A 72,089-nucleotide genomic window follows, 5' to 3' on the forward strand; every position below is an offset into this window, starting at 1 on the left:
CCCATTTTCCAAAAATGACAAAAAAATTTAAAAAATAAAAATAAAAAGTTGAAAATGGGATCAATCTTCCCATTTGCAAATGAACTGAAAACGAAAAAGTTCATCCTGTTTTCTTTAAATTGCATTAAAAGCGGGATCAACTTTCTCGTTTTACCTAAACTCGTAAATAATTTAAAATATATCTTTTTTATAATTTAATAAAAAAATTGCATTATTTAAAAAAAAACCTCCAAGGTGGCATGTTGGTTGAATGAACCCTTTCTCTAATAACACATCCAGTTGCTTATTTAGTTCTTTCAGTTCAACAGGTGCCATCAGGTATGGTGCCTTCGATAAAGGAGGTGTTCTTGGAGCCAAGTCCATAGCAAACTCCACCTCTCTCATAGGTACAATTTGGGAAGATCCTGAGGAAAAAATCAGAGAACTCGCTGACAACTGGTACATCTGATACTGTGCAACCAGTATGAGTGGCCTCCGAGATAGAGGCTAGAAAACCAACGCAACCACTACTGATCAGCTTCTGAGCTTGCAGGGAAGAGATCGCTTCTATGCTATCAGTTGTTTTCGGTTTTTAGGTTGAGGCACCATTACTGGTCATGGATCCGGGAGAATGGAACGGTGGGTGCGGATCATGCCATGTAGACAGTGATGAGAGAGGCGGAACTTCAGGTTACGTGGATCAAAGTAGGGGATAGGAGGACAGGCGAGAGGACAGAAGGGGCCCACGGCACACCACTACACCAAGGGGCTCTCCACTGAGGGTGGGAACTTTAATTAGAATTGTGGCATCTGATTGGCCCATGTGGTGTTGAGCACGAGGGGCGGCCATCCGATAGTACATTAAATATTTTACTTTGGAACTATATATTCCTATAGTTTATTTTTTGATTTTTACTATTGAGTCCATTATTCGAAGTAGTCTATTTGTGCATTCTATTTTGATTTTTGGCCTTGTAATTAATTGCATGCTTTATAATGTTTTTTTTATTTGACAAACTGGTGACAAGCATATTTTTATTTATTTATTTATTTATTTATTTTTGGTTGTGCTTGAGAGGTTTCTAACACAAGTAAGGTAGGAAACCACTGGTTTATCCCTTGGCTCCTCAATGTTTTTTCTCTGTCACATAATTCAAATTATTTATCCATTTTTATATTTATTTTCTTTTCTTGATTTACTAGCTTATTGGTTAATTTTTTTTTAGGATAACTCACAGTGATGTTGTGAACCCCACCCCGCTTTCATTGGATACTATTTTTTTACCTGATAGCATGTTTATGTAACATAGGGCAATGTTGTGGAATTATTATCTTTTAATATTATATTATTGTGGATCCCAGCTTTTTTGGTTTCATATGTTTGTACGAGTCTTCAAAGCCTAGATTATTGGGAGCTAGTATAGTTCATATCTCAATCCCATGTTAACCCATGATTAAGCCTAAAATTTCTATTGTTGATGGTTGAGCTGAGGAACCATCTTCTCCCTTTTGATTACCATCCTCGCCACAATCGTTCCATCGAGCTGCTGCGCCCTCCAAAGCTTGATTTCTTCACTAGAACTCCTGATTGGCTGCTCATGTGGTCCTCCTTCGACCAACTTTTCAAAGTGATGATTGATTTTATCACCAAAACTCCCATCTTGATGAATGTCAACTGCAGGGAATGGTTTACCATATGAAGAACTAGCCACATCTTGTGAGCCAGTTGTTGAACTATTTTAAGTTTTTTATGATATTAGAGGAAGCACATAGAGTGCTATGATTTGATCATTGATTTTATAGGAGCACGAGTCATAGTTTGGGATTTGAAGAATTCTTTGTTTTCTTCTTTATATTGAGGAACCTTTGAAAGTGCTTGTTTGGAGATGTTCCTTCCCCAACATGATGAAGTTCCTAATAGCCTTTGTGGTATAATCCTTGTCGTACTTAGAGATCAAGTTGTTTTAAGCAATTGACAGGCTTCAAAGGATGGCCATGTTTGGGTATTGTTGGATGGTGGCACATCCCGTGTCTTTTCTGAGACTATTGTGCGATTAATGCAATAAGATCATGACATTTTGGAAGGACTTTTGAAGGGGCCTGAATTTATTGTTTTCGGCTTGGATTTGGAATTTTGTCATGTATCGGGTAAGTAATCCCATTACAAATTCTCATATTTCTTGCAAGATTAAAATTTTAGCAAATTGTGCATGGTTTATTCAATTACTTTTGTGATACCTAATTATTACTCCCAATTATTTTGACAAAGCATTTATCCTTTTACTAATCCTATTTATTACCAATAACTAAAGGGTCAGTTTGGATTGCTGAATAGGAATGAAAAGAGGGGGAATGAAAAGAAGGGAGGAATGGGAATGAGAATAGGGGGAAAGGGGATGATAATGAAGAAAGTGTTTGCTTGGACGGAATGGGAATTAGGAATAGGAAAAAAGTAAAAAGATATGATGAAAATTACATTTATATCCTTTTCCGTAAATAAGATCATTTTGTATAAAATAATGAATTATGATTAATAATAAATTTTTAACATTATTTATTATTAAATATTTAAAATACAATTATTTATTTAATTTATCATAATTAAATATTTAAACTTAATATAATTGATTCACATATTTAATTATAATAATTAAAATAATAATACTTAAAAAGAAATTATATTTAAGTTATTTTTATTATGTTATTCAATATGTAAATATGTTGTTATAATTTAAATTATTATTTTAAATTATTATAATTAATTATTTAAAGTAATATTTTTTATTAACATATAATTAATTAACAAAAAAAATTTCATTTATAAAATAATTTAAATATCATTATTTTTAAATTATTATTTATTTTAATTATTATAATTAAATTTATTAATTAATTTTATTAATTTCAAATAATAATTAAATTTAAAGAGAGGTGTAATATGGGCATTACACCCTATTATCTCTCTCATGAATCCCATTTTGGGGGTAATGGGAATCCCCATCAAAGCAATGGGACTCCCATTACCCTAACCCAAACGAGGGTTAACATGGATGGGGGATAATGATTCCCATTCCTTGGCTGATCATTACCCCCATTAGTACTCAAATTATTATTTTGTTATTTATTTATTCCTTAATCTGTGCCTTTATATTTTTTTTGCTTATATTCATTATCAATTTGATTCTCAATTTGCGATCATCTGTTTTCTGACATTAAATCCTTTTGCAATTATTTACCTAGTTATTTTGAAAATAAGTGGGCTATCTTCTTCGAATGATGAGATACATTAAATCTTGTATTTTTATTTATTGTAATTTACTGTATTAAGAATTATGCCTTTCCCCTTGAGATTATTTGAATAATTATTTATTTGGTTTCGCTATTAATTATACTCATAGTATTTTATTTTATTTGGTTAATCATTTATTATCTTGAAAATTTTGAATATTTCTAAGTATATGTGTGATGAGTGTACAATGTTCATATATTTCATATCAATTTATACACTCAATTGGCATGTATTATAACCATATATTGGAATTCAATGCTAAATACACTGTGTTGTGCATTAACAGGCTTAGGACAGTGTTTAAAAATGAAAAAGAGCCAACAGAAGCATTTCAGACTTTAAACTATGAAGTTGGAGCTCTCGCGGCATCATTAGAATAAAGACAAGAAAACTGGGTGGTTTATGGGCAGCTTACTGTCGTCCTTACGACCGTAAGTCAATTCCAGAAGACCTTGCGGGCATGCTTATGCCCATAAGGGGGATTTAGTCCCAATTCAGAGGACTTTATGGGCAAGGCTTACGCATGTAAGTATGCCCGTAAGGACCATCCAGAGGAGCTTAAGATCACATCATATGACCATAAGTATGATCGCAAGAAGCAGAATAGTGAAGCCTACGGCCCAGTGCTTACAGTCATAAGTTAGACCGTAACACAAATAGAAGACCTTACGGACAGGGCTTATGGTTGTAAGCCATCCCGTAAGGCTTGCAACCATCTTCTCCAGCTCCTTTACGGCCTAGCCCTTATGCCCATAAGTAGCCCTTAAGTAGTCGGGTATAAATAGAACTTATGAGGATTTTTAGGGCATCTTCTATTCTATTCTTCTAGTCTTTGCGGGTGATTCTCGGATGTGAGCTTGAGGAAGAAAAAAAATGAATCTCTAGCACTTAGGGGGCGATTTAGAGAGGGATTCGGATCTACATTCAAGAGGATTGAAGATCGGAGCCGTCAAGCTCATCTTGGCAGCCTGCGTGGAAGCTTCTTTGGTGATTATTTATCCTAGGGATTAAAAAGGGGTTTTCATGGCTTTCATGTTTTCCTACATTGTTTGTATCTTGAATGCTTGCCCTCCATTAATACAGGGCTAATTTGTAGATGTTTGGCCATAGTTGAACTCTAGGATTTATTTTCTTGACTTTGGTTGTTGGATCTTTGATGCTTAATTGATTTCTTATTTGCAATCATATCTATTTGAGTCTAATTGTGTGATTGAATGCCTGATTGCTAATGAGGCCAAATCCCTAGCAATCATACTTGGTGTTGATATATGTCCAGAAGAAATTCCCACCTAGCATAGACTTACCACAATTCGAGAGGATAGTGGGTACACCTCTGGTTAGGGTATCTAGGAGACTTAGTCTCCCACAATCCTTCAAAGTCGATTGATGATAATTTTCATACTCTTTATAATTATGTGGAGAGGATTTTATGATAAGTCACATCTATGCTTTGTATTCGGGTTAGGGGTAATCTCTCCCTCAGAGGAGAGATTATCATTAGTCCACAATAAGGTTTCATAGAGTGTTAAGCCGATTGTGTGGATGTCTGTATCAGCATTGCGAAAAACGGTGAAAAATAGGTGTTCGCTTTCCATCGAAAAAAGGGACTTCCAGGCACCGCCTAGGAGGGCTGGGCGGCGGACTAGGCGGGCTAGGTCAGGCTGGTCGGCTTTAGGAAAAAAATTTAAAATTATATTTTTTTTTAACTTTTTTTTATTTTTAGAATCGCGACTGTGCCTCTTTGTTACCTCACAAGACGACAACGAGCGCCCCTACGTTCCTCTGATTCCTTCGCCCTAGAAGCAGATAGGCGAGCAACATTTAGAGAAACTTGGTGGCAGTGTACCACCGGCTTAGAGCGAAGCCTTGACGCCGTTGAACAGCTTCTTCTCCACGGTTAGAGGTTAGTACGATGAGGATAAATAGTTGGTATTTATGTTAAGGGATCAGTTGATTGTATGATGATTGACAATATGAATGTATGATGTAGTAATCAATGAATGAGATGTAAAATTGGAGGTTTTCTTTGATGTTCTATTTTTGAGAAAGAATTATATTAAAGTGCTCACCATGTGTTCGACGAAATAGACAAGTGATTTGCTATATTAGTTTGGCTTGCTATGTTGAGTAATTAGATGGCTGAAATCTAAGTAAATACATGATGTGTTAGGAACTTAGGGACATTTCAAACATGGAGGTCTAATATGAGATAAATGGAGATTTCAGTCCTGGTTCTATGATGATGTTCATGCTTGTATAACTAATTGGTCAAGAGTATGGTTTCTATGTTATGTTGTTAGAAGGGAGCATGCATGCACTTGTGATGTTTGGTGAAATGTCACTTAGAACCTACAAAGCTAATTTCATGTATCATTGTATTGTGAACTGAGATCATGTTATGAGTTAATTCATGAACCTCTAATTAGTTGGAGATGATTAGTAGGAGTAAGAATATTATACTATATTCTTATATGAAATTGAATATACAAAATTCAATGATTATGATTTGTGAGACGAGTTGGGGAATTATAGCCAATGCAAATTGATGATATTTTAGTTAGAAATATTCAATTGTGAAGTATGCATCTTGATGTTTATTTTGGTAAAGTGAATTAAAGTCTTCCCTTCAATGAATTTTCAGTTGATTCGTGATAAGTTTGCTGATTTGGTATTGGAGTTTGGTTATTAGTTTAATAATTTGTTAGTTTGGTTATTTTTAGGTCTCTAATGGCTGAGAATGAAACTTCTGGAGCATCTAATTCAATGCCATCGTCTGATAATTCATTTAGCGTAATTCAAGTGATGTGGGGTGGGAGTTTGTGGTATTGGCAAATTCTACTAGTCCGGATAAGTTACAGTACAAGTTTTGCATGAAAGTGGTTAGTGGCGGAATATATAGAATGAAGCAACACATTGCCAATATCAAGGGAAATGTATACTCATGTTCAATGTGTATGGAGGAGGCTAAAGCCAATGCAAAGCGGCAATAGAAGAAGCAATAAGCAAGAAACAAGATAAAACTAGATATGAGTTGGAGAAAAGAGAAGTTTACATTACTCCGATTGATGAAGAAGACTATGAAGATGTTGAAGTTCGGGGTCAATGAAAAGGCCACGCGTTCGTGGGCCGATGGAATATTCATGATGTCGTCGATAAGAATAGAAGACATGATGTGCATCAATTTTTGGCAAGATGGATCTATGAGGCAGGTATTCCTTTCAATGATATTGATAAGGATAGTTTTATAAAATTTGTGGAGGCGGTTGGAATTTATGGCAAGGGTTATCGACGTCCAAGCCAATATGAATTAAAGGAGCCACTATTGAAGGAAGAAGTTGGGAGAACTAAAGGAATTATTAGGGGCCATGAAAAAGAGTGGGAAGACAATGGTTGCTCAATCATGACCGATGCTTGGTTGGATCAAAAAAGGAGAAGTATTATGAATCTATGTGTCAATTCTAGAAAAGGCACAATTTTCCTTTCTTCCAAGGAAGATTCTGAAGAAGTACACAACGGGCCATATATCTATCACTATGTCGACAAATGCACTGAAGAAGTTGGAGCACACTGAGTAGTTCAAAGTGGTCACGGACAATGCGTCTAACAGGATGGCGGCGGCACACACACACACACCATCTATATTTTGGACTTCATGTGCCACACACACATTAAACCTCATGCTTCGAGGAATAGGGAACCTACCTAAGTTTCAAGGAATGATTGAGAAGGCAAAGGCATGTACTATTTTCATCTATGCACATCACAAAACATTAGCATTGATGAGAAAGTATACGAAGAAAAGAGACATAGTAAGGCCGGTAGTCACAAGATTTGCAACTTCTTTTCTTTCGTTGCAAAGTTTAATGGAGAAGAAAAAGCGAGTTGAGGACTATGTTTGCTAGCAGTGATTGGGATAAGTGCAAGCATTCCCAATCAACAAATGGGAGAGCAACTTATTCAACTATTATGAATGTGGGTTTTTGGAATGGAGTAGGATTGTGCTTAAAAGTATTTGCTCCTTTAGTTAGGGTTCTTCACCTTGTTGATGGGGATAAAATACCATCAATTTGATTTTTGTATGGAGAGATTCTTCACGCTAAGGAAGAGATTAAAGGAGCATTGAAGAATCAAGAGACCCTTTATCGAGAAGTCCTGGAAATTATTGAAACTAAAGCTCGTGATAGACTTGATCGTTCATTACATTTGACGCCATACATCTTGAATCCTTATTACTCCTATAAAAAGGAAATGATACAAGGCAATTCACTTGTCATGGATGGGCTACTCGAATGGGTTGTGAAATTTTTTACCGATTTTGATGCTCAAAATGTGGTGTTGAATGATGAATCATTGAAGTATAAGAATAAAGAAGGTAGCTTTGCGAGACTAGCGGCCAAGATGGGATGCAGTAAAACCATTGACACTTTTGATCTGGGTATGCATATTTACAATTCTATATTTTCTTTAGCACTAATTGATATATTTTTTTTCTAATATTGTTCAATTTGTGCTTTTTTAGTTGGTTGGTGGGGCACTTATGGAAATGGTGTACCAAATTTGCAAAGAATGGCACGAAGGATCCTGTCATTAACATCAAGTTCATCCAGGTGCGAGAGAAATTGGAGCACATTTAAGGGGATACAAACAAAGAAAAGGGATAGACTAGATACAACAAGGTTAAATAATCTAGTCTATGTACAATTCAATTCCAAGATGAAGGAGAAGAGGGAAAAGGTAATGAAGATGGGAAGAGATGTACTTCTTACTAATGATGCTAGTAAGGCTCAAGGATGGATTGTAGAGGGTGGTGACGAAGATGTTGAGGAAGAGGGAATGGTTGGAGAAATGGATAGTGGTAGAGGAAGTAATATGAATTTTCAAGTAAGAGAACTTCATGAAGAAGATTTTGTTTCGGATGAGGAAGAAGATGAAGAAGAGGTTGAGTTTAAGCCGGACACAAGGAGTCTTGGAGGGCTTTCAAGAAGAGATAGATGCCTAAGTTTTAAATGTATGTTTTTATGATAAGTTTTTGTTTTAGAGTTGTCTGGATTCTGGAAGCTCTTGTATTACTATTTGATTGTTGATGCATCAATTTGGTTGTTGGTAAATGTCTATTTTGGGTATTATATAGAATTAAAATTATATTATAAATATATATATTTTCTAAAAAGGTAAAACCGCCTAGGCGTAGCCTAGGTCCCACCTAGGCTCTCTGGACACTAGAAGGTGACTAACCACCCGACTAACGCCTAGCGTTTTTTTTAACACAGGTTCAGGGCGTGACAGATGCAATACTAGAGAAGTGAAAATTTCAATATTTTCATGAAGATGAGCATGAATAGTTTTGAAGAAGTTAGCTCATAATATATAGTCTTCACAAACCATGTGCTTATTACCCCGAAATAATCAAACACCAAAAAATGAACTAAGCTTTAACAATTTGGTTTCCTAGGGGTTATGCATGTACCTATTAATTCAAATCAAACAAGATGATAAAAATTAATCATAAGGTGAAGAGTTTAATTTCTCTCCCCTCAGAGAAAACTTTAAATGTTTCAAAAATAGCAGTAAGAGCATATATATATATATATATATATATATATATATATATATATATATATATATATATATATATATATATTCAAACTTCAATTTTTAATAAAGCATTCATTTCATTTTTTAATTTGAATGGAAAATTTAACGGAAACAGATAACTTTTCATATACAAAAAAGAACTAATTCATGAGAATTGTTGCTCTACTAAAAAATATTTAATTCTTATTGTGGATCCCATCACTTTAAAAAATCATATAATTTTATAGATAACCTTCAATTAATGGTTTTGGTCCAAAACCTTAAGTCCTTTTTTTCTCTCTACATTACATTTAAATTGGTTGTTTGAAGAGTCATATTATATGTTTTATATTCAAGCATGTGCCAAAAAGTGGCTCATACCTACAACATATATATGTACTTAATAAATTGGTTGCATAAACAGTCATATTGGTTGCCAAAAAGTAAGTGTGAGTAAGATTTTCTATGATCAATTAAAAGTTCTCCATAAATGAAATTGGTTGCATAAACAGTCATACTGCAAGGTATATCCTTGCATTGATGCATGTAAGTATTGACACTTACTATATATATATATATATATATATCAACAAATGACTTGTAATTGCAACATACATGGATGCAAGCTCATGAAAAATATGTACAATTAAAATTTTCTGTAATTCATTGAAACCTGACTATAATAGATCTAACCAATTAAACATCATGTTTTAATGGTTGTGGATCATTTAAATAAAATTTTATTAAAATAAATATTTTTAAAAAAATGCATCGATAGTCTTCATAGGATAAATATGTTTCTATTTTTACTAAGAAACTATGACTTTATTAAAATTATTAGTAAATTTATTTTTTAAAGTTTGCATAAACCCATCTGCATTTACGTTTTTTTCATGCTCTTTCAATGGCAAAAAAACATTCACTCTTTCCATCAACCAAAAAAAAACTTTGAAAAAAGTGAAAATGCAGTAAAAAAAAATAAAAAACTAAATTCTAATTTTGTGGGCATCCTTTTAAAACTTAACAAAATGAAGATATAAAGTCCAGATCCACGATACCATTTCTATACCAGGAAGAAAATCAATTCCACAAGTATTGATGGTAAAACATTTTAATATGCACACATAGTTTCACAAATCATCTCAAAGTCAAGGTACACATAATCATTAAAATAAATGCCTTAAATGAATAATTAAAACATATATATATATGTATTTTTCACAGTTGAAATTACGTATAATTATATAAAACCAGATGTATCAATTGTCATGGCACAACAACGGCAAATAAATATAAGTATATAAATTATTAAACATAATAAAATGAAATAGTTAAACATTTGTTTCAAAATACTAGTCATTAAGCACTTGTTTCAAAATACTATCAATTAATCAATTATTTTAAAATAGTAGCCACTACCAACTCACCTGCTCTTCCTTAGGTTTCTCGCTAAACTGGAACTCGCTCCCAAGCCTTAACAATACCTAATGAGAGAACGGAAATAAAATAAATAAAATGCAGGCTAATAACAAAACTGAAACCAAAAGAAAATACAAAAAACCAATAGCTGACTCTCTAATTGGGCCCTACTCACTCCAACCAATAAAAACTTGACCTTGCATAATTAAACTATTCTCCAATTGCATTTAAACTAACTCATTTTGGCCACAACCCTCCTGAACCAACTTGAACCAACCTCAATTTCACTGAACCAAGTTAAATTTAACTAATCAGCATTGAACCAATTTCAATTTTTATACAAAATCTCTTGAGCCGGTCTAGTTCAACTAAACCCAATCCTCCTTGAATTGGTTCACCCCAAAGTCATTAGTCCAAAATCTGAATCAAACCCAAATCAATCTCAACCAACTTGACCTAAATTCAACCCAACTCAATTACACATTGAGTCCAAAACAAATCAATCCTCAATTGTTTGCACCAAAACAATTCTTTACTCTCATTCAAACCCACATGAACCCAACCTACTTCAACTTGGCTAGCCAAACCCAACTCCAATCTAATTGAATGAAATTGACTAATTCAAATCAAGCCCACTTCATTTGATTTGATCAAGCCCAACTCAACCAATTTGGCTAAGCTCTACCACTTAATCTCCATCCGTTATCATCACCATCTTAATCATCATCGTCAACTTAATTAACCAAGCCAAACCCTAATTCTGGTTGCTATAGCAATCTACAGTGAAACAGAGGAGTTCTCCACCATTCCAAGAAAGATCCATCATAAATACAAAGATTTTTTCCAAACAAAATCATCTAATAACCACCACTTCATCCTCTCCATCAACCCTTCTTCAAATCCATCATCTTCTTCTAAATCAAATCACCAACACACACACACACACACATCCATACATCTCAACCAAAACAAAATTGTTTAAAATCCTTACCAAGGATGCTCCACTCCGGCGAACTACCTCTGCCGATCTCCAAGCCCATCTCCTTTTAATTTCTTTTCTCTCATCTTTTACTCTCTTTTTTTCCCAGAATACTGTTGCAGCCTCCATCGAAGAAGATGAAGAAAACCATAATAAAAGTTATCCATTTCCAAAATTCACTATTACTCCCTAAAAATAAAATTTCTTACAAAAAGTTCCCTGGAAAGTCATCAATGATCCTTGAATCATGAAATAGTATTTCCAAAAGTTCCATATAAACTTACCTTTCAGTCCTTAGTCTCCGGAAACACTTCAGATCAAACCTTTTTATTACTAGTGAACCCAAAATATTCTATAAATTTTCACACTTAGGTCTTTGAGCTCTCTATTTATATTTATCAACAAAACAACTTTGAAGAAAATCCTTCATGCAACTGTGATAATACCCTGAATAAAATTTCTCACAGATCTCCAAAGGTTCATGGTATTACAACTGATCCCTTTTTAGCTTTTTATTTTTTTTTAAAAATTTTTTGTCCTTTTTTGGAAAACATGGGATCAATGATCCCGCTTTTAGTTTTTTATTATTTATTTTTTTAAAATTTTATATAATTTTTCATTTTAATCGATTTAAATATTTTTAATTACATTTCTATTTTTAATTACTGAAATTTACACTTTAACCCCTCATTTCTATTGTGATTTTTTAAATAATTTATTTAAGGTCTTTTAAACCTAATTTATTTTAAGAAAAATTGTTATTTAAATAAAAAACCATTATTTAAAATTAGAATTATTATTGTTAATTAATAAAATAAGAATTATTTTATTAATATTTTGAATATTATTATTATTATTATTATTATTATTATTATTATTATTATTATTATTATTATTATTATTATAGTGACAATTATTGAAGCATGGGATTATTGAAAATTATTTTTATTATTATTAGTAAATTATTATTGTAAAGCAGTTGGTTGACCACCTTCCCGTATACCACAACACTTTGGTTGACCACCTTCCCGTATATCCATTTCGTTACGAATACTTGTGGACTTGGAGTGTCCTTTCAAAGGTGTTTGCATCATAAGATTAGGGCATAAACGTGGACCATTATAAGGGTTCCAATATCCTTCATTTAATATAACTTGAAACTCTTTGTGATATACATTAAAAATTGTCTCAAGCTTGTACACTTCCTCAATAATAATTTACTAATAATAATAAAAATAATTTTCAATTATTGTCACTGTAATAATAATATTCAAAATATTAATAAAATAATTCCATTTTAATAATTAACAATAATAATTATAATTTCAAATAATATTTTTATTTAAATAATAATTTTAAAAAAAATTAGGTTAAAAGGACCACAAATAAACTATTTAAACAATTACAAAAAAAAGAGGGGTTAGAGTGCAAAAATCAGTAATTAAAAATGAAATGTAATTAAAAACATTTAAATCGTTAAAATGAAAAATTGTATAAAATTTAAATAAATAAACAAATAAACAATAAAAAACTAAAAGTGGGATCATCCCCTGTTTCAGTGCATTTACTAGAAAGCGGGATCATTGATCCCGTTTTCCAAAACTGACAAAAAAATTTTAAAAAAAAATAAAAGTTGAAAATGGGATCAATCTTCCCATTTTCAGTGCAAGTTCATCATGTTTTCTTTAAATTGCATTAAACCCGGGATCAACTTTCCCGTTTTACCTAAACTCGTAAATAATTTGAAATATATCTATTTTTGTAATTAAATAAAAAATTGCATTATTTAAAAAAAGCCCCCCAAGGTGACATGTTTGGTCGAATGAAACCTTTCTCCAATAACTCATCCAGTTGCTTCTTCAGTTCTTTCAGTTCAGCAGGTGCCATCAGTTATGGTGCCTTGGATAAATGAGCTATTCCTGGAGCCAAGTCGATGGCAAACTCCACCTCTCTCATAGGGACAATTCGGGAAGATCCTGAGGACAAACATCAGAGAACTCACAGACAACTGGTACATTTGGTACTATGCAACCGGTATGAGTGGCCTCCGAGATAGAGGCTACAAAACCAACGCAACCACTACTGATCACCTTTTGAGCTTGCAGTGAAGAGATCTATTCTATCCTATCAGTTGTTTTTGTTTTTTAGGTTGAGGCGCCATTACTGGTCATCGATCCGGGAGAATGGAATAGTGGGTGCGGATCATGCCATGTAGACGGTGATGAGAGAGGCGGAACTTCAGGTGACGTGGATCCGTGTAGGGGGACATGAGGACAGGCGAGAGGATGGAAGGGGCCCACGGCGCACCACTTCACCAAGGGGCTCTCCACTGAGGGCAGGAACTTTAATTTGAATTGTAGCATCTGATTGGGCTACGTGGTGGTGGGCACGGCGGGCAGCCATCTGATAGTACATTAAATATTTTACTTTGGAATTATATATTCTTATAGTTTATTTTTTTACTATTGAGTCCATTATTCGAAGTAATCTATTTGTGTATTCTATTTTGATTTTTGGCCTTGTAATTAGTTGTATGCTTTATAATGTTATTTTTTATTTGACAAACTGGTGACAAGCATATTTTTATTTTTATTTTTATTTTTTATTTTTTTTATTTTATTTTTTTGCATTGTGCTTGAGAGGTTTCTAACACAAGTAAGGTAGGAACCCACTGGGTTATCCCTTGGTTCCTCAATGTTTTTTTCCATGTATCATAATTCAAATTGTTTATCCATTTCCTATTAATTTTTTTCTTGATTTACTATTTTATTGGTTAATTTTTCATTGAGGATAACTCACAGTTATTTTGTGAACCCCGCTTTCATTGGATACTATTTTTTTACATGATAGCATGTTTATGTAACATAAGGCAATGTTGTGGAATTATTATCTTTGAATTTTATATTGTTGTGGATCCCAGATTTTTAGCTTCATATGTTTGTACAAGTCTTCAAAGCCTAGATTATTGGGAGCTAGTATAGTTCATTTCTCAATCACATGTTAACCCATGTTTAAGCCTAAAATTTCTATTGTTGACGAGTTGAGCTAAAGATCCATCTTCTCACTTTTGATTACCATCCTCGCCACCATCGTTCCATCGAGATGTTCCGCCCTCCAAAGCTTGATTTCTTCACTAGAACTCCCGATTGGCTACTCATGTGATCCTCCTTCGACCAACTTTTCAAAGTGAGGATTGATTTCATCACCAAAACTCCCATCTTGATGAATGTGAACTCCAGTGAATGGTTTACCATCTGAAAAACTATCCACATCTTGTGAGCCAGTTGTTGAACTATTTTAAGTTTTTTATGATATTAGAAGAAGCACATAGAGTTCTACTGATTTGATCATTGATTTTATAAGAGCAAGTGTCATAGTTTGGGATTTGAAGAATTCTTTGTTTTCTTCTTTATATTGAGGAAGTGTTGAAAGTGCTTGTTTGGAGATGTTTCTTCCCGATATGATGAAGTTCATGATAGCCTTTGTGGTTTAATCCTTGTCATACTTAGAGATCAAGTTGTTTTAAGCAATTGCCAGGCTGCAAAGGATGGCTATGTTTGGGTATTGTTGGATGGTGGCACATCCCGTGTGTTTTCTGAGACTATTGTGCGATTAATGCAAGAAGATCTTAACATTTTGGAAGGACTTTTTTGAAGGGGCCTGAATTTATTGTTTGGTTTGGATTTAGAATTTTGTCATGTATCAGGTAAGTAATCTACTTACAAATTCTTGTATTTCTTGCAAAATTGAAATTTTAGCAAATTGTGCATGGTTTATTCAACTACTTTTAATTATTACTTCCAATTATTTTGACAAAGCATTTATCCTTTTACTAATCCTATTTATTACCAATAACTAAGGTTCTGTTTGGATTGCTGAATAGAAATGAAAATAGGGGGAATTAAAAAAAGGGAGGAATGGGAATGAGAATAAGGGGAAAGGGGATGATAATGAAAGATGTTTGGTTGGAGAGAATGGGAGTTAGGAATAGGAAAAAGTAAAAGAGAGATATTATGAAAATTACATTTATATCCTTTTGTGTAAATAAAATCATCTTCTCTAAAATAACGAATTATGTTTAATAATATTTTTTTAATATTATTTATTATTAAATATTTAGAATATAATTATTTACTTTAATTTATTATAATTAAATATTTAAACTTAATATATTTAATTCACATATTTAATTATAATAATTAAAATAGTAATAGATAAAAAAAATAATTATATTTACATTATTTTTATTGTTTTATTCCATATGTAAATATGTTATTATAATTTAAATTATTATTTAAATTATTATAATGAATTATTTAAAGTAATTATTTTTTATTAACATATACTTAATTAACAAAAATAAAAACTTTTCTCTCATAAAATAATTTAAATATCATTATTTTTTAATTATTATTTATTTTAATTATTATATTTAAATTTATTAATTAATTTGTATTAATTTCTAATATTAATTAAATTTAAAGAGAGGGGTAATATGGGCATTACATCCCTATTATCCCTCTCATGAATCCCTATCCCCCAACACACACACACACACATAAAAAAACAAGTTCCAAATTTTTAAAGTTTTAATAAGTACTCAAATTTTTATGTCCACCTCCCATCAGCTTTGGTTATTTGTTTATCATTTTCGTTATTTATTTATTCCTTAATCTGTCCACTTGACTTTATATTTTTTGCTTATCTTCATTCTCAATTTGATCTCAATTTGCGATCATCTATTTTCAGACATTAATTCCTTTTTGCAATTATTTACCTAGTTATTTTGAAAATAAGTGGACTATCTTCTTCGAATGATGAGATACATTAAATCTTGTATTTTTATTTAATAAAATTTAATGTATTAATAATTATGCCTTTCCCCTTGAAATTATTTTAATAATTATTTATTTGGTTTCGCTATTAATTATTCTTGTGGTATTTTATTTTATTTGGTTAATCATTTATTATCTTGGAAATTTTGAATATTTCTAAGTATATGTGTGATGAGTGTACAATGTTCATATATTTCATATCAATTTCTACACTCAATCGGCATGTATTAGAATCATATAATGGACTTCGATGCTAAATATATGTGTTGTGCCTTAACAAGCTCAGGGCAGCGTTTAAAGATGAGAGAGAGCTGAAAGAAGCATTTCAGACCTTAGATAATGAAGTTTGAGCTCTCTCGGCATCATTAGAATAAGAACAAGACAAGCTTGGTGGTTTACGGGTAGCTTGCGGTCATCCTTACGACCATAAGTCAATTCCAAAAGACCTTGCGGGCATACTTATGACCGTAAGGGAGGATTCAGAGTCAATTCAAAGGACCTTATGGGCAAGGTTTATGCATGTAAAGGATACCCATAAGGACCATCCAGAAGAGCTTACGATCACAACATACGCCCGTAAGGGCGGTCGCAAGAAGCAGAATAGTGAAGCTTATGATCCAGTGCTTATAGTCATAAGTTAGACCGTAACACAAATAGAAGACCTTACGGACAGGGCTTATGGTCGTAAGCAATCCCATAAGGCTTGCGACCATCTTCTCCAGCTCCCGTACAGCCTAGCCCTTACGCCCATAAGCAGCCTCTAAGTAGTCGGGTATAAATAAAACATATGAAGATTTTTAGAGCATCTTCTATTCTATTCTTCTAGTCTTTGGGGGCGATTCTTGGATGTAAGGTTGAAGAAGAAAAAAAATGAATCTCTAGCACTTAAGAACGATTTGGAGAGGGATTCGGATCTACATTCAAGAGGATTAAAGATCAGAGCCGTCAAGCTCATCTTGGCAGCGTGCGTGGAAGCTTCTTTGGTGATTATTCATCCTAGTGATTAAAAATGGGTTTTCATGGCTTTCATGTTTTCCTACATTGTTTGTATTTTGAATGCTTGCCCTCCATTAATACAGGAATAATTTGTAGATGTTTGGGCATAGTTGAACTCTAGGGTTTATTTTCTTGACTTTGGTTGTTGGATCTTTGATGCTTAATTGGTTTCATATTTGCAATCATATCTATTTGAGTCTAATTGTGTGATTGAATACTTGATTGCCAATGAGGGTAAATCCTTAGCAATCATACTTCGTATTACTATATGCCGAGAAGAAATTCCCACCTAGCATAGACTTATCACAATTCGAGAGGATAGTAGGTACACCTCTAGCTAGGGTATCTAGGAGACTTAGTCTCCCACAATCCTTCTAAGTCGATTGATGATAATTTTCGTACTCTTTGTAATCATGTGGAGAAGATTTTAGGATAAATCGCATCTCTTCTTTATATTCAGATTAGGGGTAATCTCTCTCTCAGGGGAGAGATTATCATTAGTCCACAATAAGGTTTCATAGAGTGCTAATGTGATTGTGTGGATGTCTGTATCAGCTTTGCACATATTCAATTACACTTTGCCTGAGAAATCTAAGTTTTATATATTTCTGGAAACTTTTCGGTTCAAATAGGTTGCATGTTTAGACAACCATTGTCTTGTGACTCATAATCATAAAGGGATGCTATGCCCTAACATCGCTTTCTTCCTTGATTTCTCTCATATTATTTCCCGTATTTCCTTGTGTTCTTTTGCTTTTATTCAGACACTCATCACTCGTCATTTAGGCTTTTTTTGTGTATAGATACATTACTAGTATTCACTTACTTCCCTTGTGGACTGACACTCTGCTTTACATGCACTTTATTACAATATCTGCACGCACACTTGTGCCCTTATCAATGTGAGCTTGAAAAATGTCAAAAATTTTTGGAACTCGTACCTTGCAAATATTTTTGCATCTGAATGTTTTGGTCCCCAAATGAGCTATATGCAACCCTGTCGGTGGGGGTTAAACCCTAATTTTTCTGATAAAAAATTCTGGAAAAATGAGACTACAGTTTTTGCACATTGTCTGTTTAGTAGAATAATAAATGGCCATCTGACATTCTGTCTCGGGTCACCGAGAGTGAATAAATGGCCTCTGTTATTCTAGCTCGGGTCACCAAGGGTAAACAAATGATCCCTCTGGCATCTGTAGCGAATTTAGAGACATACTCGGAATTTAGTTGCACTCTGCTTTGACCTTTGATTTTGATTTTCTTCCATTACAATATTTTTGTGTATTCATTTCTGTATATATCTCAGACACAAACTTTTTATCCTTCCTAGAAGTTTCTGTATTTCTGAGATCGCATTTCTTCATTTTAAATTTTGGTAAATGGCATATTTATTAATATTCTTTTATTAGAATATTATACTTTGCATTTTGTTTAAATTTTTTTTTGGAGACCTATGCTCATTTTTGGTGAATTATTATTTGAAATTTGGAATTCTGATATTCTTTTGATTATAGTATTCTTGAATAGCTGTATTACATAAGAACTATACCTCTGTTGAATTATTTAATTTGTATTTGTTAAAACTATGTTTAAACTTTAAATTATTCTCAATATTTGAAATCGGGATTTGTAAACCCTGTTGTTTTTAAACAATTTCTGGATTACTTACTAGGCTAGTGAGCTCATGGGTTTGTTTTAAATCCTTTTTTTCAGATTAAGAGTGGTATGTTGGTGTGGACTTCAAAGGATTACCAGTAGATGTTGTCCTGCCTCGTTGTAGAAGTTGAGTTATATTTGGCAGTTACTATATTCTTGTGTTTTTTTTTATTATTATTTCAAGTATCCGTGGACTGTTTACTCTATAGAGTTGGTAATTTTTGCAACTTAGTTGGGTTGTTGTATTTGTCTACTCTGAAACAGGTTCTGAGACCTTGCATGACTATAGGGTTTAAGCTTTGTGGGTCAATGGATATTTGTCCGCGCACCGGGTCTAGCCAAGCTGGGTTCAGGGCGTTGCAGATGCAATACTAGAGAAGTGAAAATTTCAATATTTTCATGAGGATGAGCATGAATAGTTTTGAAGAAATTAGCTCATAATATATAGTCTCCACAAATCATGAGCTTATTACCCCAAATAATCAAAACACCAAAAAATGAACTAAAGCTTTAACAATTTGGTTCCTTAGGGAGTTATGCATGTACCTATTAATTCAAATCAAACAATATGAAAAATTTAATCATAAGGTGAAAGAGTTTAATTTCTCTCCCCCTCAGAGCAAATTTAAATGTTTCAAAAATAGTAGTAAGAGCATATGTATATATATTTTTCAAACTTCAATTTTTAATAAAGCATTCATCTCATTTTTTAATTTAAATGGAAAATTTAACGGAAACAGATAACTTTTCATATATAAAAATAGAACTAATTTGTGAAAATTGTTGCTCTAGCAAAAAAAATTTAATTCTTATTGTGGATCCCATCACTTTAATAAATCATATAATTTTATAGATAACCTTCAATTAATGGTTTTGGGCCAAAATCTTAAATTCTTTTTTCTCTCTCTACATCACATTTAAATTGGTTGTTTGAAAAGTCATATTATATGTTTTATATTCAAGCATGTGCCAAAAAGTGGCTCTTATCTACAACATATATATTTACTTAATAAGTTGGTTTTATAAACAGTCATATTGGTTGCCAAAAAAGTACGTGTGAATAAGATTTTCTATGATCAATTAAAAGTTTTTCATAAATGAAGTTGGTTGCATAAACAGTCATATTGCAAGGTATATCCTTGCATTGATGCATGTAAGTATTGACACTTTTATATATATATATATATATATATATCAACAAATGACTTGTAATTGCAACATACATGGATGCAAGCTCACGAAAAATAAGTACAATTAAAATTTTCTGTAATTCATTGAAAACTGATTATAATAGATCTAACCAATTAAACAACATGTTGTAATGGTTGTGGATCATTTAAATAAAATCTTATCAAAATAAATATTTAAAAAAAAATACATCGATGGTCTTCATAGCCATAAATATGTTTCTATTTTTACTACGAAACTATGACTTTATTAAAATTATTAGTAAATTGATTTTTAAAAGTTTGCATATACCCATCTGCATTTACGTGTGTTTCCATGCTCTTCCAATGGCAAAAAAACATTCACTCTTTTCCATCCACCAAAAAAACTTTGAAAAAAAGTGAAAATGCAGCAAAAAAAAGAAAAAAAAAGACAAAACTAAATTCTAATTTTGTGGACCTCATTTTAAAACTTAACAAAATGAAGATATATATAAATATCTATATGTATAATGAATCTCAAAGAACCTTCCTATTATGGCATTCACCCCCCAACATGTATCTCATGTCTCTTTGTCTCTTTGATAACTAAGTTCAACACATATCTATTTTATCTCATATCTCCTTCCCTCTTTGATAACAAAGTTCAACACAAATCTATTGTATCTCATGCCTCTTTCCTATTTGGTTATAGTGGTCAATTTGTATGTTGCTTTGTTGGTTCTAGAAGCTGTTGTTGATAGCTGCTGCACAGCTCCTTTCTCCAACAAAAAAAAGGGTAAGTTATCCTATTTTTAGTGTTTGTTTGAGGGTAATGTAAGGGGAAGGGAAGGTTAGGGTAAATACTAATATTACTAAAATGCCCCTTGTGGCAATGTTCTATAATGAAAAATAAATAAATTTATTTTTTTAATTATATTTTACAAATTAAAATTATGTGGTATGTCATAAAATAAAATTAACAAATAAACATTAAAATTAAAACCAAAAAATAAATATAAGTTTATACAATTCAAAATAAAAGATATATCATTTTAATTAAACTTATCAAATCCAACAATATTCAACGGATCTTGGTAACTACAAAGAGAGGAAGCGTAGTTTTGGCATTTCTTTTTCATGTTACCCCTTTGTAATTAACAAATTGGCAAAGAATATCAATTGTCATTAGGCAATTATAATAAGGGTAAAATTGCCCAATAAAATATCAAGCGTCCTTAACCCTCCGATTTAGAGGGTTGAGAAGTGGAGAAAAATGGGGCAACCCTCCCCAATTTACCTCTTAAACCCTTGTCCCTCCCCCAACCTTTCTCCCGAAACAAGGGTTAAGAGAACCTTTACCTCCTAAACACTCCAAAACAGACTCTCAACCCGATTAGTTAGGTATGGCTCATATACTAGATAAAAGACAGATGCTGGAGCGGAGCGGAGCGGAGCGGAGCGACATCATCTATCCAATTGGGGAGTTTCGCAGCAAGTGGTAGGGGTGAGCAAAACCGGGTACCCGATCCGGTTTATAAAATCGGATCTGGTACCCGGTTTTTTGGATCGGCAAAAACTCGACCCATATCCTATTCGGTTTAAACCGGGTACCTAGAATCAGGTACCCGATTTAAACCAGATCGAATATCGGATATCCAGATCCGAATTTAAGTTTTATTTACTCTATAGATTTTCTTTATATAACATTATATAAAAGACAAATATGAAAAACTTATAACTTATAAAGAGCATCAAACTCTTATATTATTCTCCACACAACAAAAGTCATAACAAAAATAATAAAGAGTTTTATCAATCTTAGTCATTAAAAAGAAAAAATATCTTCGAAAGCATCAAGTGTCTCATCAATAATGATCATTGATTGCTAGAGTGAAGAGATTTGGATGGAGAGTAAAGAGAAAGAGACAGGTTGATGGCCGTTGGGGATCTGCGAGGCAGGAACTTGGGATTTTTTTTTTTTTTTACTTTTAATCTATGTAGAATTTAAATTTATTAATATATATATATATACACATAACTATATAAGTATATAACTCTTTAAGCTATTAGATTAGGTATTTGGATATATTTTTTGTTTACTTTTAGCCCTTGTAAATTTTAAATTTATTAATATATATATAACTCTTAAAACATTTAGATGTGAGAGATTTGGATTTTTTCCCTTTTTTACTTTTTAGACCACATAAAATTTAAAATTATTATGTATCTATATATAAGAATATACTAAAAAGTAAAAACCGGATCGGATTTGGTTACCTGAATTTCAATTTCTCCCAACCCGGATCCGACCCGGTTTTCATCTAAAAAATTCGGATCAGATACCCGATCCTTTTTCTTAGATCGGGTATCCAAAAAATTCGGGTCAAAAAATTCAGATACCGGATCGGATCATCGGATCTGGATTTTCTTGCTCACCCCTAGTAAGTGGGCAGGGGGTGCAGGGGCAACACCTCCGTGGTACAGTACAGGGTAAATTTGTAAATTGGACCGGGGGTTATATATGCATTGTATTTGTAACCCTAATTAATTCTTTCTTCTGAATTAATAAAAAAGGCATCTCGCCGAACCTTGTTAAATCTTTGTCTCTTTTTATTCTTGTGATTATTAGCGTGATTTTTCTCTCAACAGTATTCTTCATCTATTCTAGCAAGTTGCAATTATAGAGTTCATGAAATCTAGATAAAGTAAGCAATAGGGTGTCTAATGTGTGGATTATTGGATGATTACCTAAAGAGTTGTAAGGATGGTAAGTTTTAGAGTTTTGTTATTGAAATAGCATAAATCCCTCTTCAATTTCATCAGTCTTAGACAGGCATTTTAGAGTAAGAATTTGGAGAAAAGTAAAATAAAAAAGGTGTAAAATTTAACGTTAGATAAGTACTTGCAAAATTTCCTTTTTTATGCATCTTTATGAGATACAACCCTATTAGTGTAGATGTGGTAAATTGTATTTCTATATAGAACTTGAAGATTGATTGCCGGTTTTTTATAATTTTAGAGGTTGAATGACGTAAAATGCAAAATAAGAAAGTTGTTCCTTAAATTAACTATTTGTTTCTGAAATGACATTTTATTTAAAAATATATGTTGGGATTAGATATGAAGTTAAAAACGATATGTGTGAATGTACTAGTTTGAAGAAATAGGTGGGCATTCAAATTAATTGATGTTATAAATTGAGCAGTACTCTAATCATTGTGGAATTTGGATATCATAGCGTTAAGATGGCTTTTGGTTGGGGATATATTAGATTCCTCATTGAATTTAGATATGTAAGGTTACCTCGTTTTGTTGCTAAGGGTGTAAATACTACATTCTTGGAATTTGAAACTCGGCCAATACTACTTGTAATATGATTACCAAGTCAATAGGTGGTAATGTGACAATATTATGGTTGAAATGTGAAATTGTTTAACCATTATACCCTCCAAATCCAATAAAATCTCAAAAATATCAACCTTGTAAAAAATTCAAAAATAAAAAAATTGTATGTTTTTGTTCTTTCCACAAATATCTTTTATATGAAAATTTATTTACTGGAATCTTTGGTCCAATATAAGAAAACATTTGAGATTAAATTTTTTTTTCAAATATTATGGTGGAGTAAACAATTTATATTTATTTAAAATAATTAAAATTTAATTAATTAATATTAATAAAATCTAAATATTATAATATTTAAAATTACTTTTGTTTAATAATAAAAAATATTTTTTACTAAACAACCATGATACTTACATTAAAACATTATGAATTTTGGCATATTTAGCGCACATTAGATGAGAGTATTTTAGTAAAAAAAACAATTAATACTATAATTAAGATACCTAGTTAATCAAACATGAAACATGATAACGTTACATTACACAATCACATTTCTGCCTTGTCAATTAAGCAAAAATTGCACATATTCCCATCAATATGAGTCGAGAAACACATTCTTAGTAATTCTATTCTTGACCGGTAATGTAAGATTCAATGAACCAAAAGTTTCTATTTTTCTTAGAAGCAAGATTTTGTGATTTGGAAAAATATAGGCAAAGTTATCCATATTTGGGCGAGTAGAATAAAAGCTTGACCTTTTTGCATTTGTACCCTTATAAAATATCATTTTTGTAATACTCTTGCTTATTGGCCTCTTAACTTTCATAGTATCATTAATGTCTTGAAATTTTTCTTGCATACCCATGAATATTGAAACAAATAAAATTTCTTTCCAAATAAAGGACATGACAAAAAGCTTGATTTGGTGTAAGAACTAGAGTTTCTAGTAATTAGTCAGGTAATTAAGTAATGTCACATATAAATTCTAGTATATGTATATACATTTTTTTAGGTCAAGTATATATATATATAACGTTAGATTTTGACACCTTAAATTTGCATTTTCACATATAAATTCTAGTATATGTATATACATTTTTTTTAGGTCAAGTATATATATACATATAAATGTTAGATTTTTGACAATTTCAAATTTACTTGTTTGACTATTGCTACTTATTTATTTATTTCTACAAATTATGTATTACCTATTTATTCCCTTAATTCTCTATTTAATTATTTATCAACTTTTGGTACTACTCTTATTGAATTATTTATTTATTCAATTAGTTGATAATATTTGTTAATTATTTGTTGAATTGCTAAGTCTAATAATTATTTTGAAAATAATTGGATTATTTTTATTGAAAATAGGTTCATGCAAAATTACTGTGTACCACTGCTTAGATAAAGATTTGAAAAATTTATGGATTTTATTTTGATAAATATTTGTTACTTCTGCAACCTAATATATCTTATTTATAACTTTATTGATATTCTGGAAACTGAATTATTTTGTTATAATTATTTATAGTCTCTAAATAAACTATGGAATAATATTGTCGTTGGGGGTCAAACATTAACCATGTTGACATATATGCACCTCTGTAAAACAAATAGTTTGACACCATTCCTTCGGTGAAACAAAAACGATATCTAATAATTTGGCTTAGGTCAGTGAGGATCAATAATCAACTTTTGAAATGTTGATTCAAATCATCAAGTATAAATAAATGACCTCTGAATTTCTGTTTCGTTCATAGGGAGACATATTTTTTATAACCTATTAAGTTTTGGGTTTCACTTTTTGTTGATTTACTCCTGCATTAAGAATGGTATTTTTAATAATAATGCTTTTGTTCATATATATATATATATATATATATATATATATATATATATGAATTTGGATTTTTGAAAGTTCGGTTGATCCCTTTAGTTGGTTACTTGCTGGGTTGTCAAGCTCATAAACTTGTGCTTATTTTTTTCAGATTAAGAGTAAATTAGGCTCGCAAATAACTTAGTGTTGAGCATCAAGTACTTGGAGTATCTTCGAAGTAGATCAAACTATTATTATTATTATTATTATTATTATTATTATTATTATTATTATTATTATTATTATGTTTGTTATAGGACCATGTTGTAGGCCTTGAACTTTGTTTAGAACCTTCTATACTCTAAAGCTGATCGACTTTTTATATTCTAAAATTTTATGGTTCTCTAGAGTTTTGTGGTTTCTTTGATCATAGGTTCTAAGGCCTTGCAAGCCTATTAGATCCCCATCCTATGGGTATGCAACCATTTATTTACACTTTGAGACAGCTAAGGATCATGTTCGGGGCATGACACTTATGTTATCTTCAAATGGATGATATATTCACAAGAAATATATGCATATATATAATTCATTGATCATGTCGATGATGAATGTACACTGTTCTATTATTTTATATCATTTTGTGCACTCATTAGGCATGTATTAGAAGTATATTGTGAAATTCAACATAGTGTGTTTTGTATGCTCAGGCTTCGGACAATACTTAAAGATGAGAGAAAACCAAAAGAAGTGTTCTATACTCAAAATGAAGAAGATGGAGCTCTCTTTGTATTGATCGAATAAGGACAAGGCAAACAGGATGGTTTTCGGGCAGCTTACGGACTGGCTTACGGCAGTAAACCTCTTCTAGAGAACCTTGCATGCATGCTTATTCCAATAAGGAGGAGTATAGAGTCAAACCAGAGGACCTTATGTGCAAGACTTAGGCCCGTAAGGACCATCTAGAGGAGTTTACGATCAGAGCTTACGCCCATAAGGGGGTCACAAGGTCAACACAGAGAAACTTATGATCCAACACTTACGGCCGTAAACTGGGCTTTAACACAAGCCAAAAGACTTTATGGACAGGACTTACGACCATAAGTGATCCTGTAAGGCTCGCGACCCATCATCTCCAACTCCTTACGATCATGTTCTTACGCCCGTAAGTAGCCCGTAAGAGGCACAATATAAATAGACCTGATGAGGATTTTTAAGGTAATCTTTGAATTCTTTTCTTGAAAACAAGGCTAAGGAAGAAGGGAGGTGAATCTCCATGGGCTAATTATATATTTTTGAAGTGGATTTGACTCTATTATTGTGGAGAGGAAGATTGTAGCCTTCAAGCTCACCTTGGCGGCATTTGTGGAAGGTTCTTGGGAGTTTTTCGGCGATCAACCTTTGGCACAATTGAGAATGGGGTTTCATGTTTATGTTCATTCTCTTCATGTCTTGTAATTTGAATTATTGCCCTCCATTAATGGAGGGCTAATTTCTTAGATGTTTGGCATAAGGGTTTTATCTTTTGACATTGGTTGTGAATCTTGTTGCTTTACTAATTATTTCTTAATTGCAATCCATGTTATTTGAATTACTTGCATGTTTGTATTGCTTGATTGCTATTGTTGCGAAAGCCCTAGTTATCATATTCAATGCCGCGATTAGAGGGAATTGTGAGTAAGCCTAAAAATAAGGCACTTTGAAGAATTCTTCTCCCTTAATCCTCCCGAGTGGGTTAACAAGTATTTCCGTGCTCTTTGCAATCATGTGGAATAGATTTTATGAGAAATCGCATTTCTATTCTATATTCGGATTAGGAGTAATCTCTTAGCAAGAAAGGATTACTTAAGAAATTCTTGTTAACTCACATTAGAAATTCTATTGGGTGGTGATTATATCAACATTGTACCGATTCAATTACTTTTCACCCTTGAAAGAGAGGTTTAGTATAATTTAGAAAATCTCTCGGTTCAAATAGGATTGCATGTTTAGATGACCTTTGTCCTATACATGACAAAACCCTAGAGGGATGATATGCCCGGACATTGCTTCTTCCCCTGATTTCTCTACTCTTTATTTTGTATTTTTTTCTCTTATTTTCTAGTTTGTTTGTTGACACACATCACTACTTGGGTTTAGGCTAACTTTCAGAATTATGGTTACTACTAAAAATCTCGATCTTCTCTGTGGACCAACGTCCCCTTTTTTAGCACTTTATTACACAATTGGCACGTACACTTGCATCTCTATCAATCCAACTACCACAAACCTACATGTGGTAAGTTTCTTTAAAATGACTATATTCATTACTCTCCACCTTTTTTATATGAAGTAATTCCAAATCTGAAGTAACCATTTGCAACCAATGTCGCTAGAAATATTTAAGATTTAAATATCATAACAAAGTACCAAAAGAGAAAGAATTCTAAGGAAATTAATTAATAAAATGCTAGAAAAACATGATCTCTCATGAACTAAATATGACAGAATGTTACACTTGTTCAACAACAAAGGAGTCATGGAGATGCTGATGAACATTAACAGGGTTGTTATCACTGTCGAGCTTATCTCCAATCTCAACACATGGATGAGCAATAGCTTGTGTGGAAGTAGTCGCACTCTTACTTAATGATCCTTTGTTCTTCCTGTATATCATATATAGTATAAGTTGCATTGCACCTAGCACACTTCCACATCCATTTGGTATCTACACAAGTGAAATGATAGTAATAAGACAATTTTACCCTCCATGTGTAAAACTAGTTAGGGTTTGAGAATTTTTTTTCAAGAAATCCTATAAAAATTTTGAAAAAGAATACCGCAATGAAGATGTCATGACCAAAGAGGCCATAGATGAACCAAAATGTAGCACACAAAAAGACAAGCAATGACAGTAAGAAAGGCATGAACTCCACGCTTTTTGTTTTGATCACCAAACTCTACACGTAAAATGAAAATATTACATAAATAAAATATTTAAATATGATATCAATAAAAGATTTTCAACATAATATTTGCATTACCATGACAGCAAGTGGTGAGCCGTACATGCAGACAGAGAATATGACAGCAGCAGAACCACAAAATACTTTTCGAGTTTGACCATGGATTGCTAATACAGAGACTAGAGCAACCGAGGTAAATATGGTTACAACTAGTGCTAATAAGCCCATCATATGTGACTTTACCTTCTTTGGAGCATATATCAAGAAGATGGTAACATATACAAACTCAATCACTGCCCCTGTGCCATTGATCGTTGATACAAGTAGATTATTTGGAGACACAAATGGCAGACCATACCTTCATATCAATAAAAATCTATTATTCATTATTTATTATTCATCTTATAAATAATTAAAGAAGTAAGATGCCACACACAAAATAATTATATCCATATAATTAATTATGCCTTGATATGGAGCCTATCAAAACCAATATATATATATATATATATATATATATATATATATATATATATATATATATATATATTAAGTAAAAACTCGAACTTACTTTGGCTTGAAATTTAACTATATATAATATATATGAAAGAAGACATTGGAAGGTAGTCTGGAATATTTATATAATTTGAAGACAAAAAAGTATAACTTACATTTTTAATTAGTAATAGCAGAAAAGTGTACATGAGAAAGCATACCAAGCGGAGAGAAGGCAGTTGAGAAGAGTCATGTTGTATGGCACCCCTGAAAAGTCCTCTGTGGTCTTCTTCTTAATGATCCTCCTAAATGTAACCCTATAAAATAAAAGTTATAGTTTAACCATAAAATCCATTGAAAATTACAATAAAAGATAAATTTAATGAATTTCATATAATTCATGCATGAATGACTATGAAATGATCCAAGAGAAATCAATAAATCAATAGTTAGTAAAGAAAAAGAAGAAGGATTCTTATTCTTACGTTGGAGATAAGAAAAGAAAGAGAGCAATAGCATTCCCTGCTCAAAGTACACGAAAAAAATTAAAAACATAACCAAGAATCAAACGCTTAAACATTAGAAAGGATATATAACAAGAAGAGTTCATACCTAAAACTCCAAACAAGAAATGCAAGACTTGCATTTCTCCTCACCTTGAAGAGCAAAATCTCTAACAAATTAAAGAAGCTTGAAAGAAGAGTTGAATGAAGTTCCAAGCTCTTCCTTGTGCTCTCTATATCTCTTTGTATGGTGTTATATAGAAAGACGAAGGAAAAGAAGAGAAGGGTAGTTGGAAAAACAATTAAGTGATACAAACTTTTGCATTCAATATTTTATGCTTATCCACTTCTTCAAATTGTTGCAATGTTGCCTTTCTTAGTTCTCTTGACAACACATCACACACACTCTCTCTCTCTCTCTAAAATGAAGTTATACGTGGAACGATGTAGAGTTTTGGCAGATTCTTGGGGTTCACAAGCACATACATACACTAGATTAGCGGTGTGTGTTCATCAGCATACTTCTGGTTCCCAAATTAGAGTACAGTGGGATGGTTTTGGAAACACAGGAATTTTATGTTAAAAGGTCAATTCATATCTAGCATTTTAGTAGTTCACTCAAGATATAAATGAATTATAAATCCTATAGTCTTTATTTATATATGGGGTTTTATTTTGGGTTAATTTTCAAGCTAGTCAATATTCATTCGAATTCTTTTTTGAGTTTGAATTAAGGGTTAGTATTTATTCTTCTTGAGTTCAAATATATATTTTTTCAAAAAATAAAATTTACGGGGATAGAAAGAGAGGTGTGTGTTTGTTTTTTACTTATTATTTTTTTTTACTTATATAGAGACCATATTGTCTTATTTTAAGTTGATTCATATTCATTTTATTTTTTTAATTTTAATTATAGGTTAATGTTTATTCTATTTACATTCAAGTTTATTTGTATTTTAAAATTAAAGTTTGAAAATGATCACTAAATTTTCTATTCACGCATCTTTTATATAAAAGTGACGAATTCAACGAGGTCATAGTTTATCCACACCGTAGATTCCAAAAGAAATAGAATAATACATATATACAAATGTCTTTATATGATGTTGAAAGGTGTTAAGAATTTGTTTTCTTGCCCATAAGGGAAGGAGATGAGTTCAATTGATAGGGACCATTTCTTATTTAGATTACATGTTCAATTTATAAATTCATCTTGTGATTTCATATTTTAGTGATGATAAAAAAAATTTCTTTTATTACATATTAATTATTCGTGAACTTTAAAAATATATACATTAAGCTTTAGTGAACTTTAATTTGGAGACTTTTTTTTTAATTCATAAATCTTGGCTATCAATTTGCACAAGTTATATATATATATATATATATATATTATAATTATAGATGTGTTTGTGCACAAAGTTGGGTTTTTTGTTATAGTTTGCATCCTAACTAATAAATTTAAAAATTAGCTACTTGTAACTAGATTGAGTTTAAACAAGGGACAAAATAACAATTTAAAAATAGCTATTTGTAGATTGAGCTGAAACAAGGGACAAAGTGAAAGAGAGTTTAGTCTCACCTATTAAGTGAAATACAAATTCCTTTTTACTAGAATAAGAAAGAAATAAACTCTTAGATACTCAATACACATGGTAACATACATATACTTTGTCAAACACAACTTCTGAAAATATGTTTGAAGCACTATTTATTATTGAAAATTTATTAAAATATGAACTCAAATTTATTACCATTTATTGAATTGAATTAATTAAAAAATTACAACTTTACAAATATATATATAATATTATATAATTTATATAATTATGATGGAGATTAATAAAGATTAGTTGAGATTGAAGATAAAAAGTTTAAGAAAAAAATAAATAGGGTACTTGATAGGGACATAAGTGTACGTGCCGATCGCGTAATAAAGTGTGTAAGTGCAGAATGTCGATCAACAAGGAATGAGGTGAATAGTAGTAATGACTCTGGACCCAAAAAATAGCCTAAACAATCAAGCGATGTATGTGTGAAGAAAAGCAAATGAACATAAGAAAATACCAGAGGTAACAGGAGAGAAATCAAGGAAAAAAGCGATGTCTGGGCATAGCATTCCTCTAGGATTATGAGGTACAGGACAATGGTTATCTAAACATGTAATCTTATTTGAACTAAAAGATTTCCAGAAATATACAAAACCCTGATTTCTCAGGCGAACTGTAACTAAATAGGTGAGGAGTTGATACAGACATCCACACAATCGCATTAACACTCTATGAAACCTCATTGTGGTCTAATGATAATCTCTTAAGTAGATAATCTCCTCCCAAAAAAAGAAATTACCTCTAATCCGAATACAGAGTAGAAATGAGATTTCTCCTAAAATCAACTCCAGATGATTGCAAAGAGCACGGAAATTATCATCAATCCACTTGGAAGGATTGTGGAAGATAAAGTCTAATAGATACCCTAACCATAGGTGTACCCACTATCCTCTCAAATTGGGTTAAATCTATGCTATTTGCAAGTAGCAATATTAAGTATGATTGATAGGGTTTTCGCCTCGTTAGCAATCAAGCATTCAATCACACAATTAGACTCAAATAGGTATAATTGCAAATAAGAAATCAATTAAGTATCAAAGATCCAACAACCAAAGTCAAGAAAATAAACTCTAGAGTTTAACTATATCCATACATCCACAAATTTGGCCACCATTAATGGAGGGCAAGCATTCAAGATACAAATAATGGAGGAAAAGATGAAAGCCATGAAAACCCTCCTTTTCAATCTCTAGGATGAAGAATCGCCAGAGAAGCTTCCACGCACACAAGAATTACTCTCCAAATCGCTCCTTAAGTACTGGAGATTCATCTCTTTTCTTCCTCAACCTCGCCTACAAGAATCGCCCCCAAAGAATAGAAAGATAGAATAGAAGATGGCTTAAAAATCCTCATAAGTTATATTTATACCCGACTGCCTATGGGCTGCTTACGGGCATAAGGGTTAGGTCGTAAGTGAGCTGGAGAATATGGTCGTGAGCCTTACGGGATGACTTATGGCCGTAAGCCCCGTCCGTAAGGTCTTCTGTTTGTCTTGTATTCTAGCTTACTGCCGTAAGTGCTAGACTGTAAACTTCACTATTCTGTTCCTTGTGACAACCCTTACAGGCATATGATGTGATCGGAAACTCCTTTGGATAGTCTTTACAGGGGTAAGTCTTGCCCGTAAGGTCCTCTAAACTAGCTTTGAATCCATTTTATGAGCATAACCATGCCAGCAAGGTCTTCTGGAATTGACTTACAGCGGTAAAGCTGGCCTTAAGCTACCTGTAAACCACCCAGTTTGTCATGTCCTTATTATAGTGATGCCAAGAGAGCTCTAAATTCATCATTTGAGGTCTAAAAGGCTTTTTTTAGCTCTCCCTCATCTTGAAGTGCTACCCTAAGCCTGTTGATGAGTGTACATTATTCGCATATTCATATCTATTTGTACACTCATTTGGTATGCATTAGAACTATAATGTGGAATTTGGTACTAAATATCATGTGTTTTGCATTAATAGACTTAGGGTAGTGCCTACAAGTAAGGGAGATCTAAAAGAAGAAATTTAGACCAAAAACGATGAAGTTGGAGCTCTCTCGGCATCATTAGAACAAGGACAAGGCAAATTGGGTGGCTTACGGTGGTAAATATAGTCAAGAAGACCTTGCAGGCATGCTTATTCCCGTAAAGAGGATTCAAAGTCAATTCAGAGGACCTTACGAGCAAGGTTTACGCCCATAAGGACCATCTAGAGGAGCTTACAACCTCAATGCACGCCCGTAAGGACAGTCGCAAGAAGCAAACAAAGAAGCTTACTGTCCAGCGCTTACAGCAGTAAGCTGGACCGTAACATATTTAGAAGACCTTACGGATAAGGCTTACAGCCGTAAGCATTCCCATAAGGCTCACAACTATCTTCCCCAGCTCCCTTACGACCTAGCCCTTAAGCCCGTAAGCAGTCGGGTATAAATATAACTTAAGAGGATTTTTAGGGCATCATCTATTCTATCTCTCTATTCTTTGGGGCCGATTCTTGGACGCAAGATTGAGGAAGAAAAGAGCCAAATCTCCAGCACCTTACGAAAGATTCAAAGAGGGATTTAGCCCGGTATTCGAGGGGATTGGAGATTGTAGCCGTCATGCTCACCTTGGCAGCATGCATGGAATCTACCTTGATGACTCTCTATCCTAGGGATTGACAAGGGAGTTTTCATGGATTCTATGTTTACTTTTACCCCTTGTATTTTGAATTCTTGCCCTCCATTAATGAAGGGCCTGATTTGTAGATGTTTGGGCATAGTTGAACTCTAGGGTTGATATTTTTGTGACTTTGGTTATTGGATCTCTTATGCTTTTATTGATTTCTTACTTGAAATCATATCTATTTGAGTCTAATTAATTGTGTGAATAGATGTTTGATGGCTAACGAGATGAAAGCCCTAGCTCTCATATCTTGTATTAATTGCTACGTGACGAAAAAAAATTCCCACCTAGCATAGGCTTACCGCAATTCAAGAAAATAGTGGGTGCCCTCTGGTTAGGGCATTTAAAAGACTTTGTCTCCCACAAGACTTCCTAGTAGGTTAGTGACAATCTCCATGCTCTTTGCAATCATGTGGAGTGTATTTTAGGAGAAATCACATTTCAGCTCTATATTCAGATTAGGAATAATAATCACTCTCTTTGGGGAGAGATTATCTATTTAAGAGATTGTCATTAGCCCACAATAAGGTTTCATAAAGAGTTAATGCGATTATGTGGATGTTTGTATCAGCTCTGCACCTATTCAATTACACTTCGAGTGAGAAATCGGGATTTCGTGTAATTCTAGAAACCTTTCTGTTAAAATAGGATTGCATTCTTAGACAACCATTGTCTTATACGTCAAAGCCCTAGAGGGATGCTATGCCCAGACATCATTTTCTTCCTTGAATTCTCTCCTGTGTTTTTCCCGTATTTTCTAGTTTTTTTTATTTCTGTGTTCACACACTTCACGTACTTTATTAGGCTAATTTTCGGATTTAGAGTTACTACTAGTATTCACCTCCTTCCCTATGGACCAACACTCTGCACTTTAAGCACACTTTATTATGCAATCGGCACGTACTCTTGCATACATCCCTATCACCTGTAAATGTGAAACAACTAGATTTAGCATCGAGTTCCATAATATGATCTTAATGCATGTTGGATGAGTGTACAAATTGGTATAAAATACGTGCATGTTATACACTCATCAAAATTCCACCACACTTAAGCTTTTTCTTTTCCTCAAGTAAAAAAACATTACAAACCAAGAGGAAAAAGTGCAAGACTTCGGGTGCTTAAGAATTGGGGAGTTCCACAAGTAGTTCAAGTTTCCACAATACAAGAATGCTAAAAACTTCAATTTCCAAAAATAGCGAACAATTTATTCAATATAATCATTGTGTGTGTTACAACTCTCTACTTCACTTCTTTCGACCTAGAGAACTTCACTAGTCAAAATTCACAAACAACTTCTTATTCACATGGGGGTAGCTTCACATATCTCCTAAAGTATCCTTTTTCCCTTGAGCGCTCGTTAAAAGAGGTAGCTCTTTCCACATCTTTTAATAGAAAAAGTTAGCTTTCACTCACCTAAAGAGGTAGCTCTTTCTCTCGTTAGGACATACATAATATCCGACTTATCGAGAGTAGGTTTACAGTTCTAATAGGGGTAGTTTTTTCAGTTTCTCAACTTGTTTCTTTCTTTTCAAAACAAATTCTTTCAACTTTGCAAAAAAATTTCTATTCTCCTCATAAAGTAAAATGAACAAATTAAATAAAGCCCAACAATGGCCTAAGTTGTTACAATAGAGAAGTTGTGTGATCTAATTAAGTAAATAGCCAAGAATAGAGTACACACTAAAAAAAAATAGAACTCAAAATGGAACAAGCTTGAATGTGTCCACCCTAATACTAAGAACCTCCCACTATATTAAAAATGCACCGTCAAAAGCATACTTGGCATGTAAAAGAGTTAAAAATGAATCCTAAACCCCTCCCCCACACTTAATTCACTCATTGTCCTCAATGTGTGTAAAAAGAAAGCATGCAAGGCAATGTAAACAAGAATAAGAGGGGAGTGGAATACTATTACTTTGCCGATTCACATAAATGAAGTCATTGAAGCTTGGAACCGCCTAGTGTGTCCATTGTTGTGCCCTCACAGTTGGAGGTCACTCAAGGTCAAGAAATGACCGAGTGAGCATCCCCTTTATATTGAGGATGGTGGGTGTTGCAAATAAATCCTACAAAGTATAAGGAAAGAACATTAAAGCTCAACAAAATAAAAAATAACAAAACAGAAAATAAAATCTAATAAAAGTCTCAAAATAGATATAAAATAGCTAGGGGCCAACCCTTGCCAAAATACTGAATACAAAGTCTGAAATGAAAATACAAAAATGCAATAAATGAAAGAACTAATGCTCAGCCACGTAAGAGGATGGCTCCAGATCAGTCGGAGGATGATGTGGTGTTGCGGGTACGGTAGAGGCTGGTGTGATCCCCATAACAGAAGGTGGGATGGCTAACTGGCTCAGCAACTCCAATGCACGACCCAAGTCGGTAACAAAGCTGCCCTGTGCTGCCATAATCTCCTGCTAGCCCTCCTAGAGCTGTCTAACCTCAGTCCGCAGCTGCTTTATGTCAGAACGGTGTCGAGGAGGACGAATTGATGATCTCGGGGTGCTTGTAGCTGAGGGGAGATAAGTCACTCTCAGTCGCATTGTCTAAGGAGTCTCCTGAAGCTTCTCCAAGAATTGGAGGTAGCCCACTAAGACGAGGAGTGAGTACATATCATGACCCACGTCGTATAACCATCCCAATGGATTTAAGGGTGTCTATCTCGAGGGATGTCATGGTGCCCACTATGACCAGACCCTCCAGCTCCCCAAAGAGTCCCATGTATTGAATGAGATGCGTAATATATGGTCCGTCATAGATGGAACTCAGACGTGTATACTGCCCCTGATGTATGAGGAACTAGGCTAATATAAACCCCAGATGAAATGGTTGTTGCTCTGTCATGTTATATAGATACAATAGCTCATGTTGCCCTATAACCCCCTGACTGTCTGCTCCATAGGCGAATGACCATGCTATCACCGCATAAATTTAGAGCAATACAGGGTTGATGATACATGTTGCCTTGGTAAAACCCGATTCATAGTTTCCTCCTGAGTATAAGTAGTTTCAAACCCTGGCAACCATCTTCCCATAGGGATAGTCAATAAGCAGATGGTCGTAATCATCAGTCATGATAAACTCATTATCATAGAGCCCTATGAATATAGAAAACACTATATATAATTCATTATCAATGGCGTTCAGAACCTTAAGTGCAGTGACATGGTATATGTCCTTTGCAATGTCAAAGAATCGAATCCATCCCCCTATACTAAGAAATCCCCTAACCACTTCATCCAAACAAAACTTCTCCAAAACTTGCCAATCCACAGTATAAAATTTACCAAATCTTTTTATCTTCAAATGGTTGTACCATTCTTAGAAATGTAGACTAGAAAAACTGAGCTCAATGGGCACAGGAGGTGGTATGGTCGTCTGTCGCTTTCAAGATCCCTTCCCTCGCAACTTCCTTGATGCTACTGTGGGCACTTGTTGGGAAGTTGAAATTTAGAATAACCCCTCTTTTGTGGCCCAGCGGTCGTCTGTTTGACTTTAGTCATCCGGCACAAAGAAACAAGTTGTTCATCTTCAAAGAATATGCAAAAAGCTAAATCAGAGGGGTTTACGGCCTGCTTACGGTCAGGCTTACGGTCGTAAGCCTCGGGAAACTTCATCTTTACGGCTTACTTACGGTCATAAGCTAGGAGATGAAGCCATAAGGAACCCCTTTTTGTACAGAAGTTCAAAAGTTTTTTGCGTACAATGCACACAAGATAGCATAGATGATATGCAAAGCAATAACATAACAATTCCACAAAAAAATAGACCTACAGTTAAAATGCACAAGAAAAACAAATATGTCTTCACCTCAAGTGTTGGAATTAGAGGAAAAACTCGGAGGAAGGCAAGGAAGATGAGTCAAAAACACTTCGGATGAAGGGGATGTACTCAAAGGTCACCCACATAAATAAGGGGAAAGAGGGAGACTCCGGCTGAGATGTGGAGAAAATGGGATGTTTATAAAAACGAAGGCACACACTTAGTTGGCGGTGCTAAAAGCCTAACAGGTTACGGCATGCTTACGGGCGTAAGTGACATCCATAAGATCCTCTATCTCGCTTCACGATCTAACTTACGGGCATAAGGGACCGAGGTTCAATCCCATAGAGGTTACAGGTCATAAGGGTTTAAGGTATACCTATAGAGTGCTATAGATAACCCTTATGGTCTCACTTACCGGCATAAGGCACCAGTAAGGAACCTCTAAACTATGCTCAACAGGACTTATGGGATGTAAGTGCACTCGTAAGACTCTCAGGACTCCCCTTGCGAGATGGCTTACGAAGCATAAGATAGCCGTAAAGCTCTTTGTTTAAGGCTTATGGCCCTTCTTATGGGCATAAGTAGCCCATAGGAGTCTGGAAAAATTGAGCAGAGCTTTCCCTATTTTCTACAATTAGGCTTAAATACATGTATGACCTGGGAAGCACAAAATGAGTGTTTAAGAAAACACTCATCCAACCAACACGTGAAAATTCACGACAAGACGAGCAATTTTTTACAAACTCAAAAAAATCTACAAAACTACAACTAAAGACTCAAACTCAACAAAATACGAAAAATCCTTGCTTGGGTTGCCTACCAAAAAGTGCTTGTTTAACGTCATGAGCTTGGCGTACCTAAAAAGCGCATATCATGGAGGCTTTTCATGGAAAAGTTCTTTACCCGGATTAGAAGTATTGCCAAAGTAATATTTTAGCCTCTGACCATTTACCTTAAACATTCTATGTTCCGAATGTGTGATCTCAGTCACCACATAGGGGAATACTTGTGTAATGCAGTAATGTCCTGTCCACCTTCATTTAAGTTTTCCTGGAAAAAGTTCAAAAGAGAGTTATAAAGCAACACATGATCTCCCTCATGAAACTCACGTCCTGACTTAATCAATTTGTTATGATAGATTTTTATGCATTCTTTATAAGTATGAGAGTTTTCAATTGAAGTTTCCTTTATTCTCCTACGGCTTCCAACTCAAAATTTAATAACCTAGTTGCCCAATAGGCTATATGCTCAAACTCAATCAGTAAGTGACATACTTTTCCATATACCAGGTAGTATGGCGAGGCTCCCAAGGTGTCTTATAAGCTGTCATATATGTCCAGAGAGTACCATTTAATTTTTTGGACCAACCCTTCCTATCAAGGGTCACCGACTTCTCTATGATTCATTTTAGTTCACGATTAGAGACCTCCACTTGGCCACTAGTTTGAGGGTGATATGGAGTAGCAACTTGGTGAGTGACATTATACCTTTTGAGAACCCTTTTGAATTGCGCATTGCAAAAATACGTGCCTCTATCGCTAATAATTTCCCTAGGTGCCTCAAACCAAGAGAATAAAATCTTCAGAAATCAACAAACAACTCTAGCATTATTAGAAGGCAAAGCTTGAGCTTCAACCCACCTTGACATATAGTCTACCACTACCAGGATGTATTTATTTACAAAAGAACTAGGGAAAGGGCCCATGAAGTTGATAAAGCAAAACATCAAAAATTTCATAATTAACAATGGGGTTTTGAGGCATTTCAAAATGACTAAAGATGTTACATGTGCATTGGCAATTGTCACAACATTGGGCGTACCTTTGTGCGTCAAGAAAAATGGATGGCCAAAAGAAGTCAGCTTCAAGAACTTTGGCCGTAGTTTTGTTGGCACTATAAAGCCCTCCAACGGGTCCCAAATAATACTGCCTGATGATTTCCCATCCTTCCTTATGTGAAACACACCGTAGGATGACCTGATCTGGAAAACTTGAAACAAGTACGAATCGTCCCATATATAATGCTTCACATCCACAAAGAATTTCTTTTTGAGATGTAAGACTATATCCTTAGGGAAGGACCCGAGCTACGAGGTAATTTTTAAAGTCCACGAAACAAGGGTGTATCAACTTTACCTAACACAGTAATATAATAGAGATGCTCTTCAAGAAAGGAATTAGTAATTTTCACTTCTTCTTAAGGTTTCTCGCCTGGATGCTCGAGTCCTGACAAGTAATCTGCTACTAAATTCTTCGCACCTTGTTTATCTTTAATCTCCACATCAAAGTCCTGCTAAAGCAAAACCCAATGAATTAATCTTGGTTTGCCATTCGTTTTGCTAAACAAATAATGAAGTGCGGAGTGATCGGTAAAAACTATAACTTTGGACAAAATAAGATAGGGATGAAATTTCTCAAATGCAAAAACAACAACTAGTAACTCCTTCTCGGTGGTAGTATAGTTTTCTTGTGCATCATTCGAATTTGTCCTAGAATAGTATAACAATCGATGCATTCACTAGTATCACACCCTGAACTTGGCTTGCCAAACCCGGTGTGCCTACAAATGGCCACACACAATCGGCATACAAGGCCGCAAAACCTAAACCTATTACAAAACAGAACATACAATCAGACACTACTACAAGTTTCAAGGGAAAAGTTTCAAAATATACAAAACTTCTAGAATACAGATCTTAGAGTTTACGAAACAGACAAAGATTTGATCTCAACTAGACCAGGGACATGCTTACTACTTGTTCACTTTTGGCGAGCTATTAAACTTCTGATATGAAAAAAAATTAAACAACAGATTATGAGCTTAATAGCGCAGTACGCACCGACTAAAAATATTGGGATCATAAAAGTTTCAAAATTTCAAAACTCAAACAAAGTATAATAAAATACAAGTTTGTCATAATCAAATTCAAGAGTCAAGTTTTTCAATAAAACATAACTGATAAAAAAGTCAAGTATATATGTCCCACAAATAACTATTGCCAAAAAAATTGTTAGTGGTCATATGTTTACCATCGGTGACCCCAGCCAGAATATCAGAGACCATATGTTTACCCTTGGTGACCCAAGCCAGAATTATCAAAGGTCGTTATTCTTCACCAACGAAATCTGTGGGAAACTATAGTTTCAATTTCACAGGTACATGTAGACAAGGTCAGTATTTAACCCTCAATGACAGAGTTATTGCAAAGTTAGTTGGTGACTACAAGTTATTATGTCCAAATATTTTATGTCCAAACCTTTATCAAAATAGAATACAAAAATTCGATGATCACGTTTTCAGATAATAAATAATTCCAATTCATTTTCAAATCTAAATACTTACATGTGAATTTCAAATAATAAATAAATAAGTAATTCAAAATATAAATCGAAATAATCAGTATTTTCTCAAAAATTCCAGAAGTTCTAAAAACTTGAATTTTTGAGTAAATACATATAATAGGATTTATATGTGGGATACTTTACCTGTCTAACGGCCAGATTTGGAATTAACACCAATTGAGTTTTCTCGGAAAGTCATATATTTGGGAATAACCCATCAAAATTACAAACAAAATAAATTCTAGGATACACATGAATGCAAAAACATTTTCAAGACACCAACGAAACTACAAAAGTCAAGACTAATAACCAATTCCCCTACAACCCTTAAGATTGGAATCAGCATAGCTTTGTGAATTCTAACCCAAATCAGAAATTTCAATCTTCTAAGAAAACTAGACATCTACATCTATAACATATCCAAATCTCATAATGATTTGAGATCTACAAAATTTAAGCGATCACTTTTGATAATCATAAACATGCGAACCAGCAATTTCAGACATGCCTTTTCTAATAAAATATATCTCACAACATATAACTTTAAATAAGATTAAAATTTTGGAGCATATAATTAACTCAAAATTAAACAACTTTCTTATTAAACATAAGTCTTGATTAAACCTTTAAGATCATTAAATTCTCTAATCAATCTTCATGCATTCTACAGAAATGCCATTGAGCACACCTATAGAATCTGATCATATCTCACAAATTACAGGGGTAACAATTTTAAAATTTGGTAGAGCTAAAGATACGATCATCTTCTACAACTTTTCTATATTAGTATAAATCTAGATCAAACTCTACAATCATGAAATAAATTAATAAATTATCAAGCGTTGCACAAAAATTTTGTCCATATCACCTGAGTTTAAAGCCTATAATTTACAAGATACTCATGCACAAATTTTGAAATTTGTTAGTCAGCTAAATAAGATCAATAGATCCAATTTCTGCATTGTGATATCTCCCAAATTAAATAGATATATTTTCTATGCTATAAGAAAAATTTCTAAAACCTATCAACTTTATAGCCATCGAATTTCTAAGAAAAATTACATCCCAAAGAAAAGCTCTTCAAGAAAACCTCAAGAACTCATTATCTTCACTATAAACTTGTACATTCTCAATTTTATCCCCACAAACCCAAATATCAATAGCATCTTCAATTGTAAATTTTGTCAAGGACCATATCAAAAGGGATAATCACCACAATCAACCAATGATTCAAGATTCCAATCAATCAAGCCCTAAATATGCTTCAATAAAGTACCAGATCAAATACTCCAACAACACAAATAAGAATTAGAGGATTCTCTCTTACGAATGGTGACAACATCTCATTTTTTTATTAAATCCCTAAATAAAAACCCCCAAATTTTCAATCAAGCTATTATACCAACATTAATTGAAGGTCAGAACATTCTAATCTCATAATATCAACCCCAAAATTTCAAAATAATCAAAAAAAATTAAGAATTAGATTCTTACTTCAACAATAATAGTGAAACCAAACCCTTGACCATGAGACCCATCCCTTTTCCTTGTCCCCGGCACCACACATAAACAAGGAGAAACGCTAGATCTAACTTTTCTTAAATGACAAAACTAAGACAGAAGGAGGCAAAAAGGTGGGTAAGGTTTGATAAAATAACTGAAACATAAAGTATAAAACAAAAAAAAAAAATTAAACCTAACCTATGAATTTAACATTAGAATTTAAAAAAAATAATAATAATAAAGTGGGGCCCACAACTAGTTTCTCCTTTAGGACCCGTTTGGATCATGGATTGTCTCCTTGGGAGTGGAAATCACTTGCACCCATGAATCCTTAACCCATGTTTGGTAACCAGGAAAGACATAAATAGTGTCTTTTTATGGTAATGGGATTAATGCATGTGGGTGAGTGGCATTACTTGAAAAAATGGGGGCTTTGGCTCTCCCTAGCATGGAAATGCCCATATTACCTCTATTTATATTTAATAAATATTTCAAATTAATATAATTAATTAATAGATTTAATTATAACAATTTAAATAAATAATAATTGAAAATAATCATATTTAAGTTATTTTTTATAAGTGATTTTTTTATTAATTAATTATATGTTAATAAAAATTATCACTTAAATAATTAATTATAATAATTTAAATTAAAAATTTAAATTATAGTAACATATATACATATTGATTACATAATAAAATAATTTAAATATCATTATTTTTTAACTATTATTATTAATTATTATAGTTAAATATGTTAATTAAATATGTGAATTAATTATATTAATTTTAATTATTTAACTATAATAAATTAAAATAAATAATTATATTCTAAATATTAAATAATAAATAATGTTAAACATTTATTATTAAACACAATTCATTATTTTATACAAATGATTTTATTTATACAAAAGGGTATAAATGTATTTTTCATTTTATCTCTCTAGCTTACTTTTTCCTATTCCTAACTCTCATTTCCTCCAACCAAACACCTCCATTATTATCCTCGTCTTTCCCCCTATTCTTATTCCTATTCCTCCCTTCTTCTTCTTCTTCTTCTTCTTCTTCTCTCTCTCTCTCTCTCTCTCTCTCTCTCTCTCCCCCTTTTCTCCCCCTCTTCCCATTCCTATTCCGCCCCTCTCCCTCTCTTCCTATTCCTATTTCGCAATTCAAACGGGCCCTTAGTGTCTCAAATGCTAATAGACATTCCATAAAGAATTCACAAGGTATGTCCTTCTCAAGAAGCTTAGTGAAAGGCCAGGTTATCTTCAAAAAATCCTTAATGAAACGCATGTAAAAACCTGCATGCCCAAGGAAACTCCGTAGGATAGAGGTGGAAGTTTCTCAATAGTTTCAATCTTCGCTTGATCAACCTCTATCCCATGTTGAAATATTTTGTATCCCAAAACTATTCCTTCACGAACCATGAAATGACATTTCTCAAAATTTAAAACCAAGTTGGTTTCCTCGCACCTCCGTAGGACCTTCTTCACGTTTTCCAAGCATTGTTCAAAAGAGTCCCCGAAGACAAAGAAATCATCCATGAAAACTTCCATAATATCTTTCAATAAGATCATCAAATATGGAAGTCATACAACGTTGAAAGGTGGCAGATGCATTGCACAAGCCGAAAAGCATCCATCTATATGCAAACGTATCGAAAGGACATGTGAAAGTGGTCTTCTCTTGATCTACTTGATCGATTGGAATCTGAAAATATCCTGACAACCCATCCAAGAAATAGTAAATATATTCAGGGTAATCGTTCTAACATTTGGTCGATAAACAGAAGAGAGAAATAATCATTTCTTGTAGCATCATTCAACCGCCTCTAATCGATGCACACTCTCCAGCTTGTAACAATGAGCATAGGAATCCATTCATTTCGCCCATTAGTGATAACTATCATTTCCCCTTTAGTGGGTACAACCTAAATGGGACTAACCCAAGTACTATCAGAAGTCGGATAAATTACCCGGGTGTCTAGTAGCTTGATCACTTCAGCTTTCAATGCAATTATCCCTTGATGTTCCTTAAGAACTTCAACTAACCTCTTCTTTTACTCAACAGATAGATGGGCTAAGATAATAACCAAAAGTTTAGAGTTTTCGGCCAAAAAGGCGTATTCTAAATGCTCTGATAGCTTCTTCAATTCAAGTTTAAGTGGCTCTTCGATTAAAGTTTTTAATTCCTCATTGTGAATACCTAATTTTCTCCTCTACACCTAGTTTATCCATCTCTAGTGATTGCAAGGCACTGTCATTCCCTTGATGTTCCTCTTCATTACCCACTGATACTGACATCTCGCTCTGAATTTCTGACGAAGATGAAACTCTAAGCTCTCCCTCTTGCTGCTCTCTCAAAGAACCTACAAAGTGATCCAATCCCGCTTCTAATGTTTGTTGGTTTAAATTCTGAAAGGGTTTTGATTCAAACTGAAACAACTAGTCACATAATTTTTGTCATTATGTCCTCCCCACTACCTTTTGTAGAATAATCATTCTTCTCCGAGTAACTTTGTTACATGACATTGTCCAACCTTTTATTCATAACAACCAATTGGTCAATTAACGCATGGATCATCTTTATAAGGATGATCTAAAAATATTTAGCAAATGAAAATGATAAATAAGAATGTCCATGATGAAGCAAGTAAAAATTTGGGATTAATTAGGAAATGAATGGCTAAAGTGACGAATATTCAAGTGTTCCTAATATCACTAATCTTCCCCGACAAGCCAAAAACTTGATAGTGACGCAAGTGTACGTACCAATCACGTAATAAAATGTGCGTAAGTGCAGAGTGTCAGTCCAGAATGAAGAAAGTGAATACTAGTAATGACTCTAAACATGAAAAATATCCTGAAAAGATCGAGTGGTGTATGTGTGAACAAAAGTAAATTAAAAAAAAAAAGAAAATACGGGAAATTAAAGGAGAGTAGTCAAGGAAGATAGGCAATGTCCAAGCAAAGCATCCCTCTAGGGTTATGAGGTATAAGACAACAGTTGTCTAAACATACAATTCTATTTGAACCGAAAGGTTTCCAGAATTATACAAAACCCCGATTTCTCAGACAAAGTGCAATTGAATAGGTACAGAGCTAATATAGACATCCACACAATCGCATTAACACTCTATGAAACCTTATTGTGGGCTAATGACAATCTCTTAATTACATAATCTCCGCCAAAGAGAGAGATTATCCCTAATCTGAATACATAGTAGAAATATGATTTCTCCTAAAATCCACTCCACATGATTGCAAAGAGCATGAAGATTATCACTAACCCACTTGGAAAGATTGTGGAAGATATAGTCTCCTAGATACCCTAACCAAAAGTGTACCTACTATCCTCTCAAATTGTGGCAAGTCTATGCTAAGTGGGAATATCTTCTCGTCACGTAGTAATACCAAGTATGATAGCTAGGGCTTTTACCTCATTAGCAATCAAGCATTCAATCACACAATTAGACTCAAATAGATATAATTGCAAATGAGAAATCAATTAAAGCATCAAAGATCCAACAACCAAAATCAAGAATATAAACCCTAGAGTTTAACTATGCCCAAACATCTACAAATTAGCCCTTCATTAATGGAGGGCAAGCATTCATGATACAAATAATGAAGGAAAACATGAAAGGCATGAAAACCCCCTTTTCAATCATTAGGATGAAGAATCGTCAGAGAAGTTGCTTGACTAGCCTCCAGCACGCCGCCAAGATGAGCTTGACGTCTACGATCTTCAATCCCCTTGAATGTACATATATCCAAATCCCTCATCAAATCTCTCCTTAAGTGTTGGAGATTCGCCTCTTATCTTCCCTAACCTCGCCATCTAGAATCACCCCCAAAGAATAAAAGAATAGAATAGAGAATGCCCTAAAAATCCTCATAAGTTCTAATTATACCCGACTGCTTGCATACTGCTTATAGGCGCAAGGACTAGGCCGTAAGAGAGATGTAGAAGATGGTCACGAACCTTACGCTAACAAATACAGTAGTAAGTCACATCGTAAGGTCTTATGTATGTGTTGCGGTCCATCTTACGACCGTAATTACTGGGTCGTAAGCTTCATTATTCTGCTTCTTGCGACTACCCTTACAGGCGTACGCTGTAGTCGTAAGTTCCTCTGAATGGTCCTTACCGGGTGTAAGTCTTGCCCGTAAGGTTCTCTGAAACTAGCTCTAAATCGCTCTTACAGGCATAAGCATGCCCGCACGGTCTTCTGGAATTGACTTACGACCATAAGGTTAGCTGTAAGCTACCTATAAGCTACCCAATTTGCCTTGTCCTAGTTATAATGAATCCTAAAGAGCTCTAAATTCATCGTTTAAGGTCTGAAATGCTTCTTTTGGCTCTCTCTCTCTCTCTCTCTCTCTCTCTCTCTCATCTTGAAATGCTACCCTAAGCCTGTAAATGCGAAACGCACTAGATTTATTATCGAATTTCATAATATGATCTTAATACATGCCGGATGAGTATACAAATTGGTATAAAATATATGCATGTTGTACACTCATCACAGCACTATACTGAATCAGCTACTAATCACCCTTACAAGATTTGTTTAGTATATTTTAGAATTTCTCTCAGTTCAAATAGGATTGCATACTTACACAACCTTTGTTCTATACCTCACAAACCCTAGAGGAATACTATGCCCGGACATCCCTTCTCCCCTAGTTTCTCAATTTTTTTATTTCATTGATATTGCTTTTGTTCACATGCATCACTATTTTCGTTTAGGTTAATTTTCTAAATAGGAATTAGTACTAGTATTTTCAATCTTCCTTGAGGATCAATACCTTGCCTTTATGCACACTATTACTACTTAATCGGCGTGTATACTTGCGTTAGCCTCTATCATTCCTCCTCACTTTAGATTTAAGAGGGAGGTCATGATAAAGAAATATACATGATAGCAAGCCGTGACATCTTTTATGCCACAAGGACTATTGGGCCTCCTCCAACGAAGTAATACGTACTTAAACATAAAAGTATAATGCTTGCTAATAGATAATATAAATTCATACATATTGAAACAAAGAACTGAATTTTAAAATAATAAATAATAAAAGCTTGTCTTAATTAATCAATCTAACAGTTAAGCATGAACTCAAACAATTTCATGTGGAACAGTAAACCCAATCATATCTCCAAGACCAAAATTCCAGTAATTAAGCTCAAAACCCTAAAACAACTGATAAAAGAAAGAAAAGAAAATCCCCTAGCATTTATCTCTAATCTTCAAAATCCACCACCACCTCTGTACTGTTGCTGTGAAGGAGTACTATAATTAGACTGTAACTTCACAAACCCTAATTTACCCTGCATTCCATCCCTAGCATACTGTTCCCAGGCTCTCTGCTCCTCCAACATGAACATCTGCTTCCTTTCCATCTCCGACATCTGCACATATGACGGTGGTGGCACAGCTTGCGATGCCACAAATGGATCCCCGTCCCCTCCAACAGCTCCTGGCAGAGCCGGCAATGCAAGTATTGCCGGCGCTGCCACAGGCAATGCAACACTACTAGCACTCCCATCAACCACCAATCTATTCATCATCATCTGCTGATCAGATTGTTGATACAATCCATCCAACAGAAGCATATCTAAATTACCACCAAGCTTCGGCATTCGACTCGATAAGACGCCAGCAGACTGCACCAGTGCCGTCTCCCAGTCATCACCCTCATCTTCACCCTTGAACTCCTGCCACTCCATACTTCCATTAAACAATGCCAGTGCCAGCTGATTATCATGTTCTTCACAACTTTTCAGTGCTCCATGATCACTCAAGTCCAATAAATGTTGCTCTTGTTCTTGTTCTTGATCTTTATCTTCTTCTTCTTCTTCTTTCAATGATCACGGCAAGCTCATCATCTTTTTCATGTTGCTCATCATTGGACTGTGTATCTGTATCTGGAGGTGGAGGTAACGTAGGAACGTTGTGATTAATATCATAGTTGATCTCAAGCTGCAGGTCAGGATCTTGTACATTTTGATGGGTGGTGAGATTGGTACGGTGGCGGATGAGTTCATCCATGAGCTCTAGTTTATCTGAGGGGATGCTGTGGATGAAGGGAAAGTCATAGGTACGTGAAACCGATGAGGATTTGCACCAGATTGTAGAAGGAGGAGAGGTCTTGTAACTGTTTAGATAGGCGAGTGAATATGGCATGAACACAGACACAGTCAGCAATCTCCATTTCCATGAATCGATCAATGAAAATGTTCATAATTTCATGGATTTCATAGTATGTTTGGTGGCTCTCTCTGATCAAAGGTTGCAATGCCATTGCTACTATCCTATTGTTCCTAGCTGCCCCTGCATGCATGCCATGCACGTAACTACTACATTAGATCTCTTTTCTTGCTTTTTTTCATATAAAACCCTAAAGACTATTGTACTAATATTTTTTTCTATAAGAGTTAAAAACGTCTTCTTTTATTGAATATAAAAACGTCTTCTTTTATTTGATGACATTTTCTTGTGTTGGGTTTGAGAAACATATTATATGAAAACAAACAAAAAAACATATATATATATATATATATAACCATGAGAGATTAGAACTAAAGCTAACCTGTAGGACGACAAGCGAGGAATCGCTCCAAGAGCTGCAACAAGTGCTGCATCTTGACAAAGATCCTATCCGTCTTCATTTCCCTCACCGGAGTAGCTCTGGTAGCCACCGTCGTCATCACGGCCACTGCATCCTCGTCCTCAGACAAACTAGCCGCCCTACTCCTCCTCTGCTGCCTTCTCCCATGCATCCTATACTCAAGCCTCTCATCAAGATACCTCGCATAAGCTCTAACAAAAGTAGAGAAATCCCATCCATCAGCCCTGGACTGATCCCTGAAGTCAGATAGGTTAAACATGCGTGTCCCACGGCGAGTGGAAAAGAAGATCTCTTGCTCGTATGCAGGGTCACCTTCAACAAGGACACGGTGGATAAGGATTAGGGTTTTAAGGGCAACGGTCCAGCTACGGGTCTTGGAGAGGCGACGAGAGAGAGTGGAAACACAGGAAGAGATGAATGCACGGGAGTAGCTGGTGAGGCTGAGGATCTCACGGATGTAGCGTTCTTCGGCAGGGTAGTCATCGTGGCGGGTGGCTTTGACAATGGCAACGTCGAGGTCGGAGAGGGATGCACTGTTACCTACTTTTGCAAGGCTTATGCTTGTTTGGTCTTTCACTGCGCCGAGAGCTCGCCGGATTGTGTTTTGAGCCATTTGGCTTTGGTTTTTGGTTGTGTGCAAAGAGAGATGAATGGTAAGAGAGGGAGAAGAGAATGGAATGGCGAGAGAGAGAGAGAGAGAGAGAGAGAGAGAGAGAGAGAAGGGAAGGGAGAGAAGCTAAGGAAATGAGAAGTTAAGGGTGGTGTTCCAGCATTGCCGGAGATTGGGAATGAACTATAAGGAAATGACTGCGTTGACCTTTGACCATTTCCCCAAACTTAATTTTGGATGGCTTAATTAGTTTGGTAATGAAAACATAATTTAGTTTCACTCTCGCACACATTGGCATGGGCTCGATTGGTTCCTGAAATTTTTTTGAATATGCACGAAATAAAATTTTATTCACCTTATATGAAGTATGATAAAATTTATAAATTTTTTAGAGCAAATAAAAAAATTATAATTAGTGTGCTATAATAGTTATATAAACTATGTCACGCCCCAGCCCCACAAGCCGGGTCCACTGACAGATCGGCCGCATCCAATGGGACTGGGCCCCACTGGGTGCAAGGCCTCAGGTTTGACCTGGTCAGAGTCAACCTTAACAGGTAGAACAGAAACAATGATATAGACTACAAATAGAGTCACAGAAATATAGATAATAAGATATGGACTATGACAGTCCTACAGAGTACACAAGTAGTTTACAAGCCAAATTATACAAACAGGATACAAGTCTCACTCATACAGAATAAAATAACATATAAGGTTCACAACCTCAAAGAACAGGTATTTGACAAGTCACAACTACAGAAGAAGCCCCAGAATAACCCACTGATCCTAAGCTTGATCTTCTCTTGTGGAATGAAAAAATTCACAGAGTACATAAGCCACAAGAGCCCAATAGGATCGCAGAAAATAACAGAATAATTAATAATTCATACAGATTATCAGAAAATACAGAAAACACATAGAAAAACAGACATGTACATCTCCCTGACTGATAACAAAAATCAATAGCACGAGGCTGGATCATCAACTGTGAAGTCGGAACATAACAGAATATCAACAACCGGAGCTTGATCTTCGACCGCAGTCGGAACGGACACGCATGTTCGGTAGTGCTACTACAGAAAACATGTGCACATGGCTAGGACTTGCTCCTCCTAGCTGGGTGAGCCAGGAATGGAGATGTACTAAACCACAGAAAATACAGAATACAGATTGAGAAAATACCAAATAAATCACTTGACAAAATAAATAACTTGAATAATTAAACAAATAACAAATACATAATAATAAATAAGATATGAATAAATGTTGCAAGAACAATATAATTAAATAAATAAATAGCCACACACAAAAAAAAATATATGGAATTATACGGTGCGAGAGCCTACCTGGCTCCGAGCTAAGAAGTTGGATTCGACAAGTCCCGCGAATTCGGGCTCACTACAGGATCTACCCAAACAGAATAATCTAACTTAGGTTACAAAATCTTGGGCCGGGACTAACTTACAACTACAACCCGAGCTAATCCAACAATTAAAAGATTTCAAGGCTAGCAAGGAAGCAAAACAATCATACACATTAAAAGAAACATAAACAATTATTATGACCAATCTGAATGATTTAAGAAGGAAGTGTTATACTTCGAAATAAAACTCACTTATCAAGTTGAACTCACATGCCAACTAGATAAATCTAGAACAATTGCACGTCTAGAATGAATACACAGTACAAGTACTAGCAACTAAAAATTTTCAGGAGAATTAAAAAGAGTTAAGCCAATAAAATTAACTATGCTTAAATAATTACACCAGGAAGGTTTGCATTAAACACTAGCACATAAAAATTTTCCAAATCCATTATCATAATAAACACGTTCAAAGATATATGTATATATATTACTAACATGCCCACACAAACATTAACAGATAAACTCAATTTTAAAGTAATAATAAAGAAAACCAACTTTGGAAAGGAATTGTCAGAAATGGGTAAATTCTCAACGCAAGAGGATTTAAAAAAAAAAAAGAAACTTAAATGCATGCATACATTAATATATATATATATATATATACACACACAATTAAACCTATAAGATAACAATTCAAAAACCCAACCAAAACACTGGCCATAATATAAATCTTGCAGCAAGGATACACATGAGTACCAGGTGAACTACACTAACAAAATAAAACATACTTTCAGGTTGCTACGCATGCTTACAAAAATCAAGAAGGATAAATAAAATCTTAAGACAACAAGGTTGCATGTTCACATCATGTTTCAAAGTTACATCATGCACACATAAAAACCCAAGATAATAAAACACATCCATCACATGAAGAACAAACATTAGAAAACTTCTCAGGCTCAACATGCTCAAAGAATTAAACAAAGTTTTAATCAAGACATAAAATGACAAACAACCCCACAAGGTCAAGCATTCAACACCAAAAACACCTACCTCTAAACTTGTTGGTGAAGAGATCCTCCAAAATCCAAGCTTCAAGAGAGAACAGAAATTGAAAATTCGGCCAAGGTGTTGAGTTGTTATCAAGGAGGAAAGAGCTTTAGAGAGAAGAATGGTTTGGTTTTCAGACAAGCCTTTAATAGCATCCCATAATCTCAATTATGAGCCTCAAATAATTCATCATCAGGCAGACAAGATCCCATAATTTAAGGGCAAAGAGACAAAGGTGGGGCTCACTCACAAATAATTTCTCAGTCAAACCAGTCAAAGCACTTCTCACTCAGCAAACATTACAATATATGTCCCTTATAATCCCATATAAGATGGTGTTTATGGTCTTTATAAAAAAAACATAATTTAAATTTATTGAAACATGATTAACCAAATAATTTAATTTATTCAAACATATTTAATCATGGCCTCCTCTTTATTGTGTTTACTCCACCAAACACATAAATTAAAAGATCATTTGTGTTTTATAAAATTGCATGCGTTCCAGCATCAACAAACCTCATAAGTAATTTACTTATTGGGTTCCTTTCTACATATTTTATTTTAAAAGCAAAAATTAGATAAACCACTTAAAAAATATTAAGAAAAAGCAGTTATAAATTTGATATGGAAACAAGTACCAAATATACATTAGAAAATTGATAAGATTAATCAGCAATACTGATGAGGTGAACAGACAATACAAGACTAACAAACTCCCAAGAGCCTTGCTTCTCTTCCACCCGTGGCTTAAGGATAGTCAAATTCATCTCACCAAAGTTTATGAAAGAACTAATAAAACTTAGGTTACATTTAAGGGGCGTTTGGTTGTCAATAGTAGATTTGGAGAGGAGTGGAATAGGAGTGACATGAAGGGTAGTGGAGTAAGAGTGAAAATGAAGAATGTGTTTAGAAAGTGTAATTTATTGGGAATGGGAAAAATAAAGAAAGTAAATATGATAAAATGACACTTATGTCCCTTATGCAAAACAAATACTATTGTATATATAATAATGAATTATTTTTAATTATATTTATTAAAACATTAAAAAAATATAAATAATTAATTATTAAAAATAAATATATAACTTTATAATACTAAAATTTCTTTCTAATTTTTTGGATTTAAGTAATAATATCATTAATTAGCTATTAACTAATGGTGTAAATTACAAATCAAATTAAGAATAATTTCAATAAAAGAAGTTAACTGTAATAATTATTTCTTTAGAACAAGAACACCAATGTAATAAAAAAAATCAAAACAATTAAAAAACACCTTGTAAAATATGATATATATATATATATATATATATATGAATTTACATCTTCTATGAATGTCCATAGATAAAAAATCTATGGACGACTAATTATCAGCCGTTGGATCAAAATCCAACGGCTGACATTGATGAACAGTATTGCTATTCATTATACTGTTCCAAAGCGATGATTATCGTACATATTCATCGTAGTAACTACTATTTATCAATGTTAACCGTTGGATCGAAATCCAACTGTTGATAATGGACATCCATAGATTTTTTATCTATAGACGCCCATAGAAGATTGGTCCTCTATATATATATATATATATATATATAAGGGCATATTAGTCATATTCATATTCAAGTTACCCAATCCCCCCACAATCCCCCCCAATTGTGTGGTGAGTGAGACTCCCTCACATGGGTGAGTCTCACTCCCTTCACACTAGACCTATCCAAAGGCCAGGCTACCCGATCAAGCCCAAAGACCCGCCCGAAAAATGGGAGGGCTTGGACAAATATATAAGGCCCAATGTCCGGACCTTGGACAAAAAAACCCATTTTAAAAATTGGTCGGGTTTGGTTTTCATTGTTAAAAGCCCGACCCGGCCCAGCCTGCCCGAATTATAAAATATATTTATTAATTAGTTTAGTATATACTTATATAATATATATATATTTATTATTGATTGTCATTGATTATAATGGTTTGAATTTTAGTTGTTGAAATTGTATAAATATTTGCATTTGGTATTTTAATTTTTAAGTATTTTGTAGAATAATATTTAGTCATATTCACATACTAATATTATTATTAAGTTTTTTTTATAACTTATATATTATTTGGTGAAAAATCTATTTGGGCGGCCTTGGGCTGGCCTTGGGTAGAGGTTATTAAATCTGGGCGGGTTCTGACAAGGGTTAAGACCCAGATATTTGGGCCAGGCCAAGCTTAAACAAGCATGAATTTTAGTAATTATGGATAAAGCCCGGCCCGAACCCTCCTCACTCCCAAATTTATGCATACCCAAACAAGGGGTTACATCCAATCCCCCCTCACTCCCAATCCACTCTTAACAACCAAACACCCCCTTAATGGTAATAGTATGATGCTCAAGTTTGTTTTCTTCGATTAACACTATCATATAGATAATCATAGAAGGACCGTATGATAAATTACCATAAAAGGATTATATAACCGATGGATCAAGACAGATAATTTTTTACAATTAATTTCCTTGTTGATGGATCTCAAACATTCAGTAACTCCCATTCAATTAAAGAATGACTGTCTTAAAAAAATAATCAACATTTTCAACTAATTGGCATGGGAAAATAAAATTTTTTACACTGTTCAATCTTTTTAATATGAGATATAAACAAACATCTCTATTAACCTCTTCAATCTTTTTATATCAATTTCTGTGTTTTTTTATATTTCAGTCTCCATATTTAGTGGATCATGTGTGTTTCTCTCTTTGTATTTTTTTTATTAATAAATTATAATTTATCTATTTTTTCATATATATATATATATATATATATATATATATATATGAGTAAACAAAATAGGAAGAGAAGGAAAAAAGACAGAGTGGAACACGATCAATAATAATAACCAAAGGATCAATAATAGTAACCAAAGTATTGTACTGAGAAAAGAGAAGGAAGAAGCAAGAGTGGAACATGATCAGTAACAGTAACCAAAGTATTGTAATGGGTTAAGAATAAGATGAGAGAGTGTTGGGTTGATTTTAGTAATTAAACTCTATGAAGAGTGTAAGTAGAAATTTACTGTCAGAGACGGGTCCACATCCCAAAAAACTGGCTTAAAAAAATGGTTATCCAATCCTTTATAAGCCCAAAACCTCTCCAATATATAGTTGATGTGTGACTAAACTTGACTATGGGCATGAGAATATGTGCAACAGTTGATAATATTGTATAGAGGGGGCACGGGCCGTCATTTGGCCCGGCCTGGCCCGGCAAGGCAAAACCCGCCGGGTCATCTGACCCGGCGAGCCGGGCTGCCAACCCGTAACCGGCCCGCACTGTAGCGGGTCCGGTTACGGGTTCAATTTTCTATACCCGGTGAACCGGCGGGTCAACCCGAAAGAACCCATGACCTGTAACAAATTAATGTAATGCTCTAACCAACTCCACCAACATTTGTTGGTTATTCACTATCATACATATATATCTATAATTGTTAAACATCATTAATTGTAAAACATACTTATTTGTATTTTGTCTCTGCAATAAAGGATAAACATACATTTAAATACAAGTAAATACATGTTGGACTTAACAAATTCTTAATTGTTTTATCAAAATATAAATCTATATAAATAATTAAAAGTGTGTTTTAGTATTATTATTTTAAAAAAAGGGCAACAAGCATGTCTTTATAACGTGTGAATGTGGGCTGCAACATAAATCGTGAATTATTTCCTTCAATGAGGATTAGAACCCTCACCACTCCACACATGACACAAAAGACTTATTTTTTTTCTTCATCGATAAACATAATGAGCATAAAAAATAACACCTTAGCATTAAAGACAAAAAGTAAAGTTTAGATAGATCTAAATAAATATAAATAAATAAGTGAGTGATAACTCTAATAAAAAAATTAAAGAACTAATATTTATCACATAAAAAAATTTGTACATACCGTTTAATCCGATAGATAAATGTATTTAATGCAATACTTTTTTTTCCAAAATTGTTTTTAAATTTTTTAAGTTGTCTCAACTTTATCTAATTCATTAGAATTAATTTTTTATTTTTAAAAATTATTAAAAAGAAATTTTATATGAAAAATATAGTTTTTATTGTTTTAACAATAATGATAAAAAAAATTATGGAAAGGATGCGGTGAAAAGTTTTTAAAATTGACCCAAGTTCGATTCTCATCTCACTTTTGAGATTTTAATATAATAATACTTTAAATTAAAAAATAAATAAATAAATAAACCGCCGGGACCTGGCGGGTTGGGCATGAACCCGGCGTGTTTGAGTTACTCCCGGGCCTAGTCGGGATTGCTTTCGGCCGACCGGGACCCACCGGGTTGGCCGGGTCAACCCGGCCCCGCAAGTTAATACTGTTTCACGGGCCGGTTACAGTCGGTCAAAAACCAACCCGGACCCGGCGGGCCGGTTAACCGGCCGTGCTCATCTCTACTGTACATCCAATTATATATTTTTTACAATTACTGTTTCAAGATATTCCATATTTACATTGCTGAGATGGAAAAATAATCTGGAGCAATTGGAATTCAATTCATCAATGGATTTCAAGCCAAACGGCTAAAATATAAAAGTCTGTAGAATTGAATTCTACATACGTTTAACTTCAAGGAATCCACAAGATCTGTATCCACATTGTCTGAATGAAGAAGAAATGAGAGAAGAAGCTCTTCACAATAAGCAATATGGCCGTAATAAGCAAAACTCCACAAGTCAAGCATTTCTGAGAAAACTCCATGCAATCTATGTTTGCAGAGGTACACAAAGCTCTTCACAATGGTCTCAGCTCATCAGAGGCTACCTTTCTTCAGGCTTTCTCAGAGAAGCCTTAATGGTTTACACCAAAAACCTCCCCAGAAGAACCTCCCACACAGTACTCCCTTTGGTTCTCAAGGCTTGTGGTTCTCTGGCATTGCTTCCACTCGGAGCTTCTTTGCATGGGGAGTCCGTGAAGGCCGGGTTGATTGGTGAAATTTTGGTAGGCACTACGTTTGTGTCAATGTACTGCAAGTTTGGTAATCTCAGTGATGCACGGAAGGTGTTCGACGAAATGCCTCACAGGAATGTTGTTACTTATAATGCAATGATTGGAGGGTGTCTCATGAATGGTGATGTGGATTCAGCATTGGTGTTGTTTGAAAGATCGCCGGAGAGGACCCCGGTGACTTGGGTGACAATGATTGATGGTTTTGCGAGGGTTGGGGACACTGTGACTGCTAGGAAGTTGTTTGACGAAACACCGAATGAGTTGAGGAATGTTGTGACTTGGACTGTTATGGTTCATGGTTATGCCGCTAAAGGTGAGATGGGTGCAGCTAGAGAAATGTTTGAGTGCATGCCTTGTAGAAGTTTTTTTGTGTGGTCATCTATGATCAGTGGGTACTTTAAAAAAGGCGATGCAAAGGAGGCCCGGATGATGTTTGATCGGATTCCGGAACGGAATTTGGTGAATTGGAATGCTTTGATTGCAGGGTATGCCCAAATTGGGTGTTGTGAGGAGGCATTGGATGCGTTTAGGGAAATGCAGAAGGATGGTTTTGAGCCAGATGAATTCACAATGGCAAGTGTATTGTCTGCTTGTTCGCAGTTGGGTTGCCTAGGGACAGGAAAGAAAATTCATGATATGATCAATCAAAAAAGGATTAACACGAATTATTTTGTGTTGAATGGTTTGGTTGATATGTATGCGAAATGCGGTGACCTTGAAAGAGCAAAAACAATATTTAATGGGATGATAAACAGAAATGTTGTTTGTTGGAATTCAATGATTTCAGGCCTTGCTACTCATGGTCGGAGCTATGAAGCTCTTGCGCTGTTTGATAGAATGGAAGAGTCAAAAAAGGAGCCCGATAATGTGACATTTCTGGCAGCACTTTCGGCTTGTACGCATGCAGGATTTGTTGACAGAGGATTAGAGATTTTCAGAAAGATGGAAAAATACGGATTAGCTGCAGGTGTGGAGCACTATGGATGTATAGTCGATCTCTTGGGCCGAGCCGGAAGACTAAATGAAGCTTACAGTTTAGTCAAGAGCATGCCAGGGGTTCCAAACAGATCAGTTTGGGGTGCTTTGCTTGGAGCTTGTAAAATTCATGCAGATAAAAATATGGCAGATAGAGTCTTGAGTGATTTGAATTCGAATGCAGAGCATGATGATGATGTGAAGTACATTGTATTATCAAATGTTAATGCCACTTTGAATAAGTGGGAGGAAGCAGAGAAATTATGGAGGGTGATGGCTGAGAAGGGAATGCGAAAGATTCCTGGGTGTAGTTCAATTATGGTTGGAGACATCGAACATAGATTCCATTCTGGTGCTATAAGAGAATCTCAAGCATGTGTGAAGTTGGTGTAGTTTATTGCGCTGATTAATTTCTGCCATTGTTGAAACATTAAGAGTTAAGACTTGAGAGGATGGCAGAAATTAACAATGATAAAAGCCTCAATTGACAATTTGATAAGGTAATTTGATTGATCCTGCTTATCATATTGTGAATAAATATTATTTTGTTCAATTTAGAGGAATAATTTGATGCTCATACTTAGAATGTATGTTCCTTTAGCAGTATGGTAGTTGAATACATTGTCCTGCAATTTATATGTAGTCTTTGCTTTTAAGCAGTGTTGTTTTGGGGAATTCAAAAGATTAATATTGACAATCGTACATAGAGTGGAGAAAGATTATTTATTTATAAATACAAAGATTGATCCTGCTTGTTGTATTGTGAATATCAAAAATCTTGTTCACTGATCCAAAAGCTGATAGTTAAAAATCTTGTATCTTAATTTTGTGTGGGTGGCATCAGACCAAACACAGGGCTGGCAGAAATGTAGTGTATGAACAAAGGAAGAAGCAGATGAAATATGTCATTGTTACTTTATTAGACTTAAATAAGTTGTTGGATAATAAATGTTGGATAATAAATGTTGGAATCAATGATTAAATAGTTTTGCAAGGTACAAAGTTTGCCAAGGAATATATCAATGTAAAAATTCGCCAATTAATATCTCACTGTATTTGATAGTTGAAGGTGTCAACCGGGTGGCATAGCTCGGTATGATATGGGTCATGCTTAGTCCGGGGCATGATACATGCTACAGTTTATATTTTGTGTATATTTTATTTAAATAATTTTCAGAAAATTGTGTGTAAATGTTAATGTTTATAGGCCAAAAACTAATTTTATTAAATAATTTTTAAATGGCATCTACAAGAAAACTTGTCATATAGATATATATATATATATATATATATATATATATATCTCGAATTTTGAAATTGTATAATTTTATATACATAAATGAATAACGGATATGTTCTAAACTAAGTTTATTAAAAAATTAACTTTATAGTTTTAGTTTTAAATGCTTTTTTTTTTTTTGAAGCCCTTCTAAAATTTGCTTATTTATTATTTTGAATTTTTTTAATTTTTTTAATTTTTTTAGGATTTTTTAATTAAAAAAATGGGCCATGTTGTTGCATTTGCTGTTTACCTTGTTCGACCCCTAGTAAGTAATAACCAAAAAGAAATTAGATATATAAAAATAAAGAATAAGTACGAGGACTAATGATGTTTGTGATTTTTCTTTAAATGAGAAAAATAAAAATCTGATTAACAAAAATGCCCCCATGCAGGATCGAACTACAGACCTTCAGTTTACAAGACTGACGCTCTACCACTGAGCTATAGGGGCTTACCAACCAAGACCTCACAAGAAACAATAAAAATAGCTAAATTTGTTAGGTTAGACGCTTTCCCTTTTTCTTCGGTGTTTTCGGTCAGTCAAAATCATCATTCATCAACTCCAGACAAATGGCAAAATGTTCCAAATGAATCCAAAACCAAAATTCAGTACACCAATTTACAGCTCAATGTATTGAAAGTTTCAAGCTCAGTACACGTGCTCTGAGCAAATAACAACAAAATGATGTGTTCTGGGTTGTAAACTATGATCTAGTATTTAAAAAGAATAGCAACCCCAAAACGAGTTTTAATTCATTAAGGCAAAGGAACCGGAGTTCTCCAATTATGGAACTCAACCAAGTCTCTATTTACAATCGATCCATTGTGCAGCCAGAATGTTTCAGCAGACTGGTGGAATCGCCGCACTTTCCTTTGTAGCTCCCACATTATACCTAGCATAGCTGAACATGGTCCAGTTTCAGGAGCATAAACGAAGAGACACCTCACTAGACGTCCATGAGCTAGCATCTCGTGGATTACTTCGTCTGATCAAATGATATCTCAGTGTTAGAAAGCACAAGGAGAATGGACATTATGATGGGAATTGAGAGGATAATAAGATCACCTGGTATGGATTGAAGGTAGTCGAGGAGTTCAGGTCCTATCTTGGTCGATGGCCACTTGATAGAGAACTGTGTGTAGTCAATCACATTCTGGAAAGGAAGTTCTACTTTGTCTGATAAAATCACAGGAACACATTCCTGTTTCAAGATCACTAAATTAGATTTTGACAGTAGATCAATGACATTTTGAATCAAACAATCAAACACGGAAAGAGGAAGGGAGAGACCACAAAGAAAGATTCATAAAAGCGAAGCGTCCATGATGACTCGCCACGAGGAGCTACGCAGAATTTGGCATTCCTCAAATGATTGAAGTATTCTGTCCTTCCCAATTTGTCAGGGCCAGTGAGCTTTAATTCTGGAGATTCCAACTGTTCACAAAATGAATATGCATGCACGCCCTCTGGATGATAGTAAATTAAAATAAAAAGAATGAAGTTGGAACAATACATACCTGTCTAAAAAGTGAATTATGCACAAAACTTCTTCCTATCTCAGTTTTTTTTCTCTTTTTCCATGGTGATGAGACAGACAACATATTGGGATATTATCAACAAAAAGGAATTTTTTTTTTTTTGTTGATGTTTTATCATGAACTTTCCACAATGCATGCTTTTCACATTCCCCAATTAGTTAGCTACCCCTTGCTTCTTCACAAATTTAACCATGAGGAAAAACTTCACACACATGACAGTCATAACTCTGTTCCAATATGAAGAGATGGGCATCCAGTCCTACCAGTTTGTTCTGCTTGCTTGCGGTTAGATATGTATAGTTTGTGTAGCATATCGGAGTAATGCATTGCCAGATCCTTCTTATCAGGAATGTTTCATAATGAAGCCTCTTTTTATTTGAAAAATAAAGTTTTTCCTTAATGTCCATCTACTTTTATGCGAGCCGGCAATAAAGTACTCCATATTCGCACATTTATAGAAAAGGAAGATAAGGCTACAAGTGGGACTCTCATTTCATGACCTAAAAAATTATTCAGATTCAATGTTTTAGAATTAACGAGGGTTCCTCAAGACTGTCAAGCTACGAGTGGGACTCTCATTTCACTTGACCTAAAAAGGTATTCAGATTTACAATGACTTTTGCGAGTGTGAGGGACTTTCCTCCAAGACTGTCACTTGCAGCTAATTTTTCCTTGTTGATGGTATCGCTTCCGCTTATATCCTTCCAACATATAAAAACTTCCATTTAGCGATTCCACCAACATATTCAACCAACAGTTTGGCTTTCTGATATTTCTAAATGTGAGTTTTCTTAAGTCTTTAAATCAATTCTATAGACCTTGATATTTATCCACAAGAAATCATTTCCTACAATCCCCTCGGCAATACCAAACAGAATCATCATATTTATAATCTAATTAGCAAACTCATAAACTAAAAGTTTCAAATAAAGTTGGGTTCTTGAGATCTCTCAGGCATAAAAGTAAAGCTCATCATTGGAAAACAGTAACTATTCAGTCAGACATCAGCAGAGCTCTTGAAAACTAACCTTATTAGGATATTGTTTTGCAAGTTCTGCAAGTTGGAGACGACCAACCTTTCCTTGTGCACGACCAAGAAAGTTTGCCAAATATTTCCTCTTTGACAAAGGAATTGGTTGGACAATAGATGAACCCATGAAATTAGTCATTCCATCATCAACATTCCCAGGGATGATAATGTCTTTCCATGTATTAAAAGCACTAGTGTCTCGCTTATCTGTTCGGTCCCCCTGTAAAAAAACAAGTTTCTTAGCTAACTCTACAAGATAACAAGCTATAACTACTCTTAAAAATTGGACAAATATGAACAGAAAGCAGTCTCAAAATTCTAGAACATAAAAATTCACAACCTAGGGATTAAAGAACTAAATTGGCCTCATAGGAGAACAACAACTAGTTAAAATAACCAGTTGATTTTTTTTTTTTTCAAATTAATCAACATAACCCAGCCAATCCCTACCTGCAAGGAAATATAGCCTACACATGCAAGTTTGAAATGCTAACCCTTCAGTCAGGGAAGCTCTCATATGAAATTAACATTCATCACAAAAGTCAAGAGCACATATGAAACTAGGTCATGCAGAGAATGAAACTAAAACTTCAGAAGTGAGCAAAGTCCAATTTGAGTCACTCAGAAAATTGTATCTCAAGATTATCAACCAGTCATTTTTACTGATGCAACCATGCAAAATTATACAGATGCAGTGCATAGTACCTCAGGCGTAAGAATGATTGATCGATTCAAAAAAGTTGCCCAAGATCGAAACAAATGAGCACCAGCACCACTGCAATCATCGCATAGTGTGTCTAAGTACACTCAAAGTGACTAATAAAGGGCAATCAGAAGGTCCAAAGAACTGTGATCAACAATAAGAAACCAATATGCTTAAAAGAAATGCCCATTAAAGAAGAATGAATGTACCTAGGAAAGACAAAAATATGGTCACGACCACCAGATAAACGAAAGTATGGCATTTGACTTAGGACCTACACTCGAAGAAAAAGAAACTGGTAAGATGAAAATATCTCAACAATACAAGGCCATACCCAAGAATTCACAAAAACAAACAAGCATTCAAGATACAAAATGCACCTGCATAAAGAATCATGAGGTTTTTTCAATGCAAGTGTTCCAGCAAAGGTATAATCACTAACATGAAATCCTTCAAAGTCAATAAAAATGGTAGACATACATTTTCAATACAGCCATCTGCTCATTTAGCAAAATTGAAAACAGAAAACAAGGCAAACAAAAAGGCTGAAGAAAATGGCATATAGTTTATACCTTAACATAAGTCTGGTTAATCTCCTTATCATTCAAGCCACCATTCATTCGCACACATTTTACATAAGATGGAACAAAGAATAAATCAGCTTCCTCTTTCTTCAATGTCCGGAACTTTGATTTGAGCATTAACTGGTGAATTTTAACCTGAATAAAGAACACAATTAACTTAGATTACATGTCAAACGCTAATTTTTAGGTTCAATAACCCACAAAAATCCAGGACATTAGAACTGGTAACGAAAGCATTCATTTTTATTAACTCATCACTGTAACATTTTCCACATGAAAGAATTGAGCGAAGAGAAAACCTGTGAGAATAAAGAAATTAACTTGAATTAAATTACATAAAAAAACATTTATATTGACACAAAACCCTAATTTTCAGGTTAAAGATCCCTAGATATCACAGAAATTGAATCCTGGGAGATTAAAAAAAAACATCCATTTCTACGAGTTCATGACAATGAGAATTCGCCCAAATGAAAAGAATCAATAAAAGATAAAATAATTGCGATGCAAACCTGGGTGCCCCATTGGCCCTTGAAGCAGGACTCGGCGGAGATCCGGCCATCCCTACCACGCAACAGCGCTCTAAGCCCATCGATCTCGCGCTCATCGTAGACATAGATCTTGAGAGACAGCACAGACCCATATCCACGCTCTGGCCACCTCAACGTCCCGGCATGGTCAAAGAGCGAAGTGGTAGGGGGCGACGGCGAGTATACGCAGGTAGCAGGGCGGTCGAGAGAGCGGGCGAAGAAGAAGACAATGGAAGCAAGGGCTAGGGCTCCGATCTGGTGCGCTCGCGTGCATGGTGGAGCACGGGCTCGGCTTGGCGTCACCATCCGAGAGAGAAGAGAGAGATCTCCACCTCGAGCTCTCTAGTTCTCTTCTCGCTGATGGAGGTGCTGGTACTTTTATGAATTAAACCTCCTAAAACGTTTTAAATTATCTCTTTTCATTACACTACCTCAAATTTTTTATATTACTCAAAACCTCTATTCAATCATATATATATATATATATATATATATGAGAAAATTACTATTTACTCCTCGTGAATTTCAAAAATTCTCAAACAACCCCTCCAATTTTGGCAAACCCCAGACAACCCTTCCAGTTATAGTTCAACTTCCCTTTTACCCCTACCGTTCACTTGAAATGCGACCATGTTATAAAATTCCATTTTTGCCTTTGAAAATGACGGGAAAAAACGGCCACTCACATCATGTCCAACCTGTATACATACAATTTTGCATTTTTTGTTGCCTTTTGTCAAACAAAGTTTAGAAGGCTCATCACATCTTCTTCTTCTTTTTCTTATTCTCCTCATTTTGGTTTGTTATATTTGAATTCTGTCGGTTTTCTTGATAAGGTGAGAATTTCTTCGATTCGAGGGCTATTGTTCATGGCGTTGACTTATTGCGAATTGGTGTTAGTTTAGCTGAGATACGTGAGCGATTATGTCTTGATGTTCCCTGTGTCAAGGTGAAGTTTATCACACCCGATGCATATAAAATGGTTTGTCCAATAGAAAACGAGGTTGACTTCCAGCGGATGTGCCATTGTCGATCTTGTCGAGACAGACGCTGTGCCATTGTCGAATCCTACTAAAAACGAGTTTTTCTCGTTACAAGATTTTTCTCTTTTATGTTTATCTAGTTGTATAAGTTGATTACCGTTTAACGTCGCATGTCTCTGTTTAAATACATTATTTTTATATTTAACAATTGTCTTCTTCGTTTAATTTATTTGTCAGTATTTAACTATTTGCATTACCGTTTAACATTGTAATGTATCATTTCAACATTTTATGTCTCTCCTTAAAATATTTATCTTTTCCGTTTAAACTGAAGTGTTGGCAGGTGGCCAATGGCCCCATGCACAAGAATTAATGCATTAAATTTTCTAAAATTTGACATATATATCGGAAGACCCCTTTCTCTTTCTCGTTAATGAGAAAAGCTCGGTCCCCCGTGTGTTTCTTTTTTTTTCTCTGATCTAAAGCGTCAACCGGCTTACGGACTTCACACCATAAATGAGAAGGAAGACCACTTCCCCTGGACACCGCCTCCTCCTCGTCCTCTGCTTCTTCTCGTATGAGTTTCATCTTCATGTGTCCAGGATATTCGTGTAAAGAATGTGTCATGATCATTTTCTTCTGGAGAATCAACCACGCAACAAGTTAAACTTTCTTTTCATATTCAAGTCAGAAAGCTCGCCTAATTGCCTGAATGCGGAGGATGACGGGCAAGCAATTAAGCGGGCATTTTGACTTGATCAGGACAAGAAAGTTGTCACGCATTGCTTAATTGCGAAGGATTCTCCGAAGAGGGTAACAATGACACATACTTTAAAACTAAATTGATATTTATAACTTGAGAATTGTTCTCATCGTTTAAAAAATTTTCCTTAGTGTACAAATATTATTGTCTGTGTTTAACTCATAGGATCTTCGCTTCATTCAGACCACAAGTTAAACTATCTATTCTTCACCAGGTCGAAATGCCCGCGTAATTGCCTTAATGCGTGGATTCTCCAGCGGAGGAGGACGGGCGTTTCGACTTGGTCAAGAAAAAAAGTTTAACTATCTTTTCACTTATTGCTTGATTGCGGAGGATTCTCTAGAGGAGGATGACCATGACACATCGATTATATTTAAATTGTTTAAGTGTCTTTTTTAACTGTTCGTGTTCTACGTTGTACAGGTTCAAGTTGATGCTCATGTTATACAACCGCCGTGAGCATTCGAAAGTAGAGATACTTGTTGAGGAAAGCCAAAATCTTAATAGACGAACTAGGATCGACTCACAAGTGTCCGATATCCGTGAAGACATTGTAAATGTTGTAAATATTTTATTTGAAATGAAACAAACGTATCTGAGTGTGAACTTTTGATATTTAATCAGAGACCATTGTAAATGTTTAAATATTTTAAATGAAACAAACTTATTTGAGTGTCAACTTTTGATATTTAAACATTTTTAAAAACAAAAAAGGGCATTGTAAACAAACAAAATGTTAAACAAAATCATCTTACTATTTAAACAGTGACAACGGTGTTTAAACAAAAAATAAATATGTTTAAATTGTGACAATGGTTTAAACAAAAAAATAAATATGTTTAAACGATATACAAATTATTTAAATAGTGAACCGATAGTTTAAAGAATATATATATAATTGTTTAAACATAAAAAGGTTAACGTTTAAACAGAGACCCATAAGGTACCCAAGAGGATTGATGGAATGTCTGTAACACGATGTTTTGGAAAAATATCCATCTTCAACACGATGTCGCAGAAAGCATTCAATTTAAACAATCACATATATTTTAAAACAATTAAATCAAAATATTTAAACGATTTACATATTGGTTTAAACGACATAATGTTAGTAACAGCATTCAATTTAAACAGTGAACAAGCAAGCTGCTCAAGTGTTCTGTAACTGAACACAATGTCAGTAACAACATTCAATTTAAACAATAACAAATATTGTTAAACAGTCAAATGATAATATTTAAACGGTTTACATATTTGTTTAAACTATATAAAAAGGTTTTAAATAGTGAACCAATATGTTAAACACTGAATCATATTTGTTAAATATTAAAGATTGATATTTAAACATAGAGAGAGTCATGATAAGTGGAGTACTTTCCTTCGAGCGATGACAGGTTGGCTTCTATTGTCCCTTGCTTACTTCTCGCCGCTTCTCGCTTGCAGTCGACCCGTCGCTTGCAAGGACTTCACACTGCAGTATCTTCCTTACAAGCGAAGAAAAACTTCGAGATAATAGTGGAAAACGACAATGGTGGAAAACGAAGAAGAACTACGAGCCAAGGAGCTAGTAATAATTATCTCTAGGGATTAACCCTTGTTGGTCACTTCAAGTGGGTCCATGTAATGAAATACCTTTTTTACCCTTTAAAATGGTGGGAAAAATACCGCCCAATCACATCATGTCTGACTTTATGCATACAGTTGTGTACTTTTTTTGTGAAACACATTTTAGAAAGCTCTTTACATCATCTACTTCTTCTTCTTCTCATTTGGTTTGTTCGATTTGAGTTCAGTAGTTATATTATGGATAGTTTTTGTGGTATTGCTATATACAACGGGGAGGGAAGAGTGCTAATGCTCACGGCGCTGACTTCTTGGGAGTCGGTGTTAGCTGAGATATGTGAGTGATGGGGTCTCGATGTTTCCAGTGTGAGGGTGAAGTTTATCACACCCGACGCGTATAAATGGCTTGTCCAATAGAAAACGATGTCGACTTCCAGCGGATGTGTCACGTTCACTCGATCTTCAAATGCTCTGTAGTCGATCTTGTTGTGGAGAAAGACGATGTGGCATTGTCGAATCCTCCTGAAAACAAGTTTTTCTCGTTGTAAGATAATTCTCTTTTATGTTTATCTAGTTGTATAAGTTCATTACGGTTTAACTTTGATAGACTCTGTTTACATATTTTCTGTTTGTATTTAAATTTTATATTCATCGTGTAACTATTTGACTTAAAGTTTAAATTATGATTTTATCACTTAAGCACATTATGTCTCTGTTTAACTTATGGATGGTTTCATTTAAACTGAAGTGTTGGCAGGAATTCGGATTCTGCGAGCGCTCCCGGTCAACCCCATGGTGAACCTGACGGTGTGGGATGCTTTCCTTTCTCGTCAGATCATTCTGAAGTGTTGTCGTTGGATATCGGACAATGTTTTGAAAGCGTTGAACATTTCAGAGACGCACTTCAAAATTTGCAATCAAACAGAATTTTAACTTCAAATTCATAAAGAACGAGAAACACCGGGTGACTGTGGAATGCTCTGCCGTTGGTTGTGAATGGAGCCTTCATGCATCAAAAGAATATAATAAAAACACTTTCAGAATAAAGACAATCAACACGTCACACACTTGTGGTGGTGGAGTGGGATCAGCCTCACACCCGAAAGCATCCAAAAAATGGGTAAGCGCATGGGTGATTCAGAACTCAAAGACCGGCCCTTGTACAAAGCCATCGACATTCAGAAGGACATGTTGCGGGAACATGGTGTCAACATTCCATACAAGCAGGCTTGGTTGGGAAAGAGCATGCATGGGTGGTTCTCGACGGCAGCAACATCTCCAGCTACGATTTGTTGCTTTGGTACATGGATAAGGTGGTTGAGACAAACCCCGACAGTATTGCGATTGTGGAAAGAGACGGTGAGCAGTTTAAACGTGCATTCTTTTTTTTTTCAGAGCGTGTATTGTCGGATTGAAGAAGGCTTGCAGGCCGCTGCTGTTTGTCGATGGTACCCACCTACTTGGAAAGTATCAGGGTACTCTACTGGGTGCTACAGGCAAAGATGGAAATAATAGTTTCTTCCACGTCACCTTCGTTATTGTCGACAACGAAACCAATGCCAATTGGACTTGGTTCATATCCAAGTTAGGTGATGCTTTATACGAGGAAGGAGATTATCATGAGATAATTACATTCGTCTCGGACAGGTCCAAGGGCCTTGTGAACGCTATTGCGAGAGTTTTCCCTTCTTCCCCACATGCATATTGTCTTCGACACTTAGAGGCCAATTTCATGAAAGTCACATCAGACTAGGGAAGGCATTGAGAGAGGAGTGCTGGTCTATATACTTTCGTATTACGTGGGAATCCACGGCTAAAGATTTCGATGATACCGTGAATGAACTACAGGCCACATCATCCGAAGCCCATCACTGATTGATTAATAAATCAGATATGGCACATTGGTCGAATTATCTGTTCAGAGGCGAACATTGGAGTGAGATGTGTTCAAATGTCGCGGAGTCATTCAATGCTTGGATCAAAGAAGCTCGGCATTTGCCGGTAACGAAGATAGTCGACTCCATAAAGTATTCGAATGTTCATTTTCACCTAAGAATTCGTATTATCCTTTAAAATAGTTTATAAATATTCAAATATCTTTTTCTGTGTTTAACCATCTACATCATTGTTTAATTTATGATAATATTGTTTAATAAAGTGTGTTTATGTTTAACTATCAATGTCTTTGCTTAACCTTGTCTGAGATTTTTGTTGTACGCTGTACATGTTCAAGTTGATGCGCATGTTATGCAACTGCCATGAGCAAGCGAACAAATGGGAGACCTACTTGTACCCGAACATACATTCGAAGGTGGAGATACTTGTTGAGGATAGTCAAAATCTTCGTGTTGGTCGTTGTGTTGATGATCGTTATGAAGTAATTGACCAGTGCAATTACTCTGTAGATCTTGCCATTAGAACATGCTCATGTCGCAGGTGGCAAGTTCATGGTATCTCGTGCAAACACGCTTGCGCTGCAATAATACAGACAGACACCAATATTCATTGATTTATTAGTGGCTACTTCACCGTCGACAATTACAAATTGGCGTATAAGGAAGCTATATTCCCCATACCCGACGATGACAAGCCTATGGATGGAAATCGTGAACTGCGTCTGCGACCGCCTATGACGAGAAGGCAACCTGGCGTCCTAGACAAAAGAGGATCGAGTCACAAGCCTTTGAGGTCCGCAAGTTACGTTACAGCCGCTGCCACGGTTCCGGTCACACTCGCAGATCTTGCAATGAAATTGTCGCCGACTAGCCATTGTAAAACAACTGATTTTTAAAAAGAAACAAACTTAATTATGTGCCAACTTTTCATTTTTAAACAGAGAAAACCTTGTTCTTACAGTTAACACATGTATTTAAATAGAGGCATTGTTATTTTAAACGGTAAATAGTTATTTTCACAAGTGACTAGTTCGTCTTAAACTGTAACATGGATATTTAAACAATGACATTGACAGTTAAACAATGAAACTTAAAATTAAACAATGAAAGTGCAAGTCAAACAATGATACTGGAAGGTTAAAAAAAGAGTCATGTATATAAATATAGATACATGTAAATTCACATTGACAAAATTTGTCATGTTCTTCGAAAACAATGAATTGAATTTAAACTGGTTTACATTTGAAACTAAGACAACGTATTCTATAAACCCGCTTTCGAACACTCCCCTTTGGCAGTGATGTCGGTTGCCCTTCTTTCTTTAAGTATGCGGGAAACATACTTTAATTACAGATAAGGGACGTCCGTCTGCCGTAGCCGTAGTTTCTCATCGGCGAGTAACTGCTCGATAAACCGTATCACATAGACGGCGCAGTCGACACTTCCTTATTTTTGTCGTGGGGTTTCAGTATCGTGAACAAGTGGGTACTTTGCGGTCACCGACTCGCCGAACTCCATGTCGATACAAAGGTCGAATAGGTTCCGCTGTGGAGGTATACAAATTCATATTAGAATACCGGTTATTTACTAAACACTATTACTCAAATACAAATTATTTAAGCACTTACCATTTCTAGCGCGTCTTTATCATATTCCTTGTTTTGGCATGAAGAATAATGCCTATATTCTTGTTTGTCATTGTCAAGGACGATGACATAGAAGTGGGCATTCATAATTATCGGGAGGATGACAATTTCAACATCATGCAAATTGCGCGCGGCATCTCCGATCATAGCCATAGTGGTATCATGTGCGTCGCCCTGCATTGACATAAACAGCGCCAGTGGTCGTATGATGGAGGCGCGCTTCTTATAACGATATGGCATTATGCTCAGCGAATTTTGGATTATACATATGAAAGAATCCATCACATCGTCTGCGACCATCTCCTTCCCCTCAAGCAGATCGAATAACCTCGACCGTGTGGTGCTGACAGAGTCATTCTTCCACACGACAGTGCTGCGGTTAAACGGTAACAGAGATACGTAAACAATATTGTAAATATTTAACTGATAAATCAACTGTTTAAATTCTATGTGAAATATTTAAACGTTAACTATATAAATTAAATGGTAACATATAATAGTTTAAATTCTATCTGGAATATTTAAACGTTAAATATATAACTTAAAGGGTAACATGTAATGGTTTAAATGCTATGTGGGATATTTAAACGTTAACTATATAACTTAAAAGGGAACATATAATAGTTTAAACAATACCATAAAAACTTCAAACTTATTGTTCATAGGGCAGTTGAGGAAGATCCTTATCAACTCCTGTTCGTACTTGTTGAGGCGCGATTGACCAACGTATTTTTTCTTCTTCGGAATAAAGACTTTTCCGAACTTTTTCTAATTTTTGATTTGCATTGATCTTCTTTCTCGTCCCCATTTCGGCGGCATCCCCTTCACCCTCGTCAACAGCTATTTTGGGATTATCATACGGCACTGTTGTTGACGATTCTCAGTGTTTAGCACCAGCATCATCTTCCTTCGATGCGGGCAAGACGACAGCAATCAAGTGGAGATATATCCTTATATGCTTCTTGTTGTTGTGGGATTGTGTCTGCCTTCGATGCGACACTGTCGGCCGTTGGTTCCACCGTGACTATGATTTCGTTGACAATAGAGTCAACGACCTTCTCAACCGTGGCCACGGCAACAACATCAATAGGAGACACAATGTTAGTTGGTTCTTGTTCTTCAGGGATTGTGTCCATCTTTAATGCCGCACTGTCAGCCGCCCATTCCACCGGGTTCATGATTTCGTTAACAACAGAGTCATCGATCTTATAATCGCGGCAATGGCAACATCATCTGCGATCTCCTCCATCGTGACGACCATGTCATCAACGGTAACACCATCAGCCGCCGATGGTGCTGCTATTGTTTCATCATCAGCCGACGGTGGAGACGGAGGCATTATTATTTTCCTCTTTTTCGTAAGCCTCTTCGAATGAGACCATTTTTGAATGGCCTCCTCGATGATGTCGTCATCGTCGAATTCCGACGTCGCGTCTGTCCCGGGTGCTTCATTTGTTCGGAGGGACGGCGAAGTCGATTGTGATCGGCCTTCCAATGCCTCAACCCGAGCGACAAGCTGAGGGAAATCGGTCATCAATATCTGGCAAGCCTGCAGAAGAGTTGCAGTGACATCCTCGCCTAGTGTCGTCGAGGGCGCTGCCACGGTCGGGGGACTGCCACGATCGGGGGGGGTGACTGTCGATGTCATCGTCGGTGGGGTGTTGCAATTGGGCGGGCTAAGGGAGGGCTTCTCCGGCGTCGAGGAATGCATGCGCGTTTTGGGCTGGAAGTAGGAGAATGGCGTCGAGCGCGCACGGAAGAGGTTGCCCTCTCATCTTGCCTTCGAGCAAGTGGTTCCGGAGCAATAGCATCCAACTGACGGTTGGCCTGAATAAATATATCTTCATAAGCATTCGCCGGAACCAGCTCAGGAAACTAACATGTGTAAACCAAACAATCTTAGCGAAATCATTCAGTTTAAATAATAAAAACTATAGTTAAACATTGAACTTATATATTTAAACATTATAGCATAAACGTAAATAGAGAACAAAAGTTTTAAAGATTGAAGAATACTTTTTAAACTATAAATGAACAAAGTTAAACGGTAAATAATATGTTTAAACATTAAAGTC

General features: G+C 34.7%; 4 protein-coding genes, 1 long non-coding RNA gene and 1 other non-coding gene across 7 annotated transcripts; 1 reads left to right on the forward strand and 5 right to left on the reverse strand.

Annotated features, from left to right (window-relative positions):
- Positions 1-27,505: 27,505 nt before the first annotated feature.
- LOC120276344 (bidirectional sugar transporter SWEET1a-like) lies at positions 27,506-29,196 on the reverse strand. The gene is made up of 6 exons (XM_039283068.1): positions 29,092-29,196; positions 28,965-29,001; positions 28,701-28,796; positions 28,063-28,342; positions 27,859-27,978; positions 27,506-27,746 (listed from the first exon to the last, which is right to left on the reverse strand). Exons 1-6 carry the CDS (start codon positions 29,123-29,125, stop codon positions 27,531-27,533), a joined length of 783 nt encoding a protein of 260 aa, XP_039139002.1. The 5' UTR covers positions 29,126-29,196; the 3' UTR covers positions 27,506-27,530.
- Positions 29,197-47,109: 17,913 nt separating this feature from the next.
- LOC120276205 (putative clathrin assembly protein At1g03050) lies at positions 47,110-49,104 on the reverse strand. The gene is given in 4 exon segments (XM_039282929.1): positions 47,110-47,616; positions 47,735-47,989; positions 47,991-48,193; positions 48,453-49,104. Coding segments are annotated over 4 exon segments (1,617 nt in total).
- Positions 49,105-49,678: 574 nt separating this feature from the next.
- Positions 49,679-51,656, reverse strand: LOC120275927. The gene is made up of 3 exons (XR_005541177.1): positions 51,524-51,656; positions 50,451-50,511; positions 49,679-50,246 (listed from the first exon to the last, which is right to left on the reverse strand). It is a non-coding gene; the product is annotated as an uncharacterized LOC120275927 (long non-coding RNA).
- Positions 51,657-56,043: 4,387 nt separating this feature from the next.
- Positions 56,044-58,229, forward strand: LOC120275272 (pentatricopeptide repeat-containing protein At3g21470). The gene has a single exon (XM_039281804.1). The coding sequence runs from the start codon at positions 56,189-56,191 to the stop codon at positions 57,887-57,889; it is 1,701 nt and encodes a 566-aa protein (XP_039137738.1). The 5' UTR covers positions 56,044-56,188; the 3' UTR covers positions 57,890-58,229.
- Positions 58,230-59,157: 928 nt separating this feature from the next.
- Positions 59,158-59,229, reverse strand: TRNAT-UGU. The gene has a single exon. It is a non-coding gene; the product is annotated as a tRNA-Thr (tRNA).
- Positions 59,230-59,383: 154 nt separating this feature from the next.
- On the reverse strand, positions 59,384-63,530 carry LOC120276302 (probable glucuronosyltransferase Os03g0107900). Of its 2 annotated transcripts, XM_039283022.1 has the most exons (8): positions 63,147-63,530; positions 62,623-62,769; positions 62,260-62,324; positions 62,053-62,122; positions 61,346-61,567; positions 60,070-60,213; positions 59,845-59,980; positions 59,384-59,764 (listed from the first exon to the last, which is right to left on the reverse strand). In XM_039283022.1, exons 1-8 carry the CDS (start codon positions 63,468-63,470, stop codon positions 59,535-59,537), a joined length of 1,338 nt encoding a protein of 445 aa, XP_039138956.1. In that variant the 5' UTR covers positions 63,471-63,530; the 3' UTR covers positions 59,384-59,534. The 2 variants fall into 2 exon arrangements, with proteins under 2 accessions (XP_039138956.1, XP_039138957.1); XM_039283023.1 differs by lacking the exons at positions 62,053-62,122; positions 62,260-62,324.
- Positions 63,531-72,089: the final 8,559 nt, after the last annotated feature.

Source organism: Dioscorea cayenensis, chromosome 14, assembly GCF_009730915.1.
Source record: "Dioscorea cayenensis subsp. rotundata cultivar TDr96_F1 chromosome 14, TDr96_F1_v2_PseudoChromosome.rev07_lg8_w22 25.fasta, whole genome shotgun sequence".
NCBI classification, from domain to species: domain Eukaryota; kingdom Viridiplantae; phylum Streptophyta; class Magnoliopsida; order Dioscoreales; family Dioscoreaceae; genus Dioscorea; species Dioscorea cayenensis.

Excerpts from the sequence above, each read along its gene's own strand:
- LOC120276344 (XM_039283068.1), bottom strand. The coding sequence starts at position 29,125 with ATGCAAGTCTTGCATTTCTTGTTTGGAGTTTTAG. Across the intron at positions 28,797-28,964 it reads TTTCTTTTCTTATCTCCAAC|GGTTACATTTAGGAGGATCA; the intron begins GTAAGAATAAGA and ends TTTATTTTATAG. Across the intron at positions 27,747-27,858 it reads GTCATGACATCTTCATTGCG|ATACCAAATGGATGTGGAAG; the intron begins GTATTCTTTTTC and ends TCACTTGTGTAG.
- LOC120275272 (XM_039281804.1), top strand. The coding sequence starts at position 56,189 with ATGAGAGAAGAAGCTCTTCACAATAAGCAATATGGCCGTAATAAGCAA.
- LOC120276302 (XM_039283022.1), bottom strand. The coding sequence starts at position 63,470 with ATGGTGACGCCAAGCCGAGCCCGTGCTCCACCATGCACGCGAGCGCAC. Across the intron at positions 62,325-62,622 it reads TTAACCAGACTTATGTTAAG|GTCCTAAGTCAAATGCCATA; the intron begins GTATAAACTATA and ends CTTCGAGTGTAG. Across the intron at positions 60,214-61,345 it reads CAAAACAATATCCTAATAAG|TTGGAATCTCCAGAATTAAA; the intron begins GTTAGTTTTCAA and ends TTTTGTGAACAG.